Source organism: Toxorhynchites rutilus, chromosome 1 (assembly GCF_029784135.1).
Source record: "Toxorhynchites rutilus septentrionalis strain SRP chromosome 1, ASM2978413v1, whole genome shotgun sequence".
NCBI classification, from domain to species: domain Eukaryota; kingdom Metazoa; phylum Arthropoda; class Insecta; order Diptera; family Culicidae; genus Toxorhynchites; species Toxorhynchites rutilus.
In genome coordinates, this window is record NC_073744.1 from 19,806,463 (window position 1) to 19,868,639 (window position 62,177).

The 62,177-nt window shown below is 38.0% G+C and overlaps 2 protein-coding genes across 5 annotated transcripts; both read left to right on the forward strand.

Moving 5' to 3' along the window:
* The first annotated feature begins 7,297 nt into the window (after positions 1-7,297).
* Positions 7,298-50,281, forward strand: LOC129775272 (protein yellow-like). Of its 4 annotated transcripts, XM_055779807.1 has the most exons (7): positions 7,422-7,440; positions 15,893-15,957; positions 16,018-16,359; positions 48,614-48,836; positions 48,903-49,090; positions 49,148-49,315; positions 49,381-50,281. In XM_055779807.1, the coding sequence occupies exons 4-7, from the start codon at positions 48,626-48,628 to the stop codon at positions 50,152-50,154; spliced, it is 1,341 nt and encodes a 446-aa protein (XP_055635782.1). In that variant the 5' UTR covers positions 7,422-7,440; positions 15,893-15,957; positions 16,018-16,359; positions 48,614-48,625; the 3' UTR covers positions 50,155-50,281. The 4 variants fall into 4 exon arrangements, with proteins under 4 accessions (XP_055635772.1, XP_055635791.1, XP_055635782.1 ...); XM_055779816.1 differs by lacking the exons at positions 15,893-15,957; positions 16,018-16,359 and adding an exon at positions 41,991-42,054 and having other exon boundaries at positions 7,334-7,440; XM_055779797.1 differs by lacking the exons at positions 15,893-15,957; positions 16,018-16,359 and having other exon boundaries at positions 7,298-7,440.
* Positions 50,282-56,016: 5,735 nt separating this feature from the next.
* On the forward strand, positions 56,017-56,559 carry LOC129762061 (dolichol-phosphate mannosyltransferase subunit 3). The gene is made up of 2 exons (XM_055760045.1): positions 56,017-56,309; positions 56,373-56,559. Exons 1-2 carry the CDS (start codon positions 56,160-56,162, stop codon positions 56,505-56,507), a joined length of 285 nt encoding a protein of 94 aa, XP_055616020.1. The 5' UTR covers positions 56,017-56,159; the 3' UTR covers positions 56,508-56,559.
* Positions 56,560-62,177: the final 5,618 nt, after the last annotated feature.

Sequence of the window (62,177 nt, forward strand, 5' to 3'; positions counted from 1 at the left end):
ACCCAGTAAATATTAAATCATATAACTAGCATATATACAGCATCATATATCCCATATTTTGGGTGGTATATGAAGTGCCTAACTGGCATATAAATGCAAAAGTGGAGGTGATATACATACATGACAATTACTTGCGAATTAGATTGGATGAATATACGACTTATACATGCACCTAGTAAGACTATGGTCCTACGTATAAACAGTGAATCGGCAAACAAAAAGCGAATGGCGGAAAATGTTCGTGAGGTTATAATTATTTTTATAACTTCACGTACCGTCATTTGTATATATGTAGCCATTCTATGCCAATCCGATATAGTGGTTCTCAGATTTTTGTCAAAAGTGGTAATTTTGTTCTTTATCGCAAAACATTAGACCCGTATTTTTTTTATTTTTTTTAGGGTGCCCATTTTCATTTTTGGGTGGTCCGAAAAATCAACTTTTTCCTCTTTCTTCCAAAAATGACTTTTTTCAAATATTAATGACTTTTGAACTACTAGACCGATTTGCTCGTTTGGCAAGCCATTTGCACGTGTGGCATACCATAAATTGAAGCCAATCACCTGGTCTTTCTGAAAAAATACTGCAGAAAATTCGAATTCTGCTCTCGTTATTATTGATTGGTTCCGTTTTTTATTGTTTTCATAGTCTCGGAACCAAAGGAGCTATATTTTTTTATAATTTTTCTGAAAAACTGAGGATTTTACACATAACATATGTTGAAACCAGAGAGGCGTTTCTTTTCGTTTTTGAGTTATGATATTTCGAAGTTAACCGATGGTTCGAAAAATCATTTTTTTCTTCTTTCTTCCAACTCAAAAATTCATAACTTTTGAACCACTGGACCGATTCAAATGATCGACACATAAAATTGAAGCCAATTAGATAGAATTTTTTGAAAAATATTAGACTTGCGAAAAAAATGGATTTTGATTTCGTAATTATTTAATGTATTAGTTTTTTATAGTTTACATGGATTCGAGATCAAGGGTGCTATATTTTTTTAATATTTTTTCTTGAAAGCTGAGGTTTTTCTACATAACGTATCCAAAAATCAGAGATGTGTTATTTTTCGTTTTTAAGTTATGGTTTTTCAAAGTTAACATGTTTTCAGTTTTCGTTCAATATTTTTATGCGACTAGACTGGATGTATGCGATTAGAATTCAATTAATCGGAAAATGTGTCACTTTTTAAAAACAGGCTAGCTAATTGGCTTTAATTTAATATATCGATCATCTGAATCAGTCCAGTAGTTCAAAAGTAAAAAGAACAAAGCCATTTTTGGAAAAAAGTGAAAAATGGTTTTTTGGACCATCGGTTACCTTTGAAAAATCATAACTCAAAAACGGCGATTGGCGGCGATTAATTTGATATGTCGATCATCTGGATCGGTATAGTAGTTCAAAAGTTATGAATTTTTGAAAAAAGTTATTTTTGGAAAAAAGAGGAAAAAGTTGATTTTTCGGACAACTCTAAAGTGGAAATGGTCACCCTATCGAAAAAATTAAAAATACGGGTCTAATGTTTTACGATAAAGAACAAAACTACCACTTTTCCCGAAAATCTGAGAACCACTATATCGGTTTGGCATGGAATGGTATTCTAGAGCAGTGCTCGTACATATAATTTGAAGAAGATGCAATCGGATACGTGATTTCTGGTCGTCTATTGTATTTTAGTGGAAATGTTTTGAAGTTTATATAGAATTGGTCGAGAGTCAGACGTTAGCACTGTTCATATCACATCGCGGATCTTAATATGTTAAATTCCTAATGTGATGTTATATTATAACAGATTAACTCTTGTTCTTGATTGCAATGGTGTCCATCAAACTAATTGATGTTGAAACAAAAGTAACCTTGTGGCAAAATCCCCGTCCAGGATTTATACATTTCTGCAGACCTATCAAGCTTATGTTTGCAAAATAGATTGCAAACCTTATTTTGAATGAGTACGGAAGGTGAAAATTTGTTTCGATGCATTAGCCTCCGCCGCCAACACACAATAGATTCGGTTCGGATTTTCAAAGCAGACAACAGCTTTTCTACGATGAATAGGAAATCAATAAGAACAAACCTTTTTTCACTTTGATTGTGTCTATCAAGTTATCGTCACAAATTGAAAGTAGATAAAAATAAAACCTACACTTAACCGTTCCTACAGGAACAATAATAACAATAATGATTGTTCTCATTTCTGACATTGTCCGTATGCTGAATTATGACATTATATGTTTTTGCTGTCTCCAAAATGTTACAGAATCTGACGACCCTGACGATCTTTGCCGTTCTATGGTGTTCTTATACGGTGTGTTATTTCCATTTCACAATATTAATAAACAAAATTTACATCAAAGTTTCCTCATTATGACAAAAATTCGAATTTGAAAAAAAATTTATCTAAATATTTTGATTTTATTGGGTCACTTAAGGAGTGTATCGAAAAGTAGTATGAAACATTTAACACGTTATAACACACAAACGGGTGAACTTTTTTTTGTTGTGTAATCAGAGCACGCTTTGTTTACATGTCAAAAATCGAAATACAAGTCATTTAGTCGCGGTCATAAAGTTGTTTTCGAAATGTCGCGGATTGATTTGGAAACTAAAAAGAAAATTCTGCACAATTGGTGCACCGAAAAGGGTGTTACATACCACAAAATAGCAAAAAAAAAATCAAAGTTTGTCCAGAGAGTGTTAAACGAATCGTCGCAAAGTTCGGTAATGAGTGTTCCCGAACTAAGTAATGCCGAATTGGACCGAAAAGTGGAAAATTATGGGCCCTATTCCAGAAAACGAGACTAGCAGACGAGCGCTCGCCTCGTTTGTTTTGCTATTCCAGATGACGAGCTCGACAAGAAACAGACGAGTAGCTCGCCTGGCTCGACGACCGTTTGGCCGCGCTCGCTGATGAATCAGGCGAGTCTTCTAGTTTTTTTGATGCGCTTGTCCACCTTGTTGATTGAAAACATCGGTATTCTGCTGTTCCGCCTTTATCTTCAAAAATTGTTTCACGGCTAGTATTGCATAAGCAATGTATATTTTCAACTGCAACCATCAACTTTCATTGGACGAAAATTAATAATTCAAAATGCAATTTTGTGCGTTTTTGATAAGTCAATGTTTTTTCTATTGATTTACATTTTACAATAATGTATTTCTTTCGCCATATCTAAATGTTCCGAAATTTATTGCTATGATTGTGAAAATACTAGACTACTTTATTGTATAACTGTTAATGGAAATACATGCATATAGATTCAAAACATTTCTTGATAAATCGTTGATTAGTTGAACAAACATTGGCCCCAATAAATCCATAATAACTAAACGTCTTAGTGATAAAACCATATGATGGTAGAAAAAAATATCAATGGAAACAAAAGATATATTAAACTTATTCCTTTTTTATGATTATAGTATTTTAGCACTGAGAAAAGAGTATCGATTGATCAATTCTAAATATGTTTGTGGTTTTCCTGTTTTCTTTCAAAATAATACATGTCCTCACATCTGACATCACTGATCATACACTGAGAGAAATAATTAGTAAATATAACGAATTTTTTGGTAAATACTACCAATCTATAGTCATTTTCGACCGTACTAATAAACACATATGTCAAGCAGAACCATGATTCGGAAGCCCAATATCGGCTACATTTTCTCGCCGAAAATGCACGTATCAGAATTATATCCTTATTATACCTCCGTATTGCCTTATGGGAACAATGAAAATGGTTAATACGCGTTTTTCTCACCAGTTTTCAGATATGACAATATCCAAACTTACTAATGTTATCGAGTGAAATATACTAATCTCTGGTAGGGATGCGTGTTTGTTGACAATATGTACAAAAAATTTGTACATTCTACTAATTTTGCATTACCAAATGTATTTGGTAGTTTTCGACTGAGGAAGTGTACCGAGAAAAAGTGAGAGAAGTCTCTCCAGTCTACCAAATATAACATTTCAATGAAATTCGTGTACTGGAATAATATATTTAGATCGTCTCGACAGTGACTGAAGCCGAGACGAGAACAGACGAATTGCTCGTCTCGTTTTCTGGAATAGGGCGCTATATTCAGAAAAACTGGTCTGCATCTATTCGTGATTTGGCCGAGAAGTTCAAAACCAGTGTGGGGATGATTCAGCGGATTAAACAGAGACATGGTCTAAAGGCCTATAATAAGCAAAAAGTAGCTAAACAAACACCGGAGTAGCAAGATCGCGCTAAAACACGAGCTCGAAAGCTATATGAGCATATTTTGTCCCAATCCCAACCAGTGCATTCTCATGGATGACGAAACATACGTCAAAGAAGATTCCCGAACGCTGCCGGGACCTCAATTTTATGCCAAATCGAGTGGAGAGAGTGTACGACGGATACGACTGTTGCGATGGAAAAATTCGGCCAAAGAGTGCTCGTTTGGCAAGCCATTTGCACGTGTGGCATGCGATCGTTTTTTCACAATAGTGACTATAAATGGTCAAATTTATGTGGAAGAATGCTTGAAGAAGAGATTGATTTCACTTTATAGAGAGCACGAGGTTCCTTCTCTATTATGGCCGGATTTGGCATCGGCACATTATGCCAAATCCACTCTACAATGGTTTTCGGAACACAACATCATGTTCGTCGAAAAGACCTCAACCCACCTAACTGTCCCCAGCTGCGACCAATTGAACGTTACTAGGCATATGTCAAGGCCAAGTTCAAGAAGGAAGGTACAGTGTCTAAAAATATGTCAGAGTTCAAGAAGAAATGTTCCATAAAATGCACAAAGACTACTGTGCAGAACTTGATGAGTGGAGATTTGAACAATCTTTTTGGAAATCAACAATAAGCTTGATTGTTTTCTTTTCATTTCTATGTAAACTTATTATAAGTGTATAATGAAATACACTTTTGTGAACACTTTCTGAACGTTTTCAGTTTTATTTTGATGTTTGGAAGTTTAAGACTACTTTTCAATACACTCCTTATGCGAAAGTTGTAGTCGGAGTCGGCTAATGTAATGAAATTCCTTCCGATTCCGACTCCGACTCCTTAGCCGTATTAAATACTGCTGTTATGATATTTGTCCCACATTCAACGCACTGTGCGTCGTTCAATAATGAATTTCCATTTCTTTAAATTGGGGAACAAATGGTGAGCTGATGTGTTGTCGTGATGGAAAAAAGATCACTCGACTTCCTCGATTTTTGAATCGAATACCAAACACGAAGAAACAGACCGATCTGACTGGAATGTGGTGTGTGTTTTTCCAAGAGATACTACTGTAATTAACACTAGAATTACCGACCGGTCGAAACGAACGGTTGTATCATTTGTTTACAAGATTTTATCTTGAAATTTTATTAAGATTTTCTTATTTCCTTTGAAAGTTTTATATCTTGACAACTAAATGATCGGTTCTGTAGAAAAACGAATATAGTTCTAGCGGTAAACATAACCTCGATACGCATCAGTAGTGTCATCTCCCTGACTTAGCATGGACTTTTTAAAAGACCTTCGTAGAAACATGGTAAGAATATAGTGGACTAACATCCTGCTGTTCTTCTGAATGGGGTCCACAGAAAGGCCCATGGTATGGCGTCACGAAGAGGCTGCAGCAGTACGCCTCCGATTTATCAGAAAACGTTGTTCAGTTTTTCAAATAAATTATTTTGAAAAAAAATGGGTGGGTTATATCTATGATATAACCGCAAGGTTGACGTGGGACTACCTTAGCTTAGCAATCATTCGTTTGTATTGATTAAATTCTTGATTGAATGAAACAGTTTCCAAATTCAATTGAATTCAATATATTTGCTTTGTCAGGAAAAAGATTGAACAGAGGCCATGTAAAGTCAATTCATGCATTGTGATAGAATGTTCTTCGTTACAAGTAAATTTAATGACAGACCTTTTACGTTGGGTATGATGCCAAGGACAAAAAATATATGTATTGAAGAATTATCAAACGTTTGATGAACCAGGAACAAAAATACCCCCGATTTGCATGAATTTGAAATGCCGATTCCCTCCAGGCACCTTGGTTTAGCTTGGTTTTGATGTGTTAGGGAAACCGTAAATTGGGCCAATCCAAACGAGGCTGTTGGGGCGTTTTGATAACGCCTAATATTTTACAGTTATTCAATTGTTTATCTAATGAAAAATAACATTTCGTTGGTTGCGATAGATGCGTGGAAATATTCCCTATCAATTGATGCAAACATCTTTCCCATCCAGTAAGAAATGTTCGAGTTATAAGCATTCGAAATCTTTCATTTTTTCCTGCATGTTCTGTGTTTCATTTTACCCCCCATACATTCCGGTTAGACGTAGTCCCACGTCAAAAAACGAATCAGTCATATTCTGGGAAATCATAATCAACTCAACACTCTGTTTTGAGTGAAGGAAAATGAAAAGAAACATGGTAAAGCATAAAGAGAAAATGCATCAATGTTCATCATGTCAGCCGTAACCACACTTCTTCTTCTTCTTGAATGGCGTTAACGTTCCCTGTGGAACTTTTGCCGTCTCAACATATGCATTAACTAGCGTCATTCATTAATACTTAGTTGAGATTTCTTAAGCCAAATAACACGCCTTGAATGTATTCCGAGGGGCAAGCTCTAGAATACGCGTGACCACAGTGCAAATCGAAGGAAATTTCTTTGACGAAAAATCCTCCGGCCAGAATCGAACCCGAACACCCGGCATGATAATGTGAGACGCTAACCACTCGGCCACGGGTGCACTAGCCGTAACCACACATCATTATCAAATTAAGTGGCAGGGAAGACAAGCGTTTAGTCATAAATTGCAATTGTGCGTTCATTTTTCCACTCTCGAACAAAAAAAGCAGAACAAGCGAAGCAAAAAAAAGAACAGAATAGATTAATAAAACTAGGCCTAGAAGCATAAACATATATCGTAGTTACGTTTGCGGGCAAAACGCACTAATTTATTATACTAATACAAATGGTATAATAATACAACATTACTTAACCGGGATACATGCGCGCACGCCTACCTGTCCAATCGAGTGGAAGCTTAATCGAACTTTTAAAAAGGCATTTTTTTCAGCCGGCGATTTATCCTGCGATTGCGTTTCGATGCTTTATTGAAAATGTATTTTCGTTGTTCGTTCAGTTCCACTGTTTCGCGTGATCCGTTCGATCGCCGCTTGTACGCGCGGCGTGTGTTTCCGAGAGCACTTTGCGTGCGGCCGCCGATATTTTCGCGAATCTCTTCGGCTGAACTTCGTGAAAAGTCGCTCCAGGGACGCCAAAGAACCTATAAAGCGTAGCGCTGGCTCCGTCCGACCCGTAGTCGGTTCTCAGAACGATCCTCGATCGGTCTTTTATTATTTTTGGTACAGTTCAGGTGATCGTGTGTTTTTCGCGGGCGTAAATTTCGGTCAGTGCACAGAATTTCGGAGGTCTACAAGGTACATTAACCTAGTGCCTTTAGTATGGTGGTCGATATGTCGATTCCGTTTCAATTGCGAAAGGCGTGTGGCTTTGGACGAGCGCGCGATCTCTCTGCGTTTTTATTTTCGAAGTTTGTCGCGTGTGTGCGCATTGGCGGCAGCTAATTGAAACTCAAGCAGTTTGCAGTTTGGTTAATGAAAATGCTCTTCCAGTGCTGTTTGATGTGATCTCGAAAACGTTAATGGCAAACGGAAATGCCGTGCAATTTTGCAGTTAACAGAAAAAAAGTTGTGCGGGATGTTTGCCTCGATGACCTTTCGAAAAACTTAATCCAATCGGAACGGATGATATAATACAGATACGTGATTGGTTGTGCAGGACTGTGTCGTCTTCCTGGCGATAAAGTATATACTTCCACTAAGAGTTGTGTGTCTTACTGTTAACGGCCTTGGCATGGAATTTAGAATTAAATGGCGAGGATTGAAATTTCCAGTTTGTGATAAGACCAGTGAAGGATCAATGTTGTACAGCACGATTTGCTCGAAAATAATCGAAACTGGGTCTACAGCGGTAACAAATTACATTCAATCGGTAATACCTGATCGTTCGTCCAGTCGTTGAAAGCTGTTTTCAATTTTCATTTCCGGTTACAGTCGAAGAAGAAAAGCAAACAATTCTCATTGAGGCGATTTGTTTTTCTACAACTTATGCATCCTGTTTACCAAAAGCGAAACGATAATATGCGACTCGATGGAATACATCGACAGAGGGCTTGAGCTTCAGCGCTTTCGCGCTGAGAGGATCAACGAATAGATCGACACTGTTATAATTCCAGCATGTTGGGATATTGGTCATCGGACGCATGTAGTGCAGTGGTTAACATGCCGGCTACTACCTCAGAAATTGGAGGGTTTAAACCGTAACCTGAACAAGTCACAAATTGCTATGAACGTGAGATGATTTTAATCAAGTCTTGTGCTGTTCATTGTCGGTAATGATAACGTGTGGCAACACTCATCAAGTCGAACAATCACTGCCTGCAATGAAATAATGCGTGGAATGAAAATCGATGCGTGGAGTTGCGAGTCACAATAAATGCTCCGCGTGATTGCAATGTACAACATTCATAAAATGCAGCAGCATTTTTGTTGAATGCTTAGTTGAATACTGATACAGATCTTTGTACATCTAATAGTTTTTTTTCTCGATTCAGAGAATTTCCCAATAAAAAACAATATTCTAATAAAAATATGATGGAATAATACAAATCTGAAATAGATAACGTTCATATGACAACAGCTGACTGTTGGCTTGTCCCCAATCAGTTCATATTCTACTTGCTTCAAACGGAAAGTTTTCCCTGAATTATCACTGGTGAAGTATTATTCAAAACAGGTTTGTTTGTTTTCGTGCCGTTGCCATTTGAAGCGATTAACTAATTCGGCGACAATCGAAAGCAGTTATGTTTGACTTTAATCGCCTGTTTCCAAAAACGTCCAAGTTGCTTAAATGATAACTTTTTTGAACGCTATTTTTATTATATTCAATGATTTTCAATGAATTTTTGTTTCCCAGTTCTGTATGACCGGATTGTTCATAGAAAAAAAATAAATGAATATACGCACAAACTAAATGGGTGTGATCTAGTGAAGATGGAAATACGTTAGGTTTCAACTAGAAAGATGTAGGGTAAGTGGGGGTAATTTGGACCCCGATGGCAAATCGTCAAATATTTCCAAACCAATACGGTCTATATAAAAAAAGTTACATTCTACACTGAGCTACACTTGTTTTCTCTCATTCAATAATGTTTAATCATTGTATCAAGCTTCGAACTATCAAATACAGAGAAACTTCGATGTAACGTATATTTCAAGGCTGTAGAGTCGGAAAAAAATTTCCCGATTCCAACTCTGACTCCGACTCCCCACAATTATTATTACCGACTCCAACTCCGACTCTTACATCCGTCTCCTGCTGATAGACATAAAATAATTCGAAACCAAGTTTTACATTAGAATCTTTTTTTTATTTATATTTGTTTAAATTTATTGTATCCAACTAAATGATCGATTTTGTAGAAAAACGAATATAGTTCTAGTGTTAAACATAAGCTCGATACGCATCAGTAGTGCCATCTCCCTGACTTAGCATGGACTTTTTAAAAGACCTTCTTTCGCTCGTGAATTACCGACATAAATTAAGATGAAAACGGCAATATTTACTTTTTTTTTGTGCTCCTACACCCAAACTAGCGTTGCTAGAAAGCATTTCATTTTCGGCAGATACCATGTCTCTTCATGCCTTGTTGCGTCAAATGAGCAAATAATGTCATCTGTCCCCCAACGCTTTAAACTGTTTGTAAAAGTCCAAACGACGTCAACGGAGATGGAACCAAGGCCGGCTGGAATACAAGACTGTTTTACACGACCACGCTATCCACATAGCTAAAAATACTGCGCAGAAGTGTGATAATATTACATCTCATTACAAATTGAGGTTGGAAAGTGTTTTCTAATTTCACTTTTAGAAAACACTGCCAGCATAAAGGAAATCTATATCCATCTCGGTCTGGGCCGTGTACATGTGTGGCAAAGTAATGCGTTCTTATTTGAAACGTGTCTCTTGTTTCGCTCGCTCGTGTTAATCTTATATTTTTTTTATTTTTTTTTATATCTGTATTATAGTGATTTTCAACTCATTTGGCTGGTTCGTCACTTTTACTTCCATTTTTGGAAGAATGTCGGGAGTGAGAATTGAACTCGTGACCTTCAGCGTGAGAGGCATGGATGTTACCACTAAAGTTAATCTTATATTGCCGTATCATATATATTATATAAATGCTTACCTGTATTTGAGAGTCATGACATTTTCTGTTATTTTTTGCGCTTATTTAATGTTATAAATCGGGATGACAAAAGATGAACTAAAAATGAATTTTGGGATTTACTATAATTTCACAGGTTTGTCTTGTACAGTGGCATGCCTCTAATTGAACATCTAGCTAATTGGACAGACCTGTAATGTGACACGAATTTATTCGATTCTGTAATTGGATGTAATTCAATTTTCTCCCTTCATACTGTTGGTTGAGTGTGAATAGATAATATGACCGCTTGCTTGTTAAAAAATTTCTTCCCGGTAATAGTGCCCTTCTTCCGATGTATGGCAGATTTGATCATAGTTGTATGGACTATTCATATAGTTTTCATTCAGAATTTAAAAAAATGGTATGTTTGAGAAAAATGAATACCAATTTTTAAAATAATTTTGTTTGTGTAATTTTTATATATTTTTTTCATTTTTCATGAAAGATTGAATTGTTTTCATAATTCTAACTCTGACTAAAATTTTTTAGGTCTTAAAGTTTGAGAATTTAAAAAATACGTTTTTGAGAAAAATGAATTTCAATTTGTGAAACATTTTTTTCAGTGTAATTTTAAAAAAATGTATTGTACTTATCGAATTGTCTCCCAGTAAACATTTAAATCCAAAAATGGCTTTATTTGTATAAGCGAATTTGAAGTATATGAAGCTGTTCTAACTATTTCCCGTTTATCCCGATCAGAGACCTTCGATTTACGTGAAGCTCTCTTCTTCTTACTGTACCCTTGAGAATTCGCCAAATAATTGAGCACTACTTGATGGGATCGTCCAATCCGAGGAGCAATTTCTCCGATAGCAACATTTTCTTAGTAAAATGCACCGATTTGTTCTTTTCTTTCTCCGTGATCGCTTTTCCCTCCGAAAGTTTCTAGATTTATCGATCAAAACAACTAAAACAACGGAAAATGTAGTTGGTCTTATATAAACTTGACACTTGAAAAATACAAAGACATTCGTTCACATTCAGCGCTTGCACACACACATATGAAAGTCATGCAGTGTATGGTAATTACCAATACCGATACACTACGATATGAATTGAAGCGTTGTTTGTTTACAATGACACAAAGCTGCAAGATCATCACCTAGTTTTATAGAAGTGGAACAGAGTTTTTATGAAAATTTAAGCAATTTCCTACATTTAATTCTTTGACCAAAATTTTATAGGTATTACAGTTTTTGAGTTAGAATTTTTATTAAATTGAGAAAAAAAGCTTTTCAGAAAGTAGTCGAGTAACGTTATATCGAGCGTACGTTATAACGAGAGTACGTTGTATCGAAGTTCCTCTGTATATAATAAAATAAAAGAGATAATTTTTGGACACTAAAATTCTATGTGGGGTGATTTGGTCATGTTTCATCGAAAGAAAAAACATAGTTATGATTATCTATTCAGTATAGTATAGTAATTCAGAATAGTAATTCAATTAGTAACAGTGTTCGGGGTCGGAACCAGGTGCCTTGGTCAGAGGCCTGACCAGAAAAATTGCCTTGAGACCAAGCAATTGATTTTTCAGCAACGAAAATTTAGGGTACATAAGGATGGCGTTACCCAACATGTAGCATGTCCTAGATATTCGGTGAAAATGAATGTTGAATGTAACATTTTAGGCACCTTATGAATCCGCCAAACCAACCATTTTCGGCTAAGCGAGTTTTGAGATTGAACGGATGAGTAAACATATTTATTTCAGTCAATTCAAATGCCATTTCTACGAAAATATTATGTGAGTTCAAACCTTACAGCTAATTTTGCAGGTCTAGAATATGAATGACCATCTTCAGTTCCTGCTGAGGTGACAAAACGGTTCTATGAGATTCCTCGGATGCGGCTGACGAATTTTGTATGTTGTTCGAGCAATTTCAAACACTTTCGATGCTCAGTCCTTGATGGCCTGCATTGCTCTTTCAAGTTCCTCCTTCATCCAACGTTTTCTGTTCATCCTTTTTTTTTGTAATTCCGCGGCATCTGGAATCAATTAGAGAAAAAAAGTTCCAAACCTGTATGACCAATTCACCCCACTGAAACGTGTCCATATCACCCCACACAGCTTGCAAAAACTAAAATACAATTTATTTCATTTATTGTTATCAAACTTACCGTTTCGCTGCATCAAATGGTTCCTCTTCTGTAGGTGAACAGAACTTTACTGCACAATACACGAAAATTTTGTTCAACCAGCGGAAAAAAACATAAAACCATGTTTTTTTTTACCTTAGGTCCATGCGTTTCGTTTCTTCACCTTAGGTACACTCAATTTAACAATAAAAGGCGATGAAATTATAGATGATGCTTCAAGTTAAGCCGTACTTTTCGAGTAAGTTGCGGTGTCAAAATCACCCCAACTAATCCTACATATACTATTGCCATTTGTGCTATTTTTCTTTCTATGAACCAGAAAAATTGTGAGTATAGCTAGATTATTTTTTAAATCCTAAGGTCATCTTTCGTTTAGAACACAGTTTGTTTGCATGTGTCTTCATCGGAGAATATATTGCTACGAGTTGAACAGTCTTCTACTTTTTTAAACAAATCACAAAAAAAACATGGATGATCGAATGGGACTAAAGAAAGTGGTACATATAATTTATTTATTTATTTCTTTTCTCGGGGTTTTTACTTCTAAAAATGATTTGAAAACTCAAGGTATTACAGTACTCATTAGTCACTGATCTGAAGGAACACCGCGATCGACAATCAATGCAAAGGTTATCGAATTTACTTAGATCTCTGCACTTATCCATGGAGCAATCCCACGCCAAATTAACCGATCGCCAACCCAACCCTCTCCGATTTTTTTTGAAACCTCTCCGATTTTTTTTGAAACTTATGATGGAAGCTACCTAAAATCCGCATATAATTTAACAAAGTTTGATGTATAGTGGTGCCGTGTCGGATACATCATAATGGAGATATAAATTTTTAAAAATTAATGAAAATTCAATATTTTATGAAATCGTTTTTAAGAAATTTCTTCTTTGTTAAACTAGAAGTCTTTCCCTGTAATAATATATAAAAAGTAGTAGGGTCTGAGCCTAAGGGACGGACGTAAGTTTGACGTAGGACTGTGTGGAACAATTAATTTTTTAAATGTAATTCTTTTCATTGTTCAAAAATCAGTTATTGTAACTCTTTTGAACCTTCATATGGTGACCATAAAAAGTGGTGTTTGTTATATTAATTTATTCAAAACATGAATTCAGTACTCATATTCGTCAAACGGGTTGTAACAAACAAAAAACAAAACATAGCTTTTGGCAGGAGGTTCAACTGTCTAACTGAAAATGATTAATGAACATCAGTGTGCGCAGCGAGTAAAATGATGATTTTTGTTTTTTTTCTGTTTGATATTCGCTTGATTTTTTTTAGAAAAATCAGATTTTTGAGATATAAAAAGTTTTAATAAAGAGTTCCATTTTTGAATGAGATTTTTGACAGTGTTTTAAAAATGTTTTTTTTCTAAATAGTTCGTTGATTTTCAATCAACTTCAAATATCAGTTAAGGTTTTTTGAAAGAAATATCAATGATTTTTAAAAGGCCATTTTGAAAAATCAGACGTATTATTAAAATTATTTTTTTTCGGTGGTTCCCATCATAAGAACAAAATTTCAAAGAAATCGGTGAAATAGTCAATGATTCTGTTAAATAATCAGTCGTTATTAAAATTGGTCATCCGATAGTAAAAATTGCGTGTCTAGGTGGCTGCCACCACACATAAAAAGATTTAATGTGAGGTGACAGAGCCCTGCTGGAAGACCTATCAGTGTTTTCCGAACATGGTCGGGGCCTGCCCCAACGGGTGTGCTCTCGGAACCTTGTTGAGAGAGTCATTGGCGTTGATTTGAAAACCGTTCTCTAGAAAAAGTAGTACGTCCGGGACTACTGGTCGGATTAGCACCACCTTCCCCTATATAGAAAGAGAAGGGGATCGAGAACACTTCACTGCCTTACACCGGACATGCACTATCTGAAGCGAACTGAATTAACATGCGTTAACATGAATAAACAATTAACATACCTAACTATTAGCGGCCAAGTACAATGCATTAACATTAATCAATATAATTCGTTAGTAACATTAGCTAGATACGATCTTCTTTTTTTTTCGTTGCCTTTCATGCGTGAAGCTCCATCAATCGAACCAATGTTGATTTATAAAAAAAACAGCGAATGCGTTAATCTGCACAGCACGGCGTGTGTCGCAAATGCTCGAATAATTCTGTTGTTTTCATGAAACACTCGGAATGAAGAAGCAAGGGTCTCAGAAGGAGGCCTTAGCAAACACTTTCACGCAGAATCATTCTTTCGCTGCCTCGCTTCTCTAAGAGCTATTTATTAATTTATTTATAGGTATGAAATCAGCTTGTATTTAGTCAAAAATATTCAGTTTTTTATACTTAATTTGTTTCGTCATTGTTTATTACTTCAGATTATGATAATATTGTATTTTTTTAAGTTTGATCTAAGTTTTGACTATTTTATTTTCTACGAATTGATTGACATAATATCATCAATATCCGCTTGCGACAAATTAAGTTGTTAACGTCATTTGTATCTGAATTCACTTCCTTCTTGGAGCTCAAAAAGAATAATTGAAATGTGATTTTCAGGCGTCTCAATCAGCATTTATAAACTGACCATAAGAGTACCAATGGATGTATGGGAAAAAAGTGAATTTCGAATTTTCAAAAAACTTTTAAAAGAATGTGTATTGCCACGAAAACCATCTTTTGCGGACTTCATTTACTAGTGTCGCAGACGTCAAAATTTGAATTTTATGAAAAACCGAGAATCCCCCAAGGAAAGACATGAAATCGAGGTTTTCAAAAAAAAATTTTTTTTATGCCAAATGTCTCAAAATTGCATGAAACGTTGAGGTTTACTGTTATCTAAAATTTAAATTGACTTTTCAGGTGTAAAAACAACAGAGCACCAACATGTTTATTTTTGACAAAAAAAAATCGAGATAACATTAAATCTCTAATCCAATCTAATCCATTTTTTTAAACCTCGGTTTCTTGGGGAACTTGGGTGATTTTTAGGTTTTCAAAAAACTCTAGCTTTTATGGTTGTGCGACACTAGTAAATGAAGTCCGATTGCGCTCATATTTTGCATACTGTAGTTTTTCGTGGAATCAACATTTTTAACAAAGTCCCATTTGAATATTCGAGATGACCATTGTAACGTTTTTCCGCTGTCAATATTAAAAAAAAGAATCATTGCCGAATATTTAAAAAAAAACAACAACAACGACATCTATTAGGGGTCCAGTTTTCCTCAGGTATCCATTATCGATAATGACTATCGATAAGGGAACGACGTACAGTTTCACGGCGAAATCGTTTGCAAGAAACTTTCGGGCGGAAATAAGTCGCCATTTGGCATGCTACGGCCTCGGCCTACTATTTTCAGGAACTCTCGGCCATTTCGTTTGCGGAGCGGTCGGAGAGTGGAACGATTTTTTCCTAAAGTGAAAGTACAAAAGGTACTTAGTGGAGATGTTGTTTCGATAGATAATAGAAACGGTAGTTTTCAAAGTACGTTTAGTTTATATAGATTTATTTTTTTTTGTTTCATTAGTGAACTGAAATTACAAAGAAAATATTATTGTGTTCCGCTTGAATTTTATTATACAAGGATAGCAGGTAATTCCGCTTCTCTCATTCCCATTCCCAAAATTATGAGTTTCCCTTACCGTTGAACAGAAAGCCTGTTCAACAGGCGGCATACGTGGGACGGAGATATTCCCCGATTCAATGAGCTCTTTCGGAGCACGATAGGTTTTTATTCCAACCGCAACGAAACGGATGTGTGACATTAAGGATCATCCGACCGGCATTCGACGAAGTCGCAGTGTCCCCCAGCGACCGCCATTACACGCTGGGCTTTTTGATTTGTGACCCGACCGCAATATACTGTGAGGTAGTTGCTGGAAGAAACGGTGGCATACCGACGATAAATCGGGCTTCATCTGTATCCAGCCTGTATCAGCGCACACAGCATAGCACGCAGCCAGTCAGCAACGTCCGGTAAAACCCTGCGCACAGGTAGGTGCTAATTTTACGCATGGCCATGTCGTGAAACGTAACACGTTACACGTTACGTTAATTTATGTTGAATTTCTTAACTTGGAGAAATTTGGGAAGAGAGAAGGATAAAAGGGAGAATTAGGGTAGGAAGAGAAGAAGGAGAGAGTAGGTAACAAGTAGAAAATAAAATTGTAAATAGGGTTCTAAACACTGTTTTCTTTCCTTCATTGAGATAACATTTCCTAATAGATTTTATTCATTTCTCGAAGATTCGTGATTGATTCGCTCTCCCAACGCTTTCATTCGGTTTGGTGAGATTTTTGAAAGTGTTTCTTTGTGCGTTCGTGAAATCCGCGCATTGGTCGGACATGATTTCTTGCAAGAGAGTTCACCTGTAACTACGTGACCTCTTACTGGAATCGTACGTGATAGTTCGAGGCTAACTTGACCCTGAGCTATTCTTGTAGTTAGTCGGGCATTAATTCAACACGACAGGTGGTCTCCCTACTGGGAGTGGCGCTAAAGCCACCGTGTTTCACTACACTCGCGTGTCGGGACTTCGAACGGTTACACCATTTTCATTGGCAATTTACTGACCATACATAAATAGTAGGATTGAGCAATCTTGGATCGATATTTAGAAGATCGATCTTTTCCTTTTCGATTTCCGATTTTTTGGATCAAAGTTTTTTTTTAATTTTTGTTTCAGTGAACATTGTTTTTAGTATTACTAAAAACCACCTGACAAATTCCATAAACATTGGATCCCTTTCAAGGTTATGAAATTAGTAGTAAAAAGTAAAAGTAGTAAAGAATTGAGGAGTAGTAGTTTTGAAACTTTGGTCATTACAAAACAAGTGGTCACAAGTTATATTTACACCATCACATTCGCTAGGCGAACAGTGGAAATTGTGACGAAATTGGATGGTGACATCAGCTACAGCCGAAACGGCTTTTTCTTGAACTGTTGGATTTTATTTATTGTTAGCGGAGAAATAAAAAATATTTATAAAATAATTTCTGTGGGAACTTGAGTGTTCGAAATTATTTAAATGAAAATATCAATTGTGGGTGGGATGAAGTCCGCCGGGTCAGCTAGTTAATAATAATAATTTACAATTAATTTATTTACTTAAATAATCCCATGATGGTACAAGATGAATGCCCGGAAAAAACATTTTTTCTGGTATTCAAGTTTTTTTTGTGACCTTCATGATGAGAATCAAAATAAAATGCTTTTAATGTTTGAATAGAAGTGTCAATATATAATTTCTAGTAACTCTTTTGGCTAAATTACTAACTTCTGAATCCCGTTCATGAATTAGTAAACCAAAGATACGCCAGACAACGAAATATGAAGCAGTCGTCCTTATTCCGGAATCCGATCGGTTTGAATTCGATTGGATTTCACGATTTAAACGAAATCGACTTTTGCATTCTGAAATCCGTTCGACTTAAATTCAAACTTTGTATGCAAAGTGCCAACAGACGCAAAACAAACGTCAAAATAATTCATTTGTATTTGTGGAGTAATTTACTTCATCAGATTATCAGAGCCAAAAGCAATCTTAAATTACTAAAAGTTGAATGCAATTGTTTACTCGATGTGATTTGAATGCTTAGAAGACATAATCCTGATCCTAACTTATCTATTTTTCTATAAATTTCCTAGCATTTCCACCAAAGATTTATTTATAATATAAAAATATTATCAGGTATATTTTTGGTTGAAGATTTTCCCCCAATTGAACTTTTATACAAAGTTTGACATGTAGAGCTAATTTTCATTTATAATTTTTGTTTAAAAAGTGTGTTTATTCTACCCGAAAATCGATTTCCTCAGGGTGAATTTTTTCGCCCTTCTTCAATTCAACAGAATACATCCAGCAATATGTGGGATTGAATCCGATATTATACATGACAATCAATGGCGTTTTAAACTGGCAATAGCAAAGACTATATCGGCTTTGCTCATGATAGCGTCCCGCAAGTGAATGTATTCTTCCTCGTGCCGCTTTTGTTGGTGTGTCGTAGGTATCGAAGCCATTCGCTTTTTACCTTTCTCAACTAAGTACTAATAAAAATGGCGTAAGTAATACTATGTTGAGAAGACGAACATTGGGAACTTCAGTTCCATTCAAAAATAACATGGCGAGAGTCGGTCAACAATGAATTCCAGTTTATTGTTTTTTCTTCAAATCACAATTTTTCGCGTCACTGTGCAGTCGCCTACTATGGTTCCAGCAACGCATACGCATTAAATCTACACACGTGCCCTCCTTTCCAGCTGGTGTTTTATCAGGATTGATGATAATAACGTGATTGTAATTTTGTAATCCGAGCATGTGTGATTTGAAGAATTTCAATAATTCATTGTGCTTAACCAAAAAGGCTTCCAGCTCGTCGGCGATGCGCCTGGAGGAGTTCGACCACAAACACCGTGGCACGAGACTTTTATATACGAGGGCGATAAGTACTTAGCCTCATCGCCCGATGGTGTCAGTATCGCAAGAGAGATTACTTATCGTGTAGTACATTCTTGTAAACCGCTTACTGTCAAAATTTCAGCCGAATCGGACTCGTAGTTTTGTTTTGACCGTGTGTGGAAGCGGGTGTGTCCGCGGATTTTACAAATATAAAAAAATATGGAAATTCCACCGTCGCCACGGCCAAATTGGTCGAATTACACTACGGACTGCTGCCTCATCCACCGTACTTTCCTGATTTGGCTCCGTACGATTTTTTTTTTGTTTCCAAACTTGAAAAACTCACTCGCCGGGCAGAAATTTGAGTCGAATGAGGAGGTCATCGCCGCCACTGAGGCCTACTTTGCGGACCGCGAGAAAACGTATTTTTCATTTGGATTAAGAAGTTGGAGCATCGCTGGGTCAAGCGTATCGAGCAAAAAGGAGACTATGTTGAGAAATTAATCGCCACTTTTCAAATTTTTTTGTTTTTTGTAGGTTAAGTATTGGTGTTCGGGATTTCAAAGAATTACACCACTGTTTTTGTAGCAGCTTCAAGGCAGCTCAAACTGCAATTTAATAGTTCCGGTAAATAGTGCAATTACATTAAATGATATACAACTTACAATTAATAGTTTTCTTCCACCTCGTACAACGTGTGTCGTGGAATTTTGCAGATATTTCTCGTCCACAAATGATCTGTATGAAATCAAATCGAGTTCTAAAAACACTTCAAATCGTAATGTGTTGTACTTACTATCTATCTAGTAGTACTAGTACTAGTTTAGAAATTTTTGCCGTTTAAAGGACCACTGATTTCTTTTTCGCAAACCTAATTTGATGTTTTGAAATAATAAACAGTATTAAAATAGAGAAAAATGACTCAACTAAATTCATTTAGTCTACCGTATATCGTAATGATTCTCTAGTTCCTAAATAAACTTTTTCTTCAATATATTTTTCGTGCTAACTATTTTATGCCAAACTTATTTTTTTTCTTTTAAATCAACTTTCATCAACCTCCAATTTGTTCTTTTGTTTTGATTCTCATTCCTATTGGGCATAAACATTCAACGACGGTACTACCACTGTAGACCGGCGTCGCATGTCTCATTATTTGCGTAACTAATTTCATGGCAGGCCGGTTGCGAGCACCGTTAATGCACAGTGTTGCCAACACCCCCCGCCCGTAACTCCGGTAACACTTCATCGTTGTCCGGATTTACCACCAATTTCTAGCACTGCAAGGTTGGCTACTCCGCGCCGGAATAAACCATTACTTGTTCGCACATCTGCCTGTCGAACTCTACCATCAGACCCTATGATTGTTTCCTCGACTATTCCTCTGATCCAGCTTTTTCGGTGCTGACCATCTACCACAAACACCAGATCTCCTTTCTTTAACGATCTTCTTTCAGAGAACCATTTGGTGCGTTTATTGATTGTAGGTAGATACTCCTTGTACCAGCGTTGCCACATCTGGTCCGCCAAATACTGCGAACGTTTGTACGTATCGCGCAATGCTTCTGCGAAGTCCACCGATCCGTCTACATGACGATCCACTGATTTGGTCGTCCCTCTAAGGAAATGATTCGGAGTAATCGTTTCAGAAGCTGATTCCTGAGATACATATGTAAGTGGTCGACTATTCACCATATCTTCTGCTTCTGCAAGAGTGGTCAACAAAATTTCGTCCGTTAACCGTCTACCATCGTCGAGTGCCTTCATCGCCTCCTTCACTGATCGAACCATTCTCTCCCAGATACCTCCCATATGCGGTGTACCAGGAGGATTGAAATTCCATTTTATTGAACTATTAACTACCGAATCTGCACATTCGTAATTCACCCTCTTCATCCATAAAATCAACTCTTTGCTGGCTCCTTTAAAATTTGTCCCATTATCGGAGAAGATTTCATCGGGAACACCTCGTTTGCAAATGAATCTTCGAATTGCCATTAAACAAGCTTGTGTCGTAAGTGTGTGTACCACGTCCAGGTGCACTGCTCGTACGGCAAGGCACGTGAACAATGCAATCCACCGTTTTTCTCTTCTGCGACCAACCGTAACTTCAACAGGTCCCAGATAGTCTACACCCACTGCACTAAACGGTCTTGTAGGTTGGGTAATTCGTTGAATCGGAAGTGGTGCCATCATAGGAACCTCAGCATAACACCGATTTACTTTACACCAGATACAATCTTTCATAACTCGTTGAATTTCCATTCGCATCTTCGGAATATGGAATTTTTGACGAAGCTCATTCAACACCGTTTCCCGATTCGCATGTCCAAACTTTTCGTGGTAATATTGGATTAATCGTTTCGTCACTGCGTGTCCCTTTGGAAGAATAATCGGAAACTTCATGTCAAATGGAATTTCCTTGGATTTAGCCATCCGACCGTTCATTCTAATCACACCGAACTCGTCTAATATCGGAGTGAGTTTATACAATGGACTTCTCTTCCCGATCTGCGCTGGCTTCTGGTCCCCTTTTATTGTTTCATTTCCCAGCAGTATCACTACTTCATTTGGAAATACCTCTAATTGCGCCTGTTTCCACAAAATTACTTCCGCTTTCATAAACTCGTCCTGTTGCAATGGTTGTTGTACTGTGTTGAGGTTCACATGTAGTTTGCGTTGCTGATGCTTGTTTGACATTAGCGTACGTATCGGAAGTCCCTTTACCTTCCGACGAATATTAGTGATAAATCTGATTACGCAAGCTATGATTCGCAATAACTTAATCCAGCGCCACGTAACTTCCACGTTGATAATGGGTTCTGGAAACTCCTTTGTTTCATGGTGAAGAAAGTGCATTTTCAGTTCTTCCTCAATATTAGTTACTGGTAGTCGCTCGTTTGGCCACGACTCTTCAGGTTCATACAGAAATCTTGCACCCTTGAACCATTCTCCGTCTGAACTCAACGGTGGACCTTGTCCCCATTTCGTCAGCGCATCAGCGAGGTTCAACCGGGATGGAATCCAACGCCAGTCGGATGATCCGGTCGTCTCCAAAATCTCCCCGACTCTGAATGCAACGAATTGTTTATATTTTCGCTGGTCAGACCGCAGCCAACTCATGACTGTTTGCGAATCAGTCCAAAGAAAACAACGATTGATTGGCAGTGAATGGTGGGCTTTAATAGTTTGCCACATTCTCGCCCCGAGGACAGCTCCCATGAGTTCTAGCCGAGGAATAGATTGCATCTTCAGAGGAGCTACTTTCGATCTAGACATCGCCAATGAACATTTCACTTCATCGCCGATAGATGCACGAAAATACGCTACACACCCATACGCGTGAATACTGGCGTCGGTGAAAATATGTAGCTCGAGTTTGTCGATTTCTGATGATCTAGTTCGACCAAAATATGATCGTGGAATTCGAATCTGTTCCACTAATGGCAGTAACTCGATCCATTGCTGCCATTTGACCAAACATTCATCATCAATTTCTTGATCCCATTCGCAGCCATTTCGCCACAAGTCCTGTACCAGGATTTTTCCATGCACGGTAAAACATGATAATAATCCCAGTGGGTCGAAAAATCCCATAACGCAACTCAACACGATACGCTTCGTCGGTTTCTTGCTGCCCCGCAAATACTCTTGCAAATCTTCGCGATGTTCGGTCGAAAAAGAGAACACGTCTTGAACTGTATTCCAAATTATACCAAGAACTCGCTCATTTCCAGTCTCTTTGTCTTGGTTGAAGTGAATAGTTTGAACTTCTTTTGATTCCCCGAGAGAACTGAGAACTTTTTCCGAATTGGATACCCAATTGCGTATTTCGAAACCCCCCTTTGCATGGATAAGTCTCACCTGCTTCGCACGCTGTATCGCCTCTTCGATGGTATCCACGCTGTCGAAGTAGTCGTCAACGTAATGTTTCTCGACGATTGCTGCTACGGCTTCAGGATTTTCCACTACAAACTCCATTGCGTTCATGTTCTTCACGAACTGGGCTGAGCATGGAGAGCATTTTGCCCCAAAGGTAGCCACGTCCATAACATAAATACAGGGTTCGTCCCTAGGATCATGTCGAAAAATAAACCGCTGTACTCTTTTGTCAGCGCGTCGAATCAGCATCTGATGGTACATTTCGCGAATGTCACCACCGAAAGCAATTGGCCTTTCACGAAATTTACAAAATACCGTCAAAATTGATACCAGTAGATCGGGTCCCGTGAGAAGCAAGGAGTTGAGGGATGTACCATTCACACTTGCTGCCGCATCCCAGACGAGCCGTACTTTGCCCGGCTTTCTAGGGTTGACCACGACGTTAAGGGGCAGATACCAAACTTTCCCCGGTTCGGTTTCGGCCAATTCTTCAGCGGTTGCTGGATTCGCGTATCCTTTCTGCTGGTACTGCTCGATCTGACTACATACGTTCTCGAATAGCGCTGGTTGTTTCAGTAGACGTTGTTCCAGACACTTCATTCTCCTCACGGCCATCGGATAACTGTTCGGAAGCTCTGCATCTTCTTTGTCCCACAACAGTCCTGTTTCGAAACGATTTCCTACTCTTCTAGTGGTCTTTTCCAGAATTAGGCGCGCTCTTCTATCCTCATCCGATTCCGGCAGCTTTACAATCACAGAGTCCTCTAACGCATACTGAACTTTTAGTAAATCGTGAAGATCTTGATTGCTGACTGCGTCGTGGTGCCCAAGATACACTTCCGAATCCGACGGCTGCATCTGATTTGGCCCGTAAACTGCCCATCCCAGCTTGGAACGTACCGCTATCATATCGCCCAGCTCACCGATTTTTGCTTCCATCGGTGCAATCACATGCAAGTTATTCAAGCCTATTAGCAAACCAGGGCGTTGATTTTCGTAGGACGCTATTGGTAGTCCACGAAGATGCTTCATCCGGCGGCTGATTCCTGTTGCGTCTATAGTTTGTTTCGGCAGAAGCAGCTCATCTACCGTCCTGACCGAACTGAGCTGATACTTCTCTGAACTTCCACTTCCAGAAATCAGTAAGTTTACCCTGCGTGATTCCTTCTCTACACGCGTTATATCGGCCGTCCATTTGATGGTCAGCTTCTCCTTGGGTCCTTCGGCCCCCATTACTTCGGCTAATGACTTTTCAATTAGAGTTACAGACGCACCCTCGTCCAAGAAAGCCAATGTGTTTACAGATCGCTTTCCACAGTGTAACGTAACTGGCAGCATGCGGAATAGGATTGTGCTGGTACATCGGAAGTGTGCATTGATTGCTACTGTGACGGGATGGAGAAGAGGGTTGTGTCGTTCTCGACAGTCATCGATGTTGCATCGTATTTTGAATTTGCACGGAGCGTTACCGTGATCATTAAGGCATATGACGCATAGTTTCCCTTGTTCTACCAGTTTCAGGCGGTCCGCCAAAGCCAGTGCTCTAAAGTCCTGACAGAATCGAAGACGATGATCAGTACGCTTGCACACTCTGCACGGTTTCGGATAAATCTCATCGGCTCCGACGGAAGACCTTTCCACAGCACTGTGGTTGTATACATGAACGCCTTTTTCCTTTATTTTGCCCTTTCCCGCATACTCATGCGCTGCTGGCTGCTGGAAATCCATCTTTACATTGGCCTCGCAAGCTTCTGCAACGATTGTTGACACAAAGTCGGTAAAAGTACGGAGATTAACTCTCTTTTGCTGGTTCTTGAACCGAACCCACTCACGCTTGTCATGAGCAGGAAGCTTGTCGACCAAATCCTGGATTAAAAGAGGATTTGTGAGATGTTGCTTCAATTTAGCCGCTTCCAAATGTTCACATAGCTGCTCTACAGTATTCCCAAAAGGAACATATGTTGCCAATTTATCTGGCTTCGGAGCTTCCAGTCGCCGCACCTTTTCGAGATGACATTGCAGTAGTTGTTCCGGACGTCCATACAGCTGACGAAGTTTGCTGATGACTCTCGGTACGGATTTTGGGAAAAGCAACTGTCCTCGAACGCTTTCTAATGCTGGACCCTTCAAGCTCTCCTGTAGTCGAACAAGGTTTTCAACGTCATTGAATCCACAAGCATCTGTGGAAGCTTGATAAGTTCCAATGAATAATGGCCATTCTTCCGGCTTCCCGGTAAAGACTGGAAGTTTCTTACTAATCCCACTCCGGGCAGCTAGTTGTACTTTAGACGGAGCCTGCCTCTGCTCGGGGTTTTTTCGTTTCTTTTTTGATTGTTTCTCTTCCTTTACTTCTTCATGACCAGATTCACTCGAAATAGTATCATCATTGGATCCGTCTGAACTGCCATCGCTCTCGTCTTCGCTACTTGCTTCCTCGGATTCATCTCGTTCATCCTCTGGCTTATGCTTATTGCGGTTATCTGATTCCTTTTGATTGTGTACATGCGCATTTTCCAGCGGAATTCCAGTATTCGGTGTCTTTACATTCTTCGAGGTTCCTTCTCCCGATGATGCGGTTTGTAAACCACTAGATTTCAATTTCGATAGATCCTGCTCGATTTGATTCATTTTGTCATGATACGACTCTCTCAATTTCTTCATTCGGTCTAAATGTGTTTGCTTTTCGAGCAACGCTTTCTGCAACAACTGTTCTTCCTGCTGTAGTTCTTTGGCCCGGAGCTCATTTTCCATCTTAATCCGCTGCTCTTGTAGGATTCGGTTCATTTCCATCCGCTTTTCCCACAGAACCCGTTCGTTACTCATCTCCAATTCTTTCTTTTTTCGCTCCTTTTCTAGAGCTCTTAGCTCCCGCTCCAATGACGAACCGGACTTTCCGTCCGATCTCAAACTAGATTTATCCGATATATCCTCGGCTGTCTTCTTCTTGGTACCCGTCTTAGAAGTCTCTTCGTCCAGTTTTTTCTGGTTCTGACAATCTTCCTCAGGGCAATACCATTTCTCCTGACTTTCGACTGCTGCTGTGACACCTACGCAACGGTAATGGTACCAAACATCGCAATTGTCACAGCATACCATGCGCTCATTCACCTCGGACACCAATCCGCAGGCTCCGCAGGAAGTCGTTGTCATATCCGCAATTCCATCCATCGTTTTGAGGTTGGATCCCTATCTCTTATTAATTTTTGAGAATGTTCGGGATTTCAAAGAATTACACCACTGTTTTTGTAGCAGCTTCAAGGCAGCTCAAACTGCAATTTAATAGTTCCGGTAAATAGTGCAATTACATTAAATGATATACAACTTACAATTAATAGTTTTCTTCCACCTCGTACAACGTGTGTCGTGGAATTTTGCAGATATTTCTCGTCCACAAATGATCTGTATGAAATCAAATCGAGTTCTAAAAACACTTCAAATCGTAATGTGTTGTACTTACTATCTATCTAGTAGTACTAGTACTAGTTTAGAAATTTTTGCCGTTTAAAGGACCACTGATTTCTTTTTCGCAAACCTAATTTGATGTTTTGAAATAATAAACAGTATTAAAATAGAGAAAAATGACTCAACTAAATTCATTTAGTCTACCGTATATCGTAATGATTCTCTAGTTCCTAAATAAACTTTTTCTTCAATATATTTTTCGTGCTAACTATTTTATGCCAAACTTATTTTTTTTCTTTTAAATCAACTTTCATCAACCTCCAATTTGTTCTTTTGTTTTGATTCTCATTCCTATTGGGCATAAACATTCAACGACGGTACTACCACTGTAGACCGGCGTCGCATGTCTCATTATTTGCGTAACTAATTTCATGGCAGGCCGGTTGCGAGCACCGTTAATGCACAGTGTTGCCAACAATTGGATTATTAAGTATTGGATTGCCCTCGTATATAGATAAGTAAATAAACTGAAAAAAGCATTCGATTTTCAAAGAGCGATTTACTTTGGTAACGATTTAATAGAGATTATTCTTTGGTACCGATTTAAACAGTGAATCGATCCCCACGTCGTTTACAAAATCGATCCGTCAAGATCGACCTTTTTTAAAAGATTGCCCAATCCTAATATCAATCTGATGCTGAAAAGTTCTGGAATTTTTCATCAGATGGCGCAAGATGAACAAGATTCATTTTGAGAGGTTCATCTGCACTAGCTTATGTTTGAAATTCGATGACATTTCGTTTATTTGTTTACGAACTACAGTTGTTTAAAGATGGCCGTACCCTGTTTGTACGGAAGTCAAATATTTGACACTTTCTGACAGATAAAGTTTGGTTGGAAATTTGTATAAATATCATTTTGTTCGCCACTTTTTAATTATAAACAGTGTCAAACAATGTCAAACATCGAACATGTAAAAAATTCGACTGAAATATTTAAGGTAACCTAACTATGTAACGGCAGGTCCAAAGAACAGACCGAGAAAATAATTTAGACATCCAATAACGGAATATTTGCTTGTCGTATATTGTGTCGAATATATTTGATCAGTACACGTTGATCACATGTTATCTGTCAAAAAGAGTCAAATATTTGGCTTCGGTCAAACAGTGTATGAGTATTAGAGTGCCAGTATGGGAAGTGTGGGAAAAAAGTTAACTTCGAATTTTCAAATGTTGATTCCCACGAAAACTACCCTATGCAAAATATCAGCTCAATCGAACTTCATTTACTAGTGTCGCACATCCGTCAAAGTTTGAGTATTTTGAAAACCGAAAAATCACCCAAGGGGGAGTAAAGGAAATCGGGGGTTTCAATAAAAAATTTTGATGCCAAATGTCTTTGAACTACATGAAATGTCGAGATTTACTGTCATCTTGAAAACAAATTTTGGGTCAAAAATTTACTTTTTGGCACTTAGTCGTTTTTTCGTCTGAAAAGAGAACAAATATTAGAGTCAATATTTTTGCTTGTTCAATATTTCGCAACGAATCCAGTAAACATTCTAATTTGGATCTATCATCGCTTGGCACATGCTTAACCGATAAAATACGGATGAGCAAAACCACACACGATTATCTTCTAACAAACCTGATTAGCCACTTCAATCCATCTTGTGTCAAGCATTTTAAGGGGTGTGTCATTCTCTAAGTGGTTAATTTAAAAAACAGGTTTCGTTGAACTAAGTACGTTGTACTTCTCCCGTCATTGATGATAATTGGAATCGTTCTCATATTTCTTCACCTTCTCGTGAGATTCGTGTTATTTCGTTGTGGCGCAGAAGTACCTATATATTTCCTAAATTTTGCAATTTCACAGAGAACGGGATGAAACGAAACAATCCCCGGTTGCTAGAAGCGGAACTTATCGGCTTCATATAATTGTCGACTTATTTTAAGTCGCTCTCCGCTATGACCAATTAATTTGTTTACAACGTTCTAACACTGTTAGCTGCTAGACGAACAATGAGGAGCATAATTTGTACGTTTTCCACTTCAATAATTCTCTCAACCGTCAGCCGGCGATTCTCTGAAATACGCACATGAGGTGGGGTTACCATTGACCGGCAATTAATTCGCTAATGTTTCAACGCATGGGCTCATCAACTGGTCCGTCTGTTGCCATTGCGTGTGTTTGTCGAGTTTTTTTCTCAACAATAAAATCCCACCAAAGCCGGATATCAAACATTCATCATCGCCACTTCACCGTCGTTAGCTATCTAACCTTTTCCGAAGGAAGATGTGGCAGCTCAAGTGTTTATTAATTGACGTCAATTTGACACTGCACCCCCGCAATCTCAGGGTCTATGAGGTCATGACGAAACATAAATTCACCTTCCTGCACGAATGCGCTTCGAGTTTTCAATGTCGTTTCTGAAATTTTCTCGAAAATGGTTCGTGCGGGCAGCCACGCTAGCGATGACGATTGGCGGAAAGTCCACCCGCCGGTACTTTTTGAGGTACCCTCGACACCTGAGGACGACACCGGGCAAGGTGAAAATGATATGCTGTCGTCATCGTTCGCGCATTGTCAGTTCGTCGCTTCAAATTGTTTTCTACTTAACGGAGTGTACGTGATGTGGAAACTAGCTTATGAAGGCAGCCTTCAGTCGGTTATGATTCCATACTGTTCTCCACGGAGTGAGCAATGTTGCATTGCGTTGCCCTTCAAGACGCAATGATCTGATGAGGTGTCATCACCTTTGTTTGGTCTGTTATTCGCGGGGTCAACCGTAATAGTTCGCAGGGGAGTTCGGTGCACCAATTATACAACGCATCGAGAAGAATGAGGTGGAAAATTGAACATATGCTTCATTCAGTTCGACTTACACCGATAAACACCGACGCTTCTGTGTAATGCCTCTGCGTATATTTTGCATACCGAATTATGCCAACGAAAACAGAACTGTGTTTGGCCGTGTGCGGTCAATTATTGGGGGTGCTTTTCTAATGTGCAATTTCGGAAATTTCACTTCGAATTTTGGTTTGTTTTGTTTATTCTGTTTGCTTCGTAAACAAAAAATCAATTGATATTTGTGTGTGATAGTACTCAAGCTGGATGTGCGGAATACTCTCAACTCTACGTGACACTTGCGCCGATTTTAGGAAAAAATTAGAAAGGTCTGAGCCGAGAGGCACGAACGGAAACTTGACGTGGGACTTTGAGGGTAGATGTTTTTTTATTGAGTTTTTGTAACTGTTCTCCTTCCGTTCAGAAATCCGTAAATCTAACTCCTTCACAATTTCAAATGGTGACCCTAGAAAACCTTCCGTTATTCCTTTAGAGCGGAACTTCCAACGGATTGTGGGAGAAATCAGATAGATTTTCCAACATTAACGCGAAACACTCGACATTGTCTGGTCTTCTTGTATCGATGCTCATAAATGTACATAAAAATCTTTATTGATAAAATCGTCTAAACAGAAATATTATTAGACCACAACCTTTCCAATGAATTTCTCTATCAACGTTAAACTCTTTAAACCAGACTCTCGACAAAACATTGGGGACAACAGAGTGTCGCCGTTTTCCAAGTCATCTTCTCGCCTTTGATTCTGATGAGTGCCTGCTATCGGCAAATGTAGAATAATTTTCAATACGCATCGGCTGGTTTAGTTTATAATCAAATATGTGCATATGTGTTTTTTGATGGTTGTGATTTTTTTTTTCAGAAACTTTCGAGAACTGCGCGATGCGAAAATATCTAATAATTTGAAAAAAATATATAAAAATTATACTTCAAATTAATTTTTTTTAAATTAGTAATATATTTTCACATTATCCTGAAATATATAATTGTATTGTGTTCGTAAAAAGTGCCACCTAAAATTATCACCAGAGCTATGGAAAATAATGTATAGGAAACCAAATTACGAAAATTATGTAATTTTTCTCAATCCCTATATGATTCACTATAAGAGCTACAGTTAAAAACTTTGTTTTATTTCCACCTTTTCCAATAGGCTTGGGAATGAAAATTTGAGAAAATACTCAAAGTGCGTCTACTATAGTGTACCGCGATAAATTATAAAAAAAAAATCTATCGAATTTTTTTTTAAATTTTCATTTTCATTTGTATTTTGAGTCATTTTTTTTAGTATTTCGAGAATTTGTTTTTTTCAAAATTTTTAGATCCATTGAAACTTAATTTTCATTTAAATATACGTGTTTTTTATATGTGATTTTTTTCATAATTTTAGAGCGTAATTTTCTGGTAATTAGAAGTTTTCATATCTTCTAATAATTCTTTGAGACGCAGTACTGCATTGAAATGTGTTCGTACGTGTTTTTTATATTTATAATTTTTTATAATGTTTCGAGGATTATAAATACTATTTATTCCTAATTTACACCGTCTAATTTTTTTTTGATTTCCATGAAATCGATGTTTTTTTTGCGTTCATGGATTTAAATTTCTAAGACAAAACATATCAACATCTGATCTATTTGTAGAATTATACAATTTCGAACAAATTCGATGATAATTCGTTGAATTTTCGATGGTAATTTTATTAACTACATTTTTAACCATAGATCTTGTAGTGAATCATATAGGGATTCAGAAAAATTACCCATTTTTCTAATTTGGTATCCTACACAACATTTTCCATAGCGCTAGTGATAAGGTTTGAGTATTTTTTACGAATACACGAATACAATACAACCATAGATATTTTCGTTCCACGCAGTTCAAATACAGCTCACGCAACAAATTTTAATAACACCTACCAAAGTGAATCGATTTTTAAAAGCTTATTTTCGAACATTTTGATGTGACCACCCCTTTTTTTCGATAACGCGTTTTAGACGGTGAACAAAATTCTTCATGTTCAACGCTAACATTACGACTTCGATGCTGTTGAAAATCCGAGTTATTGCTTCTTTAAGTTCCTCCAAATTTTGTGGCTTATTGACATAGCAACGGTCCTTCCCGTACCCCCAGAGGAAGCAATCGACGACGAGAAATGTTGAAATTCTTACCATAAGAGGACAAAGTTTCATTAAAGCTTTGGATGCTCGAGTAATACAATTACACTGAAAATACACGTTATCGTTAATTGTACATCTTGACACTAAAAATCATCCGATCAGACTGAACGAGTAGCCGAATATTGTCGTCCCGAAGTGAGGAATTCAGTGTTACCATCAACGGAGAGAAAAATGTTCGATTTTCGATTTTTTTGCGTGAGCGTTTAATCTGAAGGACCCTGTAACTTAGCCTAATGCGATACTTATCTTAATGCGATCAATAACTCGATTTTTTAAATTTTGCAACTTGGTCCGCTCTAACTTAAAACCGACTAAATGAACTTACATTCCACAGTATTTTGTCATCTTTTACACAATTTGAGAATTCCATTCTCACAGATCACGCTTGTTTCCATATTATACTTTTCAAAGAGACGACGTTTTTGCTATTAACAGAATCTCGCAGGGACATGAGCAAGTGATAATCTAAAGCTGCAATACCTGGTGAGCGCGGCGAATAGAGCAGCATACCCCAGCTAAGCTCCAAGTATTTTTATCGGGTTGTCAAAGAGACATGAGTACTGGTATTGTGCTGGTGAAACATGACGCCTTGACTAATTCTGGGCGTTTGTCCTGGATCACAGCTTTACTATTTAATTCAACCAGACACACTACTATGGCATTCTTGGTGTGACGACCTTCTCGGGAAGCTAATGCTGGGCAATTTTTGAACCATTTTTCATCACCCATCACGATTTATATTGCATTTTTTTCTTATGTTTGATACAAACTTCTTAACATATTATTTAAGTGATCAGCTATTGCTATGCATCTCAAGTCTAAGTATCAATTGCATTGAGGAATGCTTTTTTCGTGGTTATATTTTTATGACATTTCGAATGTTGAACATTTTGATATGCTTTCATTTAAATGTGTCTCCGGCCGGCTTGGAATGCAAAGCTATTTCACACGACCACGCTATACATATAGCTGCCAGCACTGTTATATGGCAGCGTGATAATATTACACCTCATCATAAAATGAAGTTGGAATGTGTTTTCTAAGTGGATAAAGAAGAACATGAACGAGAATATATCTTTCTCTGTCTGGGTCGTGTATTTGGCAAACTATACGAAAAGCTTTCATATGCTTTCATTAAAATGTGTCTCCTGTTTCGCTCGCTCATATTGGCTCTAGCATATATATTATACAAATGATATACATGTATTTGGGAGTACAACATTTTCTGTTATTTTTCAGCTCATTTAATGTAATGAGTTGGGATGCCATAACATGTGCTAAAAATTAACTCTGGGTGTAGGAGCCGCATACACAATTGCAGGGCAAATGATTTGTTTCTAGACAGCCGTTTCTGCCAATCAGTAAATACAAAGACCAGAGCAGAATGTTACATTTTGTGGAAATTCTCCCAACGTGAGATCTAAAAATCAAATGACTGTATAGTGTGAGTCCTAAGTAGGCCACTTCTCTGGAACATTTAATAAGTGAGTCACCGTACCGAATTCTGACGTTATCCATCGGAACAAGTCTAGAAGATCTTGAATGTGGGAAAAGGATAGTCTGAGTCTTCGTGCATTGATAACAATTTTCCATCACCGGGGAGCGCTGGGATGTCCGCCGCTGGGTCATGCGGATAGAATTGGTTGTCAAAAAGAATCCAATCGAAATTTCAATAGAGATCCAATACTCAGGAGAGGAAAGAAGTGTTACTTTTCTTATAACAAACCATTACATAGAGAAAGTATTGTTATGAAAGGCAAAAATAATCGAATTAAATAAATTGATTGAACTTTATTTTTCATCAATTCAAGCGTTTGAAATCACGAAAGCACAACTAACATTTTGGTAGATCCTGAAATTTCAGTATTATTGACTTCTAAAGTTCTGTAAACTTAATTGTAATTCAATTTTACTTCTCGCCAAATGTTAGATTTTTATTATTCTGAACACTAGAATTATATTATTTGAACTTTTTTCTTTCATTTAAACAACAAAAAAATACGAATTATCCAAATTACAACATTTATTTCAATTCTAGTTCGGTCACAAAAGGTAAATAAACAAAGCCCGAGACACGGAAAAGTTTGCTCTTTTTATAAGAGAAACATTTCACAGCATGGGAAAAACAGACATCATGGGGAAAAACCCTGAAAGAATTTTTTTTTCAAGCTAAATGCACTTGAAAAATAGATTCGATTGAGTCCGCATGACACAGGTCCGCAGTATAAATGTTATAAAGAATAGGCCCAAGGATACTTTCTGAAGGTCACCTGCACTTACATTACATTACTCTGAGCACACATTATGCAGGGATACCCGAAATGTTATATCCGAGAGATAATTTCTTATGATCTTAATAAGGTACATTGGAAAATTGAATCGATGCAGCTCGTACACCATCGTGCCACACATCATCGAAAGCCTTCTCAATGTCCAAAAGCGCCATTGCTGTCTTCTTGGACAACGGCTTGTTCCTCTGTATAATATTAGTAACGCTCAGAGCTGATGAATGGTGGACCTTCCCTGATGGAAACCAAATTGTTCCTCAGGAAAGACACCATACTCATCGGCAAAAGCATAAATTCGGGTTTGGATACATTTTTCGAACAGTTTAGAGGGGGCAGTGGGCAAGCTGATGGATCGATAGCTCTCAGGGATGGAAGGGTCTTTTCCCGGATTCAGAATTGGGATGACTTTAGCTAGCTTCCAAACTGGAGCGAAGTAGTGAAGCTCCCAGCATCTATTAAATATTTTCACTACAAAAGCAAATGAGTCGCGGCTCAAGTGCTTCAGCTCGATATCGAAGTTGTTGTCGAAACCAGAGGTCTTCATGTTCTTGGAATTTGGGTATGAGCTATCAGCTCATCAGCCGATACTCTCGATTCTCCTGGAATTAAGTTGTCGGAACGTTCAACCACGGTGACCGCCTTAACCACATCTTGCCCATAGAGACTAGCAATGTTTTATCCAGGAATGTGAGACAACACAAATTGTTGCCCCAACGCATTCGCTTTTCAGTGGCAGTCTTTAAGAAACTACCATCACGAGAATCCCCAGACGAAAACAAGGGAGGGATGGGTTTAGGTTTTTTTTTTATTTTTTTGTCAAGAGCCAAAAGGGCTTTAAATGAGGAGGGTTTTGTCGGAGTTTCTTTTGAAATTCTTTATACCGCAAATCTAAAATTCTTTCTCGGATAACCCTAGTGTGATTATTGAACAGCGCTTGTATTGGCGCCTGTAAGTATTTCTGAGACGTATCAAATATGGTGCTGTCAATTTAGAAAGAGGCACGCACCTGATAATGTTGAACCGGGACCGAACTGTTACCAGCGACGGTAATCGCTTGCTGTAGGGATTTCAGCACCTGATCACCCTCTGTAGTGGAATTTAAAGCCCGATAGTAGTTGATGCTGTTGTCAACAATCCGTTGGAACAGGACCCAGTTGGTACGGTGATAGTTCCGTAGCACCTAATTTCAGCACCACCGGGTAATGGTTAAGTGGCAGCTCCTCGAAGACAATTGGATCATCTGGTACGGCCACGTTTGACAAGAAGACGTCAATGATCGAGTAGACTCCCGCTTTAGAGATCCTAGTTGGGCTGTCCGGAGCTAAAATATTGTAGATCTCGAAGCCTTCTGCCAAGATGGTACCCTTCTGTTTTCGCCGTTGATTGCCATACACTTGGTGCCGATCATTTAAATCACTGGCAATGATGAATTTTGTCCGCCGTCTCGTAAGGTTGGATAAGTCGCACCGGAATAGAGCAGCCGTACCATTTCGTATGCTGGCTTGTTTGGGACAGTAAGCAGCGGTGATGATAACTGGTAACGTTTGCATTTAAAAATGGACAAAAACTGCCGGTTTTTCATGGGTTTACCTTCACACGCACTGACGAAACTACCCATGCAACATCAATCATAGTAACCCATGAGTCAGCAGAAAATTGACAGCTGAAGAAGTGTGCGCGTTCAATGAACGGTACCCGCTGCGCCTAAAATGGACATCGTGCGGCACTTTGTGGGCGCCGGATACGCTCGTGCCGACATCTACAACATCTTTTTACTATTGGACAACAATCAGAGCATCGAAAGAAAGCCCGTCTACTGACTTCGGAGCTGCAGGTAATGACGCAGCGGCAGCGGCTGAATAAGGTCAAGTCGATTTCCCCGGTGAAACGCGACGTAGCGGTGGTGATGAACGACGAGACCTATCTCACCCTGAATGGCAACGACTGGCAGGGCACTTCGTATTTTACTTCCTCCACGAAAGAAGTGAGCTCCGAATGAAGTTTATTTCACACACCAAGTTGGGGAAGAAGGTGCTGCTGTGGCTGACAATCAGCGAGAAGGGGATGTCAAAGCCGCTCTTCTGTAGCTCCGCACTGGCTGTAAACGGGGAAATTTATAGTACGAAGTGCCTGCCGGAAGTTGCGTCATTCATCAAGAAATATCACAAGGGCAAAGACGCGGTGTTCTGGCCACTACTTGAAGTGATGGTTAGAGGAGATGGAGCGGCTGAATATCGATGTGGTACTCAAGTCGGCGAACCCACCCAACGTCCCCCATCGAGAATTTCTGGGCAAACCTGAAACGTAAGATCTACTCCAACAATTTTGTTGCGAAATTGAGAAGGAATTGATAAATAAAACGATCAAAGAACTCAAAAACATACATACACGCTTTTTTTTCGTCCGCCAATGTTCCGGTTAACTGCCGGAAGCCCATTCTCAAGGGCGTAGAATTTTGTTTGCAAGTAAGCTAATAGAATTACCTTCCATGGGAAATTTACAAACTCAATTATCTGTCTTAGTTTTTTTATCGCCATCCGAAAAAAGTCCATTTTTTTAAATGCAAACGTTACAAGCGTGGTGTTGACCCGATGGCTTCAATGAATCGAAAATAAAAATCAGGCAGCAACCGTTATATTGCGTCTAACGTAACGGATCTTTCAAGGGTCGTGGATCGGTCCAGCCGAAAAACGACGTGATCTGGAAAGCTGAAATTATTCTCCTTCATCAAGTGTGTTTCGACGCAACCGCAACCACGTCGATATTTTTGGTACGAAGCAAATCAACAAGTTCCTCGCGTTTGCCTGCTACAGAGCAGGCGTTCCCGAGTTAGAAGTGAGTTGCAGATGGAGACAAGTTATACGAAGTAAAGGAAGATTAAACAAACGAATCGGCAAATTGATTTTGACTTATTCAAAAGTAATTGGAAAAGTGCACGTAATTTTAGTTGCAGTTTTGAATTGGTCATATATTCTCGTTTCAAAAAAAGATACATATAGGGCGATTTCAATTTCATAGACATCAAATGATCTTCTGTTTCTGTATTGGTGGATCTAGCGACGTTTCTTTTATATCGAGCAAACGATCCCAAAGTTGGAAGCTCTGAATGTTTGCCTTCGTCGTTGGTTGCTTCTTCATTACGAATGCTTCATGAAAACAATAGGATTATCCAAGCTTTGCGGCACACGCTATGCTGTACGTATAGAACAGCCCATTCGTTGTTTTCTACAATTCAACATTGGTTCGATTGATAGAGTTTCGCGCATGAACGGCAACGAAAAGATTGATAGCTACATGATATATGGCTTATGATTGTAGCGCGTTCTATTAATTAATGTTGATGCATTGTACCTGGCTGCCAATCGTTAGGTGTGTTAGTTGTTCATTCATGTTAATGCATGTTAATTTTGTTCGGCTCAGGTAGTGTTAGGCATATCCGGTGTAAGGCAATGAAGAGTTCTCGATCCTTTTACTTACTATATACCCTCTTAACAATTTCGACGTTTGAAGAGGAATATAGGGGAATGGTGGTAAAGACAGACACCTTAAGTAAGCGTTGATTCGTGAATTCAACAAAAAAATAGCTATCTCACCATAAATTGATAGGCTAGGTCACTTTTTATAATAAAATCTGTTTTTGAGGCAAAAATTTTGCAAAATGAATGTGTCCGGCATCTTTGAAAAAATAAGATTAAGTCGGGAAAGATGGATACTAACTGAAAATTCAACTTTATGTGCCCGATAAGTTTTAGAGGTCTTCAAATAGGCTTTAAAAATGATCGAACAAAAAGACCACCTAAAAGGGCTTGCAATTTTTCTCATTTGTTCATGTTTGAAAAAACTTCCCGCATCCGGAATGGCAAATTCGGATTACGTTTTAAAAACCGCTGTGTTGATTCGTCCATGATATCTGGTTGCTCTTGCAAACGTAGTTAGTGGTCATCTGTTAGAAAAGAAGGAAGTGATAACCAAATTGTTTTCATGATGATTTTTTTCTTTAATATTTCTGAAGTAAAAATGAGAAGACTACACCGCTGATTCGATAAACTGGATGAAATGCGATGGTAAACACTCATGTAACGAAAAATACCCCAAACATTACTCGATAACAATGTGAACCTTATTTTCTGCAGGCGAAAATTTACACCGAGCTGCTTTTTGTAGATCACTTTTTTGTTGCTAGGTACACACAGTAAGTGTCAAAGGTATTGATGCACTGTACGGCATGTTTGTACATCATTTAAATAGAAAATAAAAATGTTATTTATCAATCATACATAGGTGTCAATCTTTCTCGACTTTCCCCTATCAACAATAGTACATATGCGTGAAATATGGGCCACTTTGAAGCTGAAAGCTTCCATTTTTGAGATCTCTCGGTGAATATCGTGTCCAGAGCTCGTATAGGATCTACTGATTATTGATCTTTAATTAATCCAGGAAAAGATACTGAACATATAGAAAATGCCCTTGAATATTGATAGTTACATCAATATTGTAAAAACTACGAATAAGGGTGTATTTTTGGGTTTCAAAATATTTCTAGCAAATTCATTAACGCCTGTCGATTTGTTGTACAAACATCAAAATTATTGACTTGATTGATAACATACTGTGTTAATCTACAAAATTTAAAACAAATATATAGAAAAAATCGTTTTTTTCCTTCCAATATTGTTTTCCTCCACACCTACACAGAACAAGATAGATACATTCAAACATTAAATCTCAAAACTTAAAATTTGACGCCTTTAAATGACGTATATCCCATCTCCATGCGTTGGTTTTTAACAGCCTAATTACAGCCTTTTCTAAAATCACTTTAAAATTTCGACTTCGCGTTCTGTTCTTTTAATTTTTTGTCGAGTGTAGAATTAACGACAGTTCACACCCAACAGGAGAAAAAAAATGGCATACTAGTAATAAGATTTAGAGGCATAGCTTAATTTTAAAATTATTATTGTAGTATTGTTTGAATCCTATGAATACTTTTTTTCATGTGGCACTGACTATTACCATATTTGATAGGGGAATTGGGGGTAAGCCCGTCACTGAGGGTATGTCTTACTAGAAAACTCTAAATAACTATGTTTTTGAACATGTTAGTATCTGTTATTTCAGACGTTTTAAATCAAATCCAACCGACCGTGATTCATCAAATATTAAAATATTGATAAAAACAAACACGAGTGCCGATGATGTGCAACCGGATGTAATTTTTGGAATTTAAGCTTTTATTCTTGAACGAGTTTTCAAATCCTTGTTCGTTGTTCTACAGTTTGTCCCCTGGACTGTTAACTATTACTGGGATTCGAGTTGAGTTAAGTTAAAGCAATAAATTAATGGAAATAGTGGAGTAAGCCCGGCATGATTTCTAGTTAGTTGAAGGTTATAGGGACATATTTTCCATCTATTTCAAATGTCTCGCAACTTCCGGGGAAATCGAATTATGAGAATGGGTTCCAGGAGAACCTCACCCTTGCAAAAGAGGCTATCGTTGGTCAAACGTGTCAAACAAGACTTTGGAATCCCCAGGTCTACATTACATGATAGTGTTTTGTGAAAGGTGGTAAGCTCGAAACTAGGACCTAAATTCCATCGAACTAGTAATTGAATTGTGGTGTGGTTTGAGGTGCCGCATAATAGATTTGCCTAATATCAAATTTGTTTCTTTTCCATATTCCATGTTCACCGGAGCTTGTTCCGAGCATATCTCCGGAATCAGTTGAGCGATTCGAACCATATTCGATAGCGACATATAGAATTGGAATACCTCTCATTTGGAGGTTGCCACATTCAAACTGGTGTCGAGTTGGCAAATTTAGGGGGCTGGTGTTGGGGTGCCGGTTCACCCGCACTGGTTGGTGGACTCTGTTTTTATGTCAGCTTTGAAAATTGAGTATTACTTGAAAAATTGCCGTTTAAAAGCACTGATATATCTTACATCTAACGGAAAATTATCTAGCCAATGATACTGTGATGGAAACATAATAATATGAGCCCTCAGATCTTACAAAACAATACTTTCCCTTATGGGGCCGGGCTTACCCCAGTTCCCCTGCACTGATGACGAAACTCCAGGAAAACTACCATAATTACCATAATTGGTACATTAAAGTTACACTTTTTCAAACAAGTTTTTCATATAATTTAGACGATTAATCATCGAAACATCAGTGAGAATCTAGAAAAACTTCAACAAACAACAAAACTTCAGAATTTAGAAATAAACTGCTATAAAAGATATGCTTTTGAACTAAAACAGAGCATTTATTCGCAAATTTCTGTAAATTGGTGACATATTTTATTCATAATATTGATACACCTACCCTATATCCTTTTTGGTTCTTCCACTTTTGTATCATTGTTCGGTCAAAAGTTGTAGGATTAGTGTTGTCGAACACAGACGAACCAACTCAGGAGGGTGAAGGTTCCTAAAATAAAGAATTTTAGAAAAGTGTTGTTGAATAGGTACAATTTGTACCTTATAATTTTTTGTTGATAAAATGTGGCTTCTAGTTAGGTGTAATTTTTACGTTGCACTGTCATTAAAGCCATAAACAATATGAGTCAAACTCAGGGCCAAAGGAACGATTCATTACAGCTTTGTGCCGTTCGCTCAACAGCTTTTCAATTGACTTTAGGCATTCTTAAATCATCTTTACACATCCAAAAATAAGTAGATCCGTCTAGGAGTGATACTTTTAATCTATTTAAATGCGAATGATACCATTTCAACTTTACCACACGTTCAGGATCCGAAAATCCACAAGAAAACGGTAAGGTTAAACTGCTTCATTTTAAATTTTTTCACCGTTAAAAGTATTTCCATTTTTTTCGCTAACCCCCGGTTATTAATAACACAAAAATGCACGATATTGGGCCCCGCTAAAACGCTTCTGGTTACCGAAAACTTGAACAGAAAGTAGAAATCAATCACCCGACCTTACCAGCGTTTACAAGCGTCGTCCTTGGTGCGATCGTTAGTTCGAATCGGTCAGAGCAAAACACACATGTTATGCACCGCCCATCATTTCCAGATGCTTTAGACACGATCTCGTGTCTGTTATAGTTAAACATTTATTAGACGTATGATTTTCGTAATCGAACAGCATTTGCCAAAATATATATCTGGATTTCCCTTCACAGTCCGATCGTCGGAACCGGTTGTCGGGTTGTATTGTTGCCTTTTATCAACTAGCTGTGCGCATGTTTTGCGGTGTATGCAGGACTACATTAAAATTCCAACACCTGTCGAGCAACAAGCCTCCCAATGTTACCCCACGCAGTATAACGGCCCGGTTGACCTAAAACTGTCGCGCATTAATCACAAACGTATGCACAAAGGAATGGGTCTTTATTGCTTGCAAAACGCAGTAAATAATCAACAATCATTAATTTATTCAGAACTTTACTGGCAGTAAGAACTTTACCAGCCGGTTATGACTTTGCATTGCACTGATGGCGGATCTAACCTTTAGGAATGAAAATAATCGAGAGTGCCGCCCGCATGGACTATTGAATAAGTCTGCCCGATACCTACTATCCATCACCATCTTTCGGGTTGGGTGGATTTCGTTATCCCCCTTCACTTTGTTGGCATTCGTTCTGATTCTTGGCCACGCCACGCTTTGAAGCCCATTGTAATCAACATCACGGTAGACACGGGCGGACATTGATTCGATGGGAAACCTGAGTCCAGGTGGTGCAGGCTGTTTGTCGTTGATTGCGTCGTTCTGTTCTGGCAGTGTTGAGTGATAAAATGGGTGTATAATAATTTCGTGATTATAGGTTGCCGTAATTGGCGCACTTATCATCGGCGCGCCCCTCTGGTGTGCGTTTTTTGAGTGGAGTTTTTGCTTGTTTTTTTTTTGCGAGATGAGAAAACATGTCGGTCATCTTATTCTGTAACTGGTTTTTGATAATTGTTGTGGAAGCTTCATATGAAGTTATTGACATTGAATTCGAGTGAATTTTGAACAGCATAACACGACCTCCATTGTGTGACCTGCCTATTAGATTATATCATACGTAATTGTAGGTGCATGAAGTTGATTGTGAACACGCTCTTCGATGAATTTAATATTAATCATGCGTTGGTAACACTACTTTGGGGTTAACCTTTTTTACGTAAGACAAAGTGTAACTACATTAACATTTTATTGTTGATTTATCTTGGAAACTTGATCACACGTTGGATATGAATGATCAGTTCGTCCACCATTTCCTCTAACGAGATCTGTTAGGCTTATTGGTATTGAATTAAGCAATAGTTCAAGGACAGAATTGCAAAATTTCTCTTGAAACGATGTATTGCGTTGTGCTTTGTAAAAGTGTAAAAGTTGCTGTCCATGTAGGCTGATCAAATAGTTCCGGAATAATAAAGGGGTACGTGAGACAAAAAAAATACATTTTTTTTGTTGAAGAATTTTATGAATGAGTGAATAAACCCGAGAATAAAGCCTAGCAATCAATCCTGCTTAGATTTACCTGCTTGTTCTCTATAACGAATTTTATTCGGTCATATTCAGATGATGGAGAAATTATGCGAAACAGATTGTGATTTTTGGAAATTTTATCATAGAAATTGTCTCATTCCAGATCGAAGTTTGGTTTCACAACTATCGTAGCTATCATGGATCCAGGCAGACACTAAATATAATTGGTAAACTTCACAAATTCATTACACTCTAGAAATTTGTTTTCCATTTTTGATAATATTTGCACCCAACGATTTACAACTAGCATTTATTATTTCAATATTTTCAATAGGTGGTTTTTACTTATGTTAGTTTTAATCTCTGTCCATCCAAGAATAGGCTTTGATACAACTCATTTATACTGGCAATATTAAATGAAAGGCCACCAACTGATCTCTGGTAAAAACGAAACCATGACTCGAGGCGTGGGTTTTCAAACTAATCGCGTTGTACAACAGGAAATTTCTATTGTGAACAATTTAGAATAGGGGAAGTGGGGGCATAGTGGTCACCCTAAGGAATATGCCCATTTCCAGCGCCCACATATATATTTAAATCCCGTTTTTCGAAGAATATTATAGTTCAACTCATTGTTCTTCAAGATAGCAAACGGCTTTTACTATAAAAATTCAAAATAGTACACTTTTCGTCTTTAGAAAAAAAGGTGAAAAATCGAACTTTGTTTTTGCTTGGAGGTAAAGTGGTCACCTAGTGGGGGCAAAGTGGTCACCCGCACATATCAAGCTAAATGGGATAGATTTATGTGTTTTTTTCGTCCAAATTTGTTCAAATCATATTTGTTATAGTAGGTACATGTATGAAATAAGCTTGGCCTATTTACCTATAGTCTAAATTTAAATTTTCTCATGCATACAAAAACGTAGTAAGAAGCACATACCGTTCCGCATAATGAAGCTTGGTTTGGTTTTTTTTTATTAAATCGTTTATTTTTACAGGCTCAGTTACATAAGTTTAAAGGAGCCAAACTCCTATCTGTATAGTTACAAGTATACATAAACATTTTTTTATTAATTCTAATGTTAATGAAGTAGAGAACCGATTACTCGCGGCTTGCTCGAGTTTAGAAGGGTGACATTTTGTTTCAGGAAAAGGATGGGATATAAGGATATGTTGACAATGTTCACACTCACATTCGCACTCACATTCATCATACTCAATTCTTAAGCCTATCTTATATCTAACATGTATTTACATTTCACCTTATTCTATTGTTAGTAAGAAGGGATTTGATTTCTCGCGAAGGAAAAGGAAAAGGAGAATATAAGGATATAAGGACAATCACACACGAAGATCGATAGCTTTTAGGAAGACATATATTTGGGACATGTAATCAAGGTCTAACCGAGCCAACACATCTCTCACCGGCACATTGGGCTGCCTTCCTCTAGCCCGAAGAGAGTTTTCTAAATTCGATCTGGCAACAAGATACTCCTCGCACGACCAAACAACGTGTTCGATGTCGTGGTAACCTTGGCCACAAGCACAGATATTGCCATCGGCAAGATTAAAACGAAAGAGTAGCGCGTCTAACGAACAGTGATTGGACATGAGTCGAGAGAAGGTGCGAATAAAGTCCCGACTTAAGTCCAGACTTTTGAACCATGGTTTGAGGCTAACCTTAGGGATAATCGAGTGAAACCACCGGCCCAATTCATCTTCATTCCACTTGCGTTGCCAGTTAGCGATGGTATTTTTACGGACTAAAGAATAAAATTCATTGAAAGCGATTTGACGCTGATAAATATCGCCTTCAATTGCACCTACCTTTGCTAATGAGTCAGCCCTCTCATTACCCGGAATTGAGCAATGTGAAGGGACCCAGACAAAGGTAATGACATAACAGCGTCTGGATAAAGCACTCAAAATTTCTCGTATTCTCTCAAGGAAGTACGGCGAGTGCTTTTCCGGCCTCACTGAACGGATAGCTTCGACAGAGCTAAGACTATCCGTTACAATGTAATAGTGTTCAACAGGTCGTGAGGCGACGCTGTCCAGCGCCCAATGTATTGCTGCCAATTCAGCAATATACACAGAGCAAGGATTCTGAAGACTGTGGGAGGTGCTAAAAATTTCGTTGAACACTCCAAATCCTGTGGACTCATTCATAGAGGACCCATCAGTAAAGTACATATTATCATAATTGACACGCCCATACTTTGCATTGAAGATCGTAGGAACGATCCCCGATCGATGATAATCTGGAATTCCATGAATTTTCTCCTTCATGAACAGATCAAAATGTACAGAGGAATTGATGTAGTCAGGAAAACAAACACGGTTGGGAGTATACGAAGAAGGATCAACCTGCATGGAGATGAATTCATGATATGAGCTCATGAATCCTGAATGAAAATTTAGCTCGATAAGCTGCTCAAAATTTCCGATCACCAATGGGTTCATAACCTTACACCGGATGAGGAACCGAAGAGATAATAAATTGAAGCGATCTTTTAGTGGGAGTAGGCCTGCCAAAACCTCGAGACTCATGGTATGCGTTGGAGGCATACATCCCAACGCAATACGGAGACAAAGATACTGAATTCGCTCGAGTTTAATGAGGTGTGTTTTGGCAGCTGATTGAAAACAGAAACTGCCATACGGCCATAACGAACTTTTTTTTTCTGCTGAATCAACACCAACACATCTAACCTCCGCTGCGCATTTTGATTTGTTTACTTTAGAAGACGGAAGGTTTTTCATTTATTCTTGCATTTTCAATTGTGAATGTTTGCAAATATCGATTAATTTAGCAAATATTATTGAAAATCTGTATGATTTTTTGTCCGTAGCAACTTTAGGTGATGGCGGCCGGTAGAATTTCTTTCGTGGAGGAGCTGGAGGAAATGATCAGTACGTGTAACGAGGATTCCAATGAGATTGTTTGTGTGAATATTATTCCGCCAGACCGAGTAATAACCTCCCAACCCTCTATGCTATTGTTTTTTTTGCAGTACTCTGGTACTTTGCAGGTTTTGGAAAATGTTCAATTTTTTCGGGAAATGGATAATTGTGGAGACTAATTTTTAAGAATTGACATTTACACAGTTAACAATAAAAACAACAGCATATGCTTTCGTTTGAAAGAAAAACCGTGCCAGTAATAAGTTAAAATTACATGAAATAAGAAAAACCACATCTCACCTTAGGTGGATTAATTTGGGTATATACTTAGAGACCTCCATTCCCCTGTTCTTGTTCTTCCCGGAATCAAAAACTAATGCATTCATGAAAACCGTATATTTGCTAATTGAAGTGACTTTTAGTTCGCAGTATATTTATACTTGTAAAAAAAGTGCGGGTTTCGGCCAATGTTCGTCTTTCCGAACAGTCATTTCCCGGAAAATGGAAGATGGGAAAAAAATAATGCTTGAACATTGGAGTTCCTTTAGCGTCAATAACTGAAATTACACCAATGGCTTTCGTCAAAAAAATAATTTTTACAGCTTGGTCGTTAATGGGTGAAAGAGAGAGAAACGCTATTTAGAATTTCTGAAAAATCTGATTTTTGGTAGCCATTGTTCCTATTCTCCAATCAAATTAACTACATAGGGTACCATAAAGACACAGGTTTTACCTATGCATTGCTATAAATAGATCCAAAATATGTTAAGAATTATGCCTACACCAAAAATTTATTTTTAGCACATGTTATGGGATCCCGATTTATTACATTAAATGAGTCTGAAAATAACAGAAAATGTGATACTCTCATATACTGGTATAACATTTCGTTTTGTTTCGTTCTTCGTTTTTAAGAGGCTTTAAACTTTTCATACCTCTAGTATAGCATCTGTATAGTATATATAGTACTAGCTGACCCGGCAGACATCGTCCCGCCCCAAATAGACTTTTCGTTATCAATACCTTCGCAGAACTGTTCATTGATTGATCTTTTAATTGATCCATTGCAACTTCCTTTTAACATTGATTTCTTAGTACTTTTATCAAAACTCGTAATTATAATATCAAATTATTTTCAGACACAATTTCACAAACAATTATTTTCAATCACTTGCAGACAACATGTTTCTCCGTTACATGGAATACATATTTTATCCAGGAAATTTAATAAAAATACGGCATACCAAATCGCACGATTCCTTCCTCGAGTTTTGCGCTTACCATCACTTTTGCCATCCGTTTTTAGTTATATAGTTATATAGTTCTATATAGGAATGCGTTTTTTCACCTTAAAATCCATTTCCACTTTGAAATGAACTAACAACTCTTGTCACGATGTAGAACATATGATGATTTCATTTTCCGAATTTTCCCATTTTCCTTCAGAGTTTTCCGAAAAATTTCGAATGTCATGATTTGTTGAAATATGTATAATATTTTTATGGGACTCCTAGAAACATTTCTCGTACCCAAAAACCCTTCATTCGCTTGATTAATTCTCGGATTATTCAGAAAATTGTGTTTCACTTATATGGCATTTTCATCATGAATATGTAGTTGTAAATCGATTTTATTGTGGAAAAATGAAAGATAAGGCTCTATTGTGTACAAAAATCACATTAGTTTTGCGAAAAAGTACCATTTTCAATAATGAGACATTGTTTAATGCTTAAGTGTTCGGAATTTTAGACAAAACGGTAAATAGGTAGCAATATAAAATCAATATGAGCGAGCGAAACAAGATACACGAATACGTCCTATTATCTACTATAGAATGAAGATTTCCTTGACAATGTAGTTTCGAACTTTCCAGTTATTTTGGGTAACTAAATCGTGATCCCCAAAATTGAAAAAATAGATCAGAACAACGCAAAACACTTCTTACGTCATAACTTTTTGCCACTTTCATGCAATGTATCTTATTATGTGTGAGCTACTGGTGTAACAAGTTGTCAAACGAATAGGGGAAAAGCGGTTAAAATGAACACCCTACGGAATATGCCCATTTACTTCGTTCACATACTGCTACAATTTCCGTTCTTCGAAGAATATTATAGCTTAACTAACTGTTGTTCAAGATATCAAACGGTTTTTATTATAAAAAATAAAAATAGTACATTTTTCATTAAAAGAAAATAAGATGTAAAGGCGAGCATTTTTTATCGTGCGGTTAAAATGATCACATGGTGGTGGTAAAATGAACAATTACACATATCATGCTAAATGGGATAGATTTATGCGTCGTTCCTTATCTAATTTTTTTAAAATCATTATTGAAATAGTAGGTACATGTATGAATCAAGCTGAGCTTATTCACCTAGAGTAGTAATTAGAATTTACTCATACGTGTGAAAAAGTAGTAAGAAACACATGGCGCTTCACATATTGAGATTTGTTTTTGGTCGAGGTGGCAACATTTGATGAGGTAGATCAGTTTTGGAAAACATGACATTGTTAGTCGTGGCGGCTCATTTTGTCCCAAACAACAAAATAATTTCGAATGCGAATTAATCACTGAAACCAAACAAAAAATCTGTTTACCTCTCATTGAATATGTGAATAGTTGTCAAAACTGATGATGTGTCGAAGATATCAGGTCGTAAAATTTATATTTCACGGGAAATTCCTTAAATGCGATGCGCACAAAATTACATCAAAATCGCTACCGTGAGAGAAATTTCTGTTTTATTTATTATTTTTTGCATTTGACAGTTTCATGCATACACCCTGTTATGACGAACAGTTTCAAATGTTCTAAGAATAGGATAATGAAGAAATATCAATCTGTTTATAGTTAAACTATCGAAGTTTGAGCATTGGTTCATTTTACCAACCCTGTTCATTTGAACCTCATTTCCCCTACACTGTTGCCGAATTTTTATGCTCGTTTGGTTTAAAAAGGCCAATGCGCTCTTTTGCCCCGTGCGCACCTTTGCCCCGCACTACTATTTATTTTACCCTACATATACAATGTAGTCATCGCCGGCTTTACTTAACATCTTTTTTAGAAAATATCTGAAAAGAATTAGGAATATCACGCTGAGATGACTTCGAACTGTTTTAGGTGCAATTCTTGACTGATTTCGTATCTTATTGAAGCAATGCATTGGTAAAACGTATGGCTGGTACCCGTTTCATTTTTTTTTATATCTTGCTTCTAGAAAAAATGGTTTTTGAAAATTCAAAATGATGTATCTCTTTTCATTAGGACAAAAAGGGTTCGAACTCAAGTACGTCCAGTTTTGTGCCGCAGCACATAAAAAATCATAGATAGAACTCATGACAGAAAAAAAAAATTAATTTTTGTAGCACTGTTTCATTGAAAATAATGACAAAGAAATAAATATTTTTTCTTTATACTCAAAATATGGTAATAGTTGATAAAAAGACGGAACAATCGAAAAGAGTCGAAAAAACGGTACTGTCCCGTTAAAAACGGTATGTTTGGTCAACCTATGACCATGTGAATAAGTTTGCTGTGAATAGTTGGTTCAAGATGGGTTACCTTTCGCGCAACCTTATCGCGCGAAAAACGGCCATAACACGACCAGAGGCACGGATGAATTATTTCACAGTATGATAACGCTTGACCTCACATTGCTAAATTCTACTGGAAACACTCATATATACAAACATACACTGAACGGCAAATATCCGGTGATTTCAGCCGCTACTTTTAAACTTAATAGCACATCTGAGCGATAATTGATCGAATATTCTTTGTTTTTACTCCAACACTCCTTCCAACAATATTATCCTTGGAAGCGAGTGTTATACTTTTGTAGCGGTAAATAATAATCGAACCTATTCTCTACCTTCCAGATCCAGGATAAAATGATATTACGGACGTGCATTCTAATCTGTTTAGCCACCCATTGGGTCCATGCCCAACAAACCGTCGGCAAACAGCTGAAATGGGTGACGCAGTGGAAGTCACTGGACTTTGTTTTTCCCACGCCGAAAGATCGTGAAGATGCGCTCGCTTCCGGACGATTCGTTCCGGAGAATTGCATTCCCCTGGACATGGACGTCGACTATAACAGCAGTAAGTGGCCCCGGAAATAGGTAAATCATACAATCGGATGTAATAGTGGCGTGCGATTTTCCCCAGATCCTCTTCGCTCGCGAGTATTCGTCTCGGTGCCACGATTTATCGAAGGTATACCGGCTACCCTGGGGGTGATATCTTCACAGGTTGGACCTTCAGGACCACTTGTGGAACCCTACCCTAACGCTGCTATTCAGTCCAATCCGGAGGATAGCCGCTGTAACGGGATTGTATCAGTGTTCAGAACAATGGTGAGCGTTTGCATGTTTTTAAATTCATCATGAAATATTCATCATTCTAATTTTCAGATCGATGAGTGCAATCGGCTTTGGATCGTAGACACCGGCAAGATCGGAGATCGTAGAATCTGTTTGCCAAAGATCGTCGCGTTTGACCTGCGGACCGACACGATCATCCATCAATATCAAATACCGGCCAGTCAGTTAATGTGTGATATTTCACTCCTCGTCAGTATAGTAAGTAACTCAGCTGATCTGTTGACAATCAGAATTGAATTTGTAACTGAATATCTATTCTTCAGCTTGTAGACGTACGTGACCCCCCACCGCGAGGTTCCTGCTCGAACACGATGGCCTACGTGGCGGACGTGACCGGAGCCGGGTTGATTGTGTACGATATGGCGCGCGGCAAATCGTGGCGTGTCACAAACAAACTGATGCACCCAAACCCGGACTACGGCACGTTCACGATCGCTGACGAGAGTTTCGATCTGATGGACGGAATGCTTAGTATGGCGCTCAGCCCAAAGACTCGCAGCGACCACAATTCTCCGGACTTTGTGTTCAACTCCGCGTACGGGGTTTCCCAGCCGTCGCGGCCAGCGATTCTGAACGATCGGCTTCTGTTCTTCCACGCGCTCGCTTCGGCTGCGGAAAATGCCGTCCGTACTTCCGTACTACACAACGACACCATGTGGGAAGAGGATGTTGGTGCGGTGCCACGCGAGTTCCGGGTGATTGGAAGGCGAACCTCGCAAAGCGCTCCCGAAGCGATGGATAGCAATGGAAATTTGTTCTTCGGTTTACTCAACCAGATGGCGATAGCGTGCTGGGATTCGACCACGAACTACAATCCGCAAAACATCAAAATAGTCTCACAGAACTTTGAAACGCTGCAGTTTCCGAGCGGAGTGAAGGTTATTCGCAATAGAAAGGGAGTGGAGGAACTGTGGGTGCTAACCTGTCGATTCCAGAAGATTATGACTGGATCGTTGAATATGAACGAAACGAACTTCCGCATACAGGCGATACAGATTCCGGAGCTGTTGAATGGATCACGCTCGTGTAAACGATAGTGGAGCTAAGTCAGTACATGTGTGTGATTGGGATGATTAGGTCGTAAGTGGTATGAATAAGGTGAATACGAGTCAAAATAGTTTTTAAGGATAATAATAAACATTAATTATGATTTTTTTCTTGTGACACATTTTTTTACCACCCTCAAATTTGTCCAAACAATTTGGAGCATAAATTTTAAGAGTTCGGATTGTGAATCGGTTCGCGTGTGAAACCATTATATTTTGAGCTAACGAAGGAACCGTCATTTTATATTATCCGCCCGGTTTTGGTGTGTTAATGCGTTTTTTTTTGTTATTCTGTATACTCTCCCTCTCTCGCGGAGTGTTGATTGGAAAGGGACAGCAGGAGAAACGCAACCCTCTCAGTTCAAATTCGATGCAATGGTGCAGTGCTGGCAGTATGACAAAACGATTAATTTGAAGAAAAGAATTTTTTTTTTGATAGCCGCGAGTGTATAGTGTAGCAATGAGCCTGATCACGAACATCATTTCACGGTGAAAATGAAATACAGTGCATATAACTTTGTATACAAATCATCTCGGTTTCTCAGTGAAGTGACGTGATCAGGCCTAATGTGTGCGTGAAGTTAAAGAGCGGTGAAGCGCATAAGTGTGTGCAGAGAACAGCACCTCTGAGTGCGAGAGTATGCAATAATGTGGCCGAACATTGAAATGGACATACATTGGAACGTCACGTTGCAGCGAACGCTAACCTTTTACCTTTTATTTTATATTTGCATCTCCTAAATTTGGTCGATAACCAATCCGAGAGCTTTTCGAAATGCACTTCGATAGTGGAGTGTTGTAAGAGGGAGAAAAAGTGTCAGTCAATATTAAGCTGCGGCTGTGTGTGAGAATGTGGCCGTTCATGTCGTGTACGGTCGTGGAATAGGGCGCTTGAAGCGTACATATGTATTAGTAATCTGTTGGGCAGGAAAATGTGATCGCTGCATAGGATTTATATGGATCGACGAGATTGAGTTTTGTCTAAATAATTATTTTAGCGAAATAGTTATAAAAATTACGCGCTACTCTATATTAATAACATGCGATTATATGTTTCTTTACATAAAAATATTTACTTTTAGCGCCAAAGCCATATACACGGAGAAAAATAGAAATTACTGTTATGGCTATGATCCATATCAATTGAAGCAGATTGATTATTCAAAAAGTTTCACAGAAACAGTGCACATTGCGATTGTATAGCCGGATTGGGTGAAGTGTGTTCTCATTTAGGCTTTGTGCTTTTGGAATGCTGTTCTCGGGAAGAAGTAAATTATAATGAACATTTCCGAAAAATAACTCTCTATCGTCTTGATTGAAGTTCGACGAAAATACGCGCGATTAATAATAAAGTATAAAGCAGGTCCACTTATCTCAGCGAATCCTGATTCTTACCTTTCCCCACTTACAACTATCCCTTCCATGATAAAGGCTAGGGAACCACACTATCGAAGCGATCCATCTGGCCTTCGGGTGGCGAATATCATACTTCCTTCCCTTCCCCTGGTGACTGTAAGGAGGTGGCCTGCGTCGTTATTGACTATTTAAAGCTCGAATCACCGAAACTTGCACAATGAGAATGATTTGCTACTCCCAAGCGTCATTCAGTGTGTTCTTTGTGCAATTTCGCTGTTTTAGGTCAATCACGGAGAACAACTACGAAGTGTACAGTTTACCAAAGCTCAAGCTCAAGCTCACAATTTGGAGCATAAATTTTAAAATTATGTGAACATAACCTCATTAAGAGTTTGAAACCAAACTTGGACATGTTGTAAATTAAGCGAGAACTACATGTGCTGACATGCATTTATTTTTATTCGATTCGATTCGCATTTCCCACTTCGGGACGATAATATTCGGCTACTCGTTCAGTCTGATCGGATGGTTTTTGGTGTCAAGATGTACAATTTACAATAACGTGTATTTTTAGTGGAATCGTATTATGCGAGCAACCGAAGAATTTCAACATTTCTTGTCGTCGATTACTTCCTCTGGAGATACGTGAAGGACCGTTGCTATGTTAATAAGTCACAAAATTTGGAGGAACTTAAAGAAGAAATAACTCGGATTTTCAACAGCATCGAAGTCGTAATGTTAGAGTTGTGCAGTTGTGCATTTTGTTCACCGTTTACGACGCGTTATCGAAAAAAGGGGTGGTCACATCGAAAATGTCCTAAAATAAGATTTATTTTAGTTTTTTAAAAATTAAAATCGGTTCACTTTTGTAGAAGTTTTTCAAATTTGTTGCGTGAGCGTTTAATCTGATAGACCCTGTAAGTGGTCTGCTTTTCGGATTGGGATTTGCTCTGTTAATCTTACCAGCGTTTTCGAACTCCTTACCTGTTAGGAGTTCTGGTGTTGCCTTGCGGATGACTCAGCTGGAATCGGATGGATTCGATGCGGAACATAAATACTCTTGGTTGTGTGTACGAAAATGAACTTTGACTTTATTCGGTAACTAGCTGAGTTGAACTGATTTATTGAATAAGAATCCGGACTATGTATACACACGAATTCTTACTCTAGCTTAAAATTAAAAAGGAGAGAAAAGATTTTTCTTTCCTACTCAGATACCCGAAACCACATCGGTTATCTGCCTACCTATTTGCCAGCGAGGGATTTTCCCCATCCATAATTCTAATCTTCCACTACGCCAACCGCGTATGATCCCACATGCATATGTATGTTTGGTGTCGTACACAAATTACGTAACGCCAAAAATCCGGATCATCCTATTAACGACCTGCTAAAACGGCTGTAAAAAATATTTTTTTCAACCACAGCCATTGGTGTAATTTTGATTCTCGGTGTTACAGAAACCCCTATCTTCAAGAGTTATTTTTTTCCGTCCTTCCATTTTCCGGAAAATGACAATCAATCGAAAAAGCGTCAAACAAAAACATTGGCTAAAACCTACATTTTTGTTCCTGTAGGAGGTTCGTTCAATCCAATGTTTTTTTCCTACATCACAATGCGTGATCTTCTATCGTAATAATATTGTAGAAAAGTTAACATATTTTTAAATTTTGTTAGGTTTTGTTTTTGACGTAGAATGAAGGGGAATACTTGCCTAGAGTATAAACAGTGGATCTCGCTGAGGCAAACTTTCATTCGGCATCGGACTGTTGAGTAATCCAGTTCACTTTGTTTTCGCTGCGCTTCGATCTAAGATTGAACCCCACCAGTGGTAATCCAACTTGGAAATCGTCGTTTGATTTTTCTGTTCGTTTTTCGCGTTATTCGTATCGTGTGTTTTTTCCGCGTCATAAATTGGACGCTTCGCGTAGTGTGCGATGAGCAAGAAGAAGAGGAAGGCAGGCTCGAGCCCTGCAAAAAACGAACGCATTGCCAGGGGCAATAAAATTTCGAGGTAAGCGTCATCTAATGATGCTCGCGGTGTTGGTGCAGTGAAAAGCGCTCGCACTGAACCGAGCCTTCGCGAATGTGACACCGCACCGAACAACAGCGAAGTCGGCGCGTCGGTCGAAAATGTAAACGCCCAGGCAGCAACCAAAATCAAGCTCCCCCCGCTGGTGGTGAAGGCGGTCGCTCTTGACAAGCTCATCAGCGAATTCGCATCGATGGGTGTTACAGCAGAGTACAAGCTTTGTGGCATAATTCAGTCTTTTTCCAAGCAGTTAACATTGTTTATTTTCCGTCTTCATAAGGGCTTCGTTGGTGCGTTTGAGAATGCATCAATGCATTAAACTGACGTTATGGCGAAGCAGACGTTAAGGTTGTGCACCAAAAAATTATTTGGGAATACCAAGCATCTTAAATGTCTTACTGGAATGTTATAAGTTATTTGGGTTCACGTGCCAGTCGCAAAACTGCCTTCAAATAGGACTGCATTTGCGCTAATATTGATCATAATGAAGCATTGCTACTGTTTTCGAGGTTGTTATTAACAAAAAGAGTTTATTTCTCTTGTTTAGTCATTAAGAAAGTAAATGTTCTGGAATTTTGTATGTGATTAGGTTTTGCCTTCCAGTAGCAAAACTTCCTCCACTAAGGGTGACAGCTGCGCTTCTCTCGAGCATGAGAAAGTAATGCAAGTGTTTTCGAGGCCAGTAATATTAACAGAAGCGTTTCTTTTGAGAATAGCGCAAAATGATGAGAAATGTTTATATTGCTAGAAGTTTCAAGCCACCAATGTATGGCTCTGTATGCATGCTATGATGAACGCTTGTTTGGTGCTTGGTTTACGCTTAGTTTGTACGAACGGTATCTAGAGGTGCGATTCCTTTGAGGCAATACTAAATATCATGTAGCATGATATTTGATACTTGCAAGTGTTATTGATGTAGTTATGAGATATGTAATAATGGTGCTGGTGCAACATGTATATAATCGACTGTAGCCGAGTCTATGTCAATTTCGAAAAAGGCCACCGGAATAGCCTTCGAGGTAAATTTTCAATGCATTGACATGAAATAAATTGCGACATACGATTGTTTTGCGAGGGCAAGAATGAATCATCAATCAATTATCGTCGATTGATTCTACAATGAAAAAATCATTTCAGAGATTATTCTACTAAGCAGTTGTTTCTAAAATTTCACAGCATTATAGAATAATATCTGAAGGTATAAACAAGCGACTTATATAAAATAACAGCGTAGTTCTACGTCAACAATGCAGTCGTATCTTGGACACAACCTCCTATAATTTTTTGTTAGGTTATGTGAGGTTAAAAACTTTCCGCACATAGTTGCTTTAAACCGATTTTTATGTCCAATAAAGTGATACGAATCTGAATGAAATTGACAGTAGGTGGCAGCTAATAGACTAAGCTATCATTTGATACCAAAACCTTGCTTTCCAAAGCTATGGAAAATTATCGAAGTTGCTGTTCGATTTTTCGAACGCTTGGCATAAGACGGGTTAACTCACAACACACATACTGCAGCAAAGTCAGTGAGGGAAAAATTTAAACTCAATCGAAAAAACTCGAAATCGAATTTAAATGTCCCATTATTTATGTGTTAATGTCATACTCCCAAAGTAATGCGAGAAGCGGAGGAATAAAAGAAACAAAAAAAAATCACTCGTGTCAAACATGTTGTTTCTCTCTATCCTGCTGTTTCTTTCTAAAATATCGTCGGGTGTCAATTGAATATCGGTGACTACTTCAATTGATAGGGAAAAAAATATCTGAAAGAACAGTATGACGAGCGGCATGAATGAAAGAGCGATAGTTCATTCGAAAGGAAGTAAAACAGTGAAACGAGATACGTATGAATGAAACATGTTCTTTTGTCAAATCAGAGCCCGCTATATTCGTGTGAAAAGATGTCTTGTCAAGCCTGATTATGCCAAAAGATCACTGACGGGGATGAACCGGCTAGAGATAAACGTTGTTCCAAAGACTGCCAATTCTCCTTAGAGGTGAATGAACTGTAAAGTTTAAGGCCTCTTAAAAACAAAGAACGTAATGGAATGTGGGCGGATCTACTTCAATAATTTGTGGTCAAAACAGAAGCAGTTGATCATCGAAGCCACGAAAGTACTGAAGAACAAGCCGACATTCATCTTTTCATCGGCCATGGCTAAGGTTCCAGTCAACTACCGTAAGGCCCGCCCGATAGGTTGGGGATTTTTTGTAGAAGGCCTAATAAACGTAGAATTCAAGGACAATTTGTTCCATTGAATTATTTTTTGTAGTTTTTTTCATTGCCATCCGAAATTAGTCTTTTTTTTAATGCAAACGTAACTAGTCATAAAACCATCAAACATTTTTGCTTTAATATTGATCCACCTCGGTACAGTACATGCTTAGTGCAGACACGTACCTTCTCGTTTTCTCTCTAGCGTCGAACACTGGAAATAGTATACCAGATGCATTTGCTTTATGACAGCAACACGTCGCAATGAAAAAACAAAAGTTGTTTATTTCCAGCACACCACAAACAAACAGGATTCGTGTTTCATCGGAAGCCGGTTTGAGAAGATTTCGTTACCGATCAGATAGGATTAAGCTTCATTTTTAAAACAAAATGACTAAACTAATGGAGTGGTTGATGGCGGCTTTTGCCTTCTTCGGTGTATATTTCGCAATTATCGCGCGTCAGGTGCAACACGAAGTTCTAGATCAATACATGTTCGAAATCAAGTTGTCCCCTTTGGTACTGATCGTGTTATTTGGGGTAAGTAAATAAATGTTTAGTTTGTGCAGAATGTGTGTTAATGATTTATTTTTTATATTTTAGATATATTCTGCCACGGTTGTGCTGTACAGAACCTTCACCTTTAACAACTGCGAAGAGGCTGCTAAAGAACTATTAGAACAGATAAAAGAAGCTAAAACGGATTTGCGAAGCAAAGGGATGACATTTAATGATTGATTAGATTTTAAGGGCGCTTGTCGAACATAATTCTAAATAAAAGCAAAGTTCACCCGTTATAGTATTAATAACGTACCCACTGGCCACTAATGTCTGGGGATATTTACACATTTCACGTTATTCTAGGTTCAGTTTTCATGTATCTTTTCCTATTTATTTACAATGATGCTACATCGCACCTTAAAAAACCGGAAATTTTTCTGACGAGGGGTGACACCCGCGACCATGATAAGTGTATTATGAAACAGTTCAAGAAAATCTTTTAATATTTTGAATCAACGTTAGTGATTGAGGGTATTGTTTAGTGAAAAACTTCACTATGGACGGATTTCGTGCCAACTCGACCAGATGTTGGCATGACCCTCTCAGAACTATGAATCTTTCTGAGTGTGAAGACCTTACCTAATTAAGCAACTTGACATACAGGCAAATCTTTTTTTGTGCGGGTGATAGGGACCGCAAAAAATGTCGCATAAAAAAATCGTGCAAAACTTCACCAGCAGCTTTAAAAAATCGTGTTCGGTACACATTTTGAAAAAAAAATTTTTTGTGCGGTAGACAGGGACCGAATAAAAAAAGTTTCCCCCAAGAAAATAACTCGATTCCACGCCATTCACCGTTCAATTTCCTTTTGCTTCCCTGCTTTGCGATGGGACACTTTGCCTTTTCGGTTGCGCGTGGCTGTGCTTTTAGTTGCATGTCGAAACGTGTTGCTGTTAGAATACATGTCATGCAAAAACTTAGAAAAACTTAGAGCATTTGATGGGAGGGGGGAATGATTTCAAAAGTGGATAATTGGGACGCAAATATGCTTTTTTAGGACTGAAATGCATATAAACCATCGAAATAAACTAAATGGACGCCGCACAAAAAAAAAACAAACAAGAACATAAAATCGCACAAAAACAGGTTTTACTGTACTTAGTTTTCCGAAAATTAAAGGGCTAAATTTTATTGATCATTTTTTATAAAGAATTTTTACTTGGAAATGGTAAGTCCTACAAAAATGTGATTCATGAAATTCTACACTGAAAAAAACGATTCCAAAAACTAAAAGTCGATTTTCTTTAAATGGTCATCTCAGATTTTGATGAAATGGTAGATAAATATTTGCCCAAACAAAACTAACAAAACAAACAAAAAACTTCTTCAAGATTTGTGCCAAAACTGATACCATTGTATTTATGAGAATGGTGCTAATGCTGATGCACTTGCCAATACTACCGCACCCATCCTATATTGATTTTACTTTCTAAAAGTAGCCGTACAACTCAATATAACTTACTTATCATTCAAGGTTATATTTCAGAAGTAGTATTGTACAAGCAAAGTCTTCAAAATCCTCAACCATCGATATGTAACCGTGTAAATACACAGACCATTTGAAAGAGCTTGTGAATCTTCATTATTTTGGTTAGTGTTATCCTCATCTATACGTTGTTTTTTCTTTGGAACACACCTATTGTGCCAAATCACTGCCAAACAAGATTCACAAATTCGCATTGTAGCATCCAACGGATGGATATATCCCAGTAAACGTATTTTCTATATTTCTGTTAGCCGACGTAGTTCATTACGGTTACACTTGGAGTTGTTAATACCAACACTGCATTTGTAATCCTTGCAAATCCTGGAGATCACGGCTTGACTCATGTTGCTAAACAATGTCACACTTTTCTTTGTCGAATTCTGATGATTACGCAGAAACAAAATAATGCTATTTATTTTCCGTCACTTTATATTTGCTGCCGGTCACGTGACTCTTAATAGATACCTACATCTACAACAAGAGATTTTGGGCAGATGGCTATTGTTTGAGAGCCCTCGTTGCTCTATGAATTGAAACATATCGTATTTGACTACAAAAACAAGCTGAAAACTGTACTTTAGCATCCAAGGGTCACCATAAATTCATTTTTACCTGTTACTGTTTTTTTCTATAGCTGTACAAAAAAAAATTGGAAATTTTCAAGAAAAAATCTTGAAAAAGTTTCCTTTTCTAGAGGAGGAAGGGGTGTCATACCATCATAGAAACATTTCTCGTAACCAAAAACCCTCACTTCCCAAATTTGGCTTTATTTCATTTGTATGGCAGTTCCCCCCTTAGAGAGAGGGGGTGGAGTGTCTAACCACCGTAAAAACATTTATTGCACCCTAATGCCAAATTTTGTTTCATTTGCTTGATTAATAGTCGAGTAATGCAGAAATTTACATTTCATTTGTATTATTTGTATACCCCTAAAAAGGGGGAGGAGTATCCAACCACCATAGAATCATTTATTTCACCCTAAAACCTCCATATGCCTAATTTGGTTTCATTTTCTTGATTAAATTTCGAGTAATGTACAAATTTGTGTTTTATTTGTATGACGCCACCCTTAGAGAGGGGGAGGGGTCTCGAACTATCATAAGAACCTTCCTCGACCCCAAAAACCCCTACATAGCAATTTTCATGTCGAACGGTTCAATAGTTTTAGAGTCCATAAGAATCAGACAGACAGACATATATCTTTTTTATATATATAGATAGATAGATATACACATTTAATTACATTACACTATATGATTGGTGTTAAGTCAGACCGGACCATGTGACATTTTTATGATTTGTGCTCTGAAATTTTCAAAGAATTTATTTGTTTTTATCAACATTGTTCTCACAAATGTTAGCTACTCTCAATACTTTGACGTATGATAATTGTAAAAAAACATCAAGTATCATGCCAAAAAAGGCACTTATTTGGCTGCCTATATGTACATAGTCCGCTCTGACTGAACCAAATGAAGCATTTTTTAAGACTTGGTTCACTATGACTGAACAATTTCGAAATATTTATCAATCAATTAACAGTTGTGAGTCATAGTGTGCCATTCTGTTAGGAAAATAAGAATGAGAAAGGGTTTGAGGTTGGAAATGCATAAATATTTGGTTGCGTTCAGCATTATAGTCTCTGCCATCTATTACAGACTTGAATATAATTGCACGGCAAACATGTTAAGGCATAAATTTCCCATTAATTCAGAACGATTGCCCGTTATCGCTGCCTCTAATTCGTCCTAATAGTCCGAATTATACACATACCATGACATTCTTTGGATGAAGAAATACGCATTTGAATGAAAACAGAATTTCATTTGGTATATTGCGGCATTTTTTCAAATGAACAGATCTTGTACTTAATCACGAACAATCAGCTGTTCATAACTTAAATTAACACTCTAATTCAGTGGTGGCCAACCTGCGGCCCTCCAACGTTGTTCATGCGGCCCGCCACCTGATTTGAAAACAAAATCATATGAGCGAAATTAAGAATACATACAATTGAAAAAAAAAACTTTGTGAGTAATTCTTGTTAATCGTGTGTATCCAAGCTGATCATTTTCTGTTTTTTCGTGCTAATTTAACCTTCTGACAATTTTACTCGTTGGTACTAAAAGGACTTTTTCACGATTTTGGTTCTGTTCTGCTCACGCTCGCATGAATTCGAGCAAGTAACGGCAGTAAAACCGGGTTTATACGTCTTCAGTTGTTCGGTTGCGAGTAAATGTCAAACGATCCGAAGAATTACGAACGTACTGATTCCATGAAAATCCAGATGGAACTCATGGAAACGCAACGTGATTTAGGGCTGCGTGACAAATTTGAAAACCATGATGTCTTGGATTTCTACTCCAGATTTGTTCCAGGAGCTCGATTTCCAGAACTAATAAAACATGCTCAGTTTATGACTTCTTTGTTTGAATCCACAAATATTTGTGAGCAATTGTTTCAGTAATGAAAGAAGTGAAATCAAAGTCAAGGAACAAAATCACTGACAGTCATTTGGAAAACACGCTTCGCGTCGCTGTCTCTCACATTCAAACTGATTTATGGCGGGTTTACATTAGGGAGATCTATAGCTATAGATGGATTTATTCACGTGAAAATAGGTGTAAACGGGTGAGAATAAATATGATATACTTATTCGAGGTATATATAACTTGAATAAATTCAGCATATGTAAACGCTTGTGAATTTCTCACTGGTGAAAAATCACTAAAGTTGGATGCAGTTCTACTTCAGGTGAATAAATTCACCGAAAATATGAATATATTCATTATAGAAGTTCACGCTAGTGTAAACGGTTGATGCGATTTCTAAAAATCTCATCATATTTCTTCACATGAATATAGAACTAGTCTAAACCCACCCTTAGATATATTTGCTCAAGAAAAGTAGTTCGAGTGAAATCAAAACGGTGTTGGAGTATGTTTGTATTTAAGGATTTTCTATATCGACAAACAAAAAAAAATAAAAGAAGGATTTTCCTACGTACGTGTAAAATATCATCACAGGAGAACGGCTGATCAGATCGGCACGGTCAGTATATTTTTTGAGTTTGTCTTCACCCAAATTAGAATGATAGAGTACTTTGGAAAATTCGAAAATAAGAGGTACGCATATGTATGTTTCGCTGTGAAAATCATCATTTAGATCTATTTTACAGATCTGTACGATAACATACAAACTCTCTTGAAATATATTCATTATTTTTACCAACCGAAATATTCTCAAAAAATAAATTATATGGTAGAACAACGTTTGCCGGGTCAGCTAGTATTTTTGAAAGATCGTGATACCGTATTCACATTATCAAGTATAGCCATAATTCTGTCAGTGAAATCGCGACAGCTCTCAGCAGAGAAATTTGGAGCGAAGAAAAGTGGTAAGGCGTCGTGCACAAATAACGTAACGTTAAAAATCCGAATTTTGGATACACTATATACAGTACAAAGAAACAGCTAATGTGGGCGATAGATCCAAAAAGGGACGTCCGAGGTCGGTACGGCTGCACAATGTTATCTATGTTGTTCATGAACGCTTCCAACGTAATCCTCTTCGGAAACAAAAGCGTTCATCCGTCGAAATGAATTGGATAAAGTAATTGATGCGTACATCGATGTGTGAGTCATTTATTGACGCCCAGATTGAAGCGAATATGTTTGAATCGATACAAAATAAAACTCCTAGAACGGTCAAAAAACGAGACTAACAACAAACTTACCACACTTCATCTCCGCAAATGATTGGCCATTTGCCAATCCATCGGATTATTCACTTTGTGCCAAGTTGGAGGAGCGTGCCTGTGGACGTTCTCATTTGAATTACCAATCGTTAAAGAATTCTATCGAGAAGCTGCAGCAACTGAAGATTCGAGTTTTCGACTTTGCGTGAAGAAGAGATGTCATTTTGCCAAAAAAGTTAATTCTGGATACTTTTGTACCTTCAATAAAATTTTTGGGTTTTCATCTCATTTTGTTCTCGAGTAATGAATTTTGCAGGTTTAGAACTGAATGTTTTATAATTTAAAATAAAAAGTGAGTCAGAAAAGTACCAGTTAAACACTAATATTTTACATTTCTTTGAAAAATAGTGAGAAAAAAGTCACTGTGGCCCGCGGCTATAGTGAAAATTCGGATGCGGCCCGCAAAATGTCTGTACCACTGCTCTAATTGATGACATTGTTTCTGATTCTTCGGCAGACGGCAGTCGTCTGGTGATTCCATATCTTCCAGTCGTGTCGCCGTTGTTTTCACAACTTTTCTTTATTAGTACATTACTAAACGGTACGTTCAATGGGCGAACCGTCAGCTCTTGGCTGACAGTGATAATTAGCTTGTGTCGCGTAA

Coding starts and splice junctions, on each gene's coding strand:
- LOC129762061 (XM_055760045.1), top strand. CDS start 56,160: ATGACTAAACTAATGGAGTGGTTGATGGCGGCTTTTGCCTTCTTCGGT. Junction 56,310..56,372: donor TACTGATCGTGTTATTTGGG/GTAAGTAAATAA, acceptor TTTATATTTTAG/ATATATTCTGCCACGGTTGT.
- LOC129775272 (XM_055779788.1), top strand. CDS start 7,877: ATGGAATTTAGAATTAAATGGCGAGGATTGAAATTTCCAGTTTGTGAT. Junction 8,015..48,613: donor TAACAAATTACATTCAATCG/GTAATACCTGAT, acceptor TCTACCTTCCAG/ATCCAGGATAAAATGATATT. Junction 48,837..48,902: donor GGACGTCGACTATAACAGCA/GTAAGTGGCCCC, acceptor GATTTTCCCCAG/ATCCTCTTCGCTCGCGAGTA.